The sequence below is a fragment of the Myodes glareolus genome, chromosome 12 (genome assembly GCF_982192425.1).
Source record: "Myodes glareolus chromosome 12, mMyoGla1.1, whole genome shotgun sequence".
NCBI lineage: Eukaryota > Metazoa > Chordata > Mammalia > Rodentia > Cricetidae > Myodes > Myodes glareolus.
This window is the reverse complement of record NC_142037.1, coordinates 15531686-15603242: the sequence shown is the minus strand read 5'-3', so window position 1 is coordinate 15603242 and position 71557 is coordinate 15531686. Positions and strand designations below refer to the sequence as shown.

The 71557-nt window shown below is 42.2% G+C and overlaps 3 protein-coding genes and 2 pseudogenes across 4 annotated transcripts; all 5 read left to right on the top strand.

The window, feature by feature from the left end:
* The window catches only part of LOC125402939 (granzyme B-like), a 3091-nt pseudogene extending 849 nt beyond the window's left edge, over nt 1-2242 (top strand).
* A 12606-nt stretch (nt 2243-14848) lies between these two features.
* LOC148120149 (granzyme C-like) lies at nt 14849-16235 on the top strand. Its single transcript, XM_087895867.1, has 3 exons — nt 14849-14943; nt 15401-15491; nt 16077-16235. The coding sequence occupies exons 1-3, from the start codon at nt 14849-14851 to the stop codon at nt 16233-16235; spliced, it is 345 nt and encodes a 114-aa protein (XP_087751993.1).
* An 8048-nt stretch (nt 16236-24283) lies between these two features.
* Nucleotides 24284-27891, top strand: LOC148120148 (granzyme-like protein 1; annotated as a pseudogene).
* A 14803-nt stretch (nt 27892-42694) lies between these two features.
* On the top strand, nt 42695-46543 carry LOC148120147 (granzyme C-like). The gene is made up of 5 exons (XM_087912015.1): nt 42695-42795; nt 43852-44002; nt 44457-44592; nt 44751-45011; nt 46287-46543. Exons 1-5 carry the CDS (start codon nt 42741-42743, stop codon nt 46428-46430), a joined length of 747 nt encoding a protein of 248 aa, XP_087768141.1. The 5' UTR covers nt 42695-42740; the 3' UTR covers nt 46431-46543.
* Nucleotides 46544-53425: 6882 nt separating this feature from the next.
* On the top strand, nt 53426-56495 carry LOC148120146 (granzyme G-like). Of its 2 annotated transcripts, XM_087912014.1 has the most exons (6): nt 53426-53584; nt 54645-54795; nt 55247-55382; nt 55587-55652; nt 55755-55847; nt 56236-56495. In XM_087912014.1, the coding sequence occupies exons 1-6, from the start codon at nt 53530-53532 to the stop codon at nt 56377-56379; spliced, it is 645 nt and encodes a 214-aa protein (XP_087768140.1). In that variant the 5' UTR covers nt 53426-53529; the 3' UTR covers nt 56380-56495. The 2 variants fall into 2 exon arrangements, with proteins under 2 accessions (XP_087768140.1, XP_087768139.1); XM_087912013.1 differs by having other exon boundaries at nt 55587-55847.
* The last annotated feature ends 15062 nt before the right edge of the window (nt 56496-71557 follow it).

Here is a 71557-nt window from a genome sequence, read left to right as displayed (position 1 = left end):
AAGACAAAGGCAATTCACCCAGGACCCCTCAGTGTAGCCTCATGAATGTAGAGCTTGTCCCTCCATGCATTTGTAAAGCAGGGCCTGGAGGACAAGTGCTACCCACCCCTTTTCAGAACAGGGTCCTGACCTTAGGATTCTGCAAAGATTATTCTATGTGTAAAGAATTCAGTCTACAACAGTCTTGGGGAGCTGCAGATCCTATCTCCTTCACCCTCCTGACCCTATCTGCTGCTCTCAGACACCCCATATTCTGCCTTTTCTTTCAGAGGAGATCATCGGGGGCCATGAGGCCAAGCGCCACTCCCATCCCTACATGGCATTTATTGAATTTCTGGATGTTAATGTGATGAAGAGACGCTGTGGAGGCTTCCTGGTGAAATCCAATTTCGTGCTGACAGCTGCTCACTGCAGGGGAAGGTGAGGAGGAACAACTGGCCCAAGCTTTCTGAGACCCCAAGAGGAGTTTCCATCCTCTACTTGTGGCTGCTTCTGTGAGAGAGCACTGGAGGGCAGGGCTGTGACAATGGAAGTCTGTCATCAGGGCAACTTTGAGGTCAAAGGGTGAGAGTCCAGAGGCAGCAGCACAGTTGAGTTGAAAGCAACTACACTGGTCAGACTACAGCAGTGGCTGTGGTTGAAAGTGCACATTAAGAGTCAATGCAAACTTTGGAAAACTGTGAAGAAGCAAAAGGAAGTTTTCAGGAGTCTAGTGCCCTTGAGAAGACAAAACAGTAGTTCACACCCTTAGGCTTTTCTGTTGCCTCAAGTCCCCTCAGCTAGAGCCCCTCCCTGCTCACCCAGCCTCTTACAACTCCTGGACTGTGTCCTCTCTCACCCCTCTCACTCCACATCTCCCATCTGCACTCTGCTCTCTGCACAGCTTAATGAACATCACTCTAGGAGCCCACATCATCAGCTTCCAGGAGAAGAGCCAGCAGATCATCCCGGTGGCAAAAGCCATCCCACACCCAGGCTTTAATAATGAAACCATCACAAATACATCATGCTCTTAAAGGTGAGAAGAGCCCATATCCTGCTCCAGGGATTGCTCCTCCTGCTCTCACCACGCTCCTTTCTTCTCTTCCATCCTGGTGTCTCAGTCCAGTCATCAATGAGCTGCACTCTTTCTTCTTCCCCACAGCTGGAGAGGAAGGCAAAGAGTACTAAAGCTGTGAGGCCCCTCAGCCTGCCAAGGCGTAAGGTCCGTGTGAAGCCAGGGCATGTCTGCTCAGTGGCAGGTTGGGGAAAGATGGCCCCACATGGTAAATTATCAAATGTACTACAAGAAGTAGAGCTAACAGTCCAGAAGGACCAGGAGTGTGAATCCCGCTTTCAAGGCTATTACAACAAAACCATTGAGATCTGTGTGGGGGACCCAAAGATCACGCGTGCTTCCTTTAAGGTAAGTTGAATTGTTCTTTTCTCTGGGATCCATGGGAGGGAAAAAGGAATTTGGGACCTAGAGACCAAGCAACAGGAACTCCTTTGCCCTCTGACTGTGATCTTTCTCCCTGGAAACAGAAGGAACCAGTAACTAACTAGGGTCTCAGAGCTGACAAGGAGCCTTGGTGAAGACAGGTGGTTTAAAGGAGGATTTGCAGAGCCCTCCTGTCACCCAGGTCCAGGCTTTAGTAAGCTATGTTCCCTGTGTGTGTTGTCATCACAAGCAGGGGTCTCCTCAGAGCACGCACCCACTTTGTCAATGGTCTGCTCCTCCATGCTCACAGAGGCTCAACTACCTGTCCACAATTCTAAAGAACAGCTTGGAGCTGAGGGTCCCACATACCTTCATAGAAAATGGATCATAGACTTGAAGAAAGGGTAGAGGGATGTGAAATACTAACCCTGTCCATAATAAAAGTGGGAAGTCTAGGGGCCCCAGGCAAGCTCTTTGATCTCTCACACAGAGCACACAGGTTATGTTTTACAGTGGGAGGTTGGGCTATTGCAAAATCAGCTTAGTCCCCTCTGACTCCTCTCTATTCACAGGGGGATTCCGGAGGGCCTCTGCTGTGTAAAAGGGCAGCTGTAGGTATCGTCTCCTATGGGTATAAAAATGGTTTATCTCCAAGAGTCTTCACCAAAGTGTCAATTTCCTACCCTGGATAAAGAAAATGATGAAACGCAGCTAACTACAGAGCAAACCAGGCCTCTCCCTGACTCACCATCTTCCCTACATCTGAGTCAAGAACTGTTCCAGGACAGAAGCGAGCATCTCAATAAAGTCTCTTTGCAGAATCAGAAGCCTGGTTTCATATCACAGGGACCAACTCTGTGCTAGGCAGGCCAATGGCACACTTCTGCTTTCTGCTCATTCCACAACCATGTGCACACCTTGCCCAAAGTTCAGGTGAGGCCATTGACCAGCTCCTTTTTACTTGTCGCTCTGTGCAGTGCCTGCCCTTCCGACAGGCCCAAAGCTGAGCTTGGATAGCTCTTGTCTTGGGGCTCAGGGTGAACTTTTTTCCTCCTCTGTGTCATATGAAATAAAAGAGAGGGGAAATACCATTGTTTCTGGAGACGGGGGAGACAGAGCTGAGGCCAGTGTAGATGGACCTTCCTGGGCAGAGTATTATTGTCCCACAGCTTCACCATTAAGGTGATAGCAATTTCAGTATCCCCACTTTCTCATGTATCCTCCTCTGAAACAGGCCCAAGTTCCTCAAGCCTCTAAGCTCCACCCCCTTCTCTTTTATGCCTGCTCTGATGAGACTATCAACTTCTATGTTTAGTAGTTCATGCTAAACTTTCATGTCCCTACCTCTTATCCCCCTACCTAGGACACCCAAATCCACATGTGGTTCCTTTCATTAGGGCCTCAGACTAGATGTGACAGCCTATATCATGACCTGGCAGGGATGGGGCTCACAAATATCCAGGCTAGAAGTGTCATCACAGAGGTTCTATGGAGACCAGGGTTCTCAGTGTATGTTCCCAAACCCTACACCCCACCTCCCCCATGCTCAGATCTAGGGAAGCTCTTCCCAATCACTTCATATCCACTGCTCCAACTTAGCATCCATAGCAGCAGGGTCTCTCAGCAGCAGCATCTCCTCTGAGCTTGTTCATCTCAATCATTGCTGGCTTCTAGGCTATGGTGCCCTGCTTGTCATTTGGTCACTGTCAGTCTTTGACATCCCCAAGGCAAAAGAACTAAATTCTCTACTTTTCCATCAGCCAACACTGAAGTGTACAAGGTTTGCAAATGGCCTTAAGCAATTAGCGTCTATGGGAAACTATTCAGAAAATTAGTATTTCTCCCCAGGAGTTGGCACTAGGTAGAGAATAACACAAGTAAGATGGCCTTGTTGCGTTTATTTTATAGGTAACAGGATACAGAGTCCTTATGTAGGCTTAAATCCTAAGAACTGCACATTCAGATACAGAATTAAATGTGAGTAGGAGGCTAGGAAATAAAGAAAAATGAAAACATACGGTGTGGAGAAAAACCTGTGATATTTCAACATTCGTGGTTACTGCAGTATCCATAATTCCTAAGACTACCTGGGACTCTCATTTATAGGAAGTTCTAGGAATGAGACTGTTGATGAATGTGTGTTTTTTTTGTCATATAAAAGTTTTCCTACATTGGACTCACATTGCTAAACAAAAAATCCAAGCTGCCAGGTACAATTTTTCATGCCTTAATCAAGCACGTGAGAGGCAGAGGCAGGCAGATCTATGACTCCAAGGCCAGACAAGGCTGTAGAGAGAGACTCTCAAAATAAACTAATAAAACTTATTAAATTAACTTAAATAAACACAAAACTCCAAGCAGCCTTGGCTCAGGGTTCTGTCCTGTCAGACGCTTAACAGATAGTATGACTGGTAGCCACAGCTTAATGGCTCCCTATCCCAAATAGATAGAGCGTCACATTCTCCTGGGAGATAGAGTAAAATCTTGCTCTGAATCAGGCAGCTTTCAAAGACAAAGTTTTATATAGGAAGAGATGTAGGTGGCACACAGTTTCTGATTGGGAACTGGAAAGCAAACCCTGCCCTGGAGACAGACTAAGGACCCAGCTCCTTTAGAGACAACAAAAACAAAGAAGAGTGCAGAATCAAAGAAACGTGTGTTTGAAAGCATATGGTCATATATGTATTCAGTTTAGAAGTCATATTTATTTGAAGAGATGGGTTTTAGGCTTCAAATAACTCTGAAAACCATTATTGTGTATCCATTAGAGAGGGGATATAACAATTCCCTAAATAGGTAGTAACTGACCTGACAAACAGTATGAACCATGTTGGGGTGAGGCTGAACTTAGCCTGGGATTCCCTGAAGAACTGACCTCAATATCATCTAATCTCCAGTCATTAACTTGGTGGCATCCCACAAACAGATGAGCCCATGCTCTGACTCCCCATGGAGAGAAACTTTGGGCCCCTCACACAGATGCATGGTGAAGGAGTTCAAAGCCCCCTTGCTTTACTCCCTTGAGCACATATTGGAGTAGATTCAGAGGCAGTAAATGCCTTAAACACAGACTGCTTCAGATTTCTCTGCTCTATGGAAGTAGCTCTCAGCCCTGACCGTTGGTATAGAGCTCCCTCTGCTCCCCTAACATGTGTACTGATGTTCTGCACCTGGGAGAGGTAATGCTTCAACTCCCCAAGACCCAAGTTCTCTGCTCCTCCAGGCCATTGCAATTCAGCAAGCCAGATAGAAAACTGTAAGACATCCTTGAAGGACACAAAGCAGACACAAGAACACAGGTCTTCTGGTTCGTGCTGGGAAATGATGTGGGATTCCTGTCTATATGATGTGGTTACCATTAATGAATAAAGAAAACTGGCTTGGCCTGATAGGGTAGAACAGAGCTAGACAGGGAAAACTAAACTGAATGCTGGGAGGAAGAAGACAGAGTCAGGGAGAAGCCATGGAGCCCCCTCTCCCTCCCTCGCTGGAGACAAATGAGGGAAGGAAGTTTATCTGGTAAGCCACTACCATGTGGCTATGCACAGATTAATGCATATGGGTTAAATTAATAGGTAAGTACAAGCCAAAAAGAAGCTAGAGCTAATGGGCCAAGTAGTGATATAATTTATACAGTTTCCATGTGATTATTTTGGTTCCATGTAGCTGGAAAAATAAGTGGTCCCTCTTGCCCCAGGGGAATACTTGCTGGTATACCTTTGTTGTCCTGTCAGACATCAGACATCTTCCAGCACCATTTTCTGTGGATTTAGAGAATATAGAGTTTCTGTTCTGTATTTGTGACCCATGCCACCTTCTGTGATGTTTTTAAGTGAGGATGACCCTAGGCTCATGTATTTGACCACCTGGCTCTGAGTTTATGATGTTATTTGGGGATGTTAGGAAATATGGCATTTGTGGAGCAAGTCCATTGCTGGGGCAGGCTTTGACTCACACCATTACCAATTCTCTCTTTCTCTCTCTCTCTCTCTCTCTCTCTCTCTCTCTCTCTCTCTCTCCCTCTCCCTCTCTCTGCTACACTTTTCTGTGTGTGTTTTTGTGTGTGTGTATAACTTAGTGTATCACTTTTCAATATGAAGTTTGTAGATGACAACACGTCCAGTTCTGTATAAAATGAATGTATGTGTGCTCTTGCTATTGTTAACCATGCCTGACTTCAGCGTGATGCTGCCAGTGTTTTATGTTCTAACTGTAGACAGTCAAACTGGCACTATCATACCTTCATATATTCCTGGTGACTTATTCAATGAAACATAGAGCTTATCCATGATATTTTAATCTACATTACAAATAATGGGTGTTTAATGGTATGTATAAAACAAGCAAGCATTCTTTTTTGATCATTAAGACACACACACCTCAGCCTTGCCTCACACTCCACCACCAGCCACCATTCTTACACCAGCTGTCACTTTCAGCTGCATCTGCAGTTGAGACGTGGAGATATTCAAGCCTTGCTTTCTATTTTCTTTTCAATATTCATGATAAAAACATAGTTCCTTATTTATTATTATTTTTATTTTCAGCATAACTTCTATACCATGATAGAATATAATACTCCCCCAAAAGAGTGAGTTAAAAGATGAAAGACACTTATTTTTTGTCAGGCAAATACAAGACTCTGTTCAACCTTAGGGGATTTGCAAGTGTTCACAAAGGTGATAACAGAAAAGGCACTATATGCAAACCGTGCTACTTAACACAGCAACTGTCAAGGATGGTGAGTCAAGGACAAAGCAGTGGAACTGAGAAGAATGTCTTCTCAATAACAAAAGCACTTATGTTTCAATCCAGGGTGCTGATGGTGTGGCTCAGTGGTTAAGAACACTAGCTGAACAAGAAGGAGAATCTGAATTCAGATTCCAGAACCCACATAAAAGTTGGTGAGTAGGGCTGATGGGCCTGTATCCTCAGTGCGGAGACAGGAAGACTGCAGATGCTTGCTGCTACCAGCCTCAACAAAACAGTCTGTTCAGGTTCAGGGAGGGACCCCATGTCAAAGCAGTGAGACAGAAAACAGTAGAGGACCCTGACATCTTCCTCTGCTCTTATACAGGCACAGGGACACATACACTGACATACATGTTTAAACACAAGCACCACAGATTTAAAAAGATAGTCACATCTGTTCTAGTTATGTTCTGTTTCTGTGATAAAAACACTGTCCCAAAGTGCTTGGCCAGGAAAGGGTTGATTTGGCTTGCATGTCCCACCTGCACTCCATCACTGATGGAAGTCAGGGCAGGTAGGAGCTCAAGCAGGAAGCAGAGACAGGAACCTCGGAGGAAGGCTGCCTGCTGGAGTGCTTCCAGGCTCATGTTCATCTGCTTTCTTAACCAACCCAGGACCTCCTGCCCATGAATAGCCCTACCCAGAGTGGGTTGTCCCAGCTCCATCCATTAGCAACCAAGAAAGTACCCCCTCAAACACGCCCATAGTCTATCTAATGGACACAATCTTGAACTGGGGGCTTCTCTTCCCAGGTGTTTCTAGTTTGTGTCGAGTTGACAAATAGTACCCAGCACAGTCAGTTAGCTCAGCTCTGTGGTAAACAGCTAGACATGTGGTTATGTGGTTAAATTTAAAAGAACAAAACAAAACCAACCCTGATGACCATTTGTCTACAGTGAGTCCACTAAGAAGTGTACAAATAGCGTCTCAGATCTGACAGACTCTAAGGAGTAAGGAATATTTATTACTATACTCATTTGGTCTAACCAGATTATAACCAAGTGAATTTAGGAAATTGAAAAAAATTATCCAAAGAAATTTGAAGTACAGAATCACTCATTTTAAATCTCATTCTTTAGAGATTGATGGCAGTGCTGATGCTAAATAAAACCCAACCTGCCATTTTGATTACCATTAGTGATGATGGAACCAACATCACTGAAGAAATGGCATGTTTATTGTCATTGTAAAATGCTATGTAAATATATTCTAATGGGCATGTGGAAATTATAGAAGTGTTTTTCTTTATTATTATTATTTATTTTTTCCATTCAAAAATTTACACTTCCTCCCTTCCTTCTATTCTCCTCCCTCTCCCCCACTCAGCCTCCTCCATTCCCTCCCTCTTTAAGAGGGAACCCTGCCCTCTGGGAAGTCCAAGCCCCCTCATCCAGGCCAAGGAAGCTTTGCATTCAAATAGACTAGGGTCCCAAAAAGGCAGTACATGCAGTAGAAACAAGTCCCAGTGCTTTTATCAATGGCTTCTCAATCAGCCCCCCCATTTCAGCTACATTCAGAGAGTCCGATTTGATCGCATGCTCATTCAGACCCGGTCTAGCTGGATTTGGTGAGCTCCCATTAGAACAGGCATACTGTCTCAATGGGTGGACCAACCCCTCACGGTCCAGACTTCCTTGCTCATCTTCTCCCTCCTTCTGCTCTTCAACTGGACCTTGGCGGACCTTGCTCTGATGAGGGACTTTGTTTCTATCTCCATCCGTCGCTGGACAAAGACTCTATGGTGATATTTCAAAATAATCATGAATGTGATAGTGGGGAAAGGCCAGTTTAGGCAACCCTCTACTCAGCTGCCCAAGGACCTAGCTGGGGACATCCCCGTGGACACCTGGGATCCCCTCTAGAGCCAAGTCTCTTGCCTACCCTAAAATGGCTCCCTTAAAGTAGATATCTTCTTCCCTGCTCCTATCTATACCTGCCCTTCCTCCATCTCTACCCTCCCACTCCCCCAAGCACTCTCCACTGTTTTTCTTTTCAGTTCTCTCTCCCCCTCTCCCTTCCCTCATCCCCACCCCTCCCCCTATGCTCCCAACTTTTGTCCGGAAATCTTGTTTGCTTCCAATTTCCAAGAGGATCTATATATGTTTTTCGTTGGGTTCACCTTGTTATTTGGCTTCTCTAGGCTTAATGTCCTTTGTTTATGGCTAGAGTCCACTAATGAGTGAATACATACCATATTCATCTTTTTGGGTCTGGGTTATCTCACTCAGGATAGTGTTTTCTATTTCCATCCATTTGCATGCAAAATTCAAAATGTCATTATTTTTTACCTCTGAGTAGTACTCTAATGTGTATATATTCCACACTTTCTTTATTCATTCTTCCACTGAGGGGCATCTAGGTTGTTTCCAGGTTGTGGTTATTACAAATAATGTTGCTATGAACATAGTTGAACAAATGCTTTGGTAGTATGATAGGGCATCTCTTGGGTATATTCCCAAGAGTGGTATTGCTGGATCCTGAGGTAGATTGATTCCCAATTTCCTGAGAAACTGCCACACTGATTTCCAAAGTGGCTGCACAAGTTTGCATTCCCACCAGCAATGAATGAGTGTTTCCGTTGCTCCACATCCTCTCCAGCATAGGTTATCATTGGTGTTTTTGATTTTAGCTATTCTGACAGGTATAAGATGGTATCTCAAAGTTGTTTTGATTTGCATTTCCCTGATTGCTAAGGAAGTTGAACTTGACCTTAAGTGTCTTTTGGCCATTCGAGATTCATCTGCTGAGATTCTCTTTTCAGTTCAGTACCCCATTTTTTAATTGGGCTAATTAGAATTTTCATGTCCAGTTTCTTGTGTTCTTTACATATTTTGGAGATCAGACCTTTGTCTGATGTGATGTTGGTGAAGATCTTCTCCCATTCAGTAGGATGCCTTTTTGTCTTAATGACAGTGTCCTTTGCTTTACAGAAGCTTCTCAGTTTCAGGTGGTCCCATTTATTCACTGTTGCTCTTGTTGTCTGTGCTACTGGGGTTATATGTAGAAAGTGGTCTCCTGTGCTCAAGTGTTGCAGTCTACTTCCCACTTTCTCTTCTATCAGGTTCAGTGTGGCCAGATTTATATTGAGGTCTTTAATCCATTTGGATTTGAGTTTTGTGCATGGTGATAGATATGGATATATTTTCATTCTTCTACAGGTTGACATCCAGTTATGCCAGCACCATTTGTTGAAGATGCTTTCTTTCTTTCTTTCTTTCTTTCTTTCTTTCTTTCTTTCTTTCTTTCTTTCTTTCTTCCATTGTATACTTTTAGCTCCCTTGTCAAAATTCAGGTGTTCATAGGTTTGTGAGTTAATATCCAGGTCTTTGATTCGATTCCATTGGTCAACGTTTCTGATTTTAACTAGTACAGCTGGTACTGATGCCCAGAGATGGTAGTTCAAAGAGACAGACCCAACCCGGCAGTGGTGGAGAAAGCCTTTAATCCCAGTGCTTTCAAGCAGAAGCAGCTGGATGTCTGAGATCAAGCATAGCATGGTCTACAGAGCAAATTCCATAACTGCCATGGCTACACAGACAAACCCTGTCTCAAAAATAAATGAATGAATGAACAAATAAATATAAAATAAAAATGTAAATCAAAATAAAAATAGAGGAACATGTAAAATTTAGAGAAGACAGTGAAATTACTATACCACCTCATGTATAGTGAGGAGCTGAGGGCAGGCCTGCTTTTTGTCCCACCCTGCTCCCGCACGGCTAGCTTAGCCCGGAAATAACAACACACAAATTGTATTCATTTAAACACTGCCTGGCTCATTATCTTTAGAGAGTTAGTTACTGGCTAACTCTCACATCTTGATTAACCCATTTCTAATAATCTGTGTAGCACCACGAGGTGGTGGCTTACCCGGAAAGATTCAGAATGTCTGACCTGGTGGCTGGTTCCATGGCGTCTGCCTCATTGCTCTCTTCCCAGCATTCTGTTCTGTTTACTCCGCCTATCTAATTTTCTGTCCTATCAGAGGGCCAAGGCAGTCTCTTTATTAACCAATGAAAATAACACATAACAGAAGGTCCATCTACATCACTCATGCTTAATATGTGTCTTTGAGAGGACACCAAGAAAAGTTAGGAGTGGAGAAGAATGTCTCAGTGGGAATAGTGGGGTATGAGAGAGGATGATCATCTTGGGCTAAAATGCCCAAAATACATTGAGTACATATATGATATTGTTAAAGAAGAAAAAGCAAGCTCTAAAAGGACATTTAATGCAAAATCATTAAAAAATTGGGTGACTTTATATAGATTATCGTCAGTATTGAATTTCATAAGGGACAAGGGATTAAATCATTTCCAGTGCTAGGAATTCCTGAAATGTGTTCATGCTAACCATGGTGAAATCATTTACATTTCAGAGGTAAGATGGCCAAGCTAAGGACATTACCAAAACATTGTCAAGTTATGTTCGGTGTTGTAAACAATATTTATGCCAGAACTTGGGAATGAAAACCTAATCACAGATTGACCTTTTAGTGGATTTGACTGCTCTTTTCATCTTTAATGGGAAAAACAAACCTTAAACACTTTGGTTCACACTGTAAGTGCTACAGGTATAGATGGAACTATTGTAAGTTCAACTTAACTCCAATAACTGCATGCATTTCAACCTAGCTCAATATGTTTGTGTGAAAAGTGACATAGCCTTGCTATTATATTTGACAGAGAATTTGAAAACAGATATGAAGATTTCCAGAAATAATGTCACTATTTTGGTATAATCACAAGTCCATTTTTCATTAGCATATATGTTTTCTGCCACTGTTATCTGCTGATTTTCAATTGGAAATGCTAGAATTGCAATCCTTCATTCAACCTAAAAATATTCTGATTACGTTCGTTCTCGACATTTATGGGCCTTTCATAGGACCTTCTCAGAGATGAGACCTCACCCTTCACAGTCACACTGGATTCATGCCATCAGCTTTTCATAGCACCTACACTTGTGAGTCACAGGTCTCAGGGACTGAGCATGCAGACCTGGGGAGATGGTTCAGACATCTTAATGGTAGAGACTGCTCTTGCAGAGGCCTTAAGTTCAGTTCTGAGCACCATGTTGAATGTCTCATAACACTTGTAACCTCAGTTCCTCTGGCCTCCAGGGGCATGTGTACTCACATGCACATGGACAAACACAGACACATACATAACCATAATCAAAAGTTAAAAATCCTTCATATAATTATCCTTTATATGTGACAAAGAGACTACACCTGTAAAATCTCAGCAATATGATGTTCAAATAAGACCTGAACAATGACAACACCAGTTGAACTTCCAAAGTGGTTGAGGAAAAAGCAAGGGACCCATTCCAAAATAAAGAGCAACAGGCAATTATAAAGTACAGACAGAGGGAGAAATAATCTTCCCCAAAGATGAGCCCCCCTATTGGTTATCCAATCCCAAGTGGTCAGACCTAAAAGAAATATGAATTCAGACAATAATAAACTGACTCTTTAAGCTGGATTTATATTTTCATCACTGTGTATGTTGAGAGAAAGAAAGAGAGAGAATTGTTATTAAAGAATAAGAGGCTTTGAATCTGAAGGCCATGGAGAAACCTGGAAGGAGTTAGAGGGATAATGGCTAATGCTATGGTTACATTTTAATTTTTCTATTAGTTCAAAGTGTTAAGCACACTAACAGTAAAATCAGAACCAAAATATCTCACCCCATCTCAGAAATTCACTTAGATCAGAGCTACATCTGTCAAGTCAGTTGTGTCCAACAAGTCCATTTGTTCCTCAAAAGCTATGTCCAATAACTTACACTGTTTTTGTTTGTTTGTTCTTTCTTTTATTCTTTTTTTTTCTTTTCTGCAACAGTGCTTCTCTGTGTATACTTTGCTGCCCTGAAACTCACTCTGCCGACCAGGCTGGTCTTTATCTCACTGAGCTATGTCTACATCTACCCCCTGAGTGCTGGGATACAAGGGGTGTGCCACCACTCTCCTTACTTTTAGGATGATAGCACACTAAAACAAATCCTATTACTTAGATATGTTCAATAACTTTTTAAGACATCACTAAATTGAAGCCCGATCCGTGCTTTAAAAAGATTACGTCTAAATTGGCAGCATATCATTAACATCTTTATATTCCGTAAAGATTTTGTTGCCTACCTGTGTGTGCAGATAATGTATCGTTTATATATGGTTCCTTTTCAGGGAGGAATTATCAATTTTTATTATAGCTTGTATTGTAATGTGTATCCCAAAACAGTTATCCCTTACTGTGGCACAGAAATGATAAAAGTTCCAACCCATGTACCAGATGATTAATTTAGATCTAATTAATATCCAAACTGCAGTTAACAACGAGGACAAGAACGCATCTATGGACATCAAGTATGAGGGGAGGAAATTCAAAAATCTCTTAAAATCATAAAGCTGTGTTGGTAAAGCAGGACTGCTCATGTGTGACACCAGAGCTTATGGAGTTTTATCCTAGAGAGACTATGAGAGCACTTCTCCGGACTTCTACACTAAGGTCTCCTACTTTCCACCGTGGATAAAAAGAAGCATGAAGCCCATCAAACAAGTGGTAAAATCAGCTCTACCTGACTAGCTTGCCTGGACATAGACAAGATCCACATGGAGTGGGGATCATAATCAATTCATCTCCATAGTGAGTAGAACTGAGGTTTTTTATTGTTTGATCCACTTTCTTGAGCACCTAGATTGTCCAGGTAGCTGTCTCCTGTCAGTCCTGGGCTTTGCTTCCTTCCTTTTTCTTCTTTTCTCCTCCACCTAATGAAACTTCAGGGCAGATAATTCCTACGTGTGTATCACCCATGCAGGGCGAGGATCACAAAGTGGCTAGTTTGTTTTCAGTTTTGACATGGGATGTCACTATATAGCTCAGACTGGCAAGGTATTTGTTCTGTAGTCCAGCCTGACCTTAAACTCACTGAGATCTACCTGCCTCTGCTTCCCCAGGGCTGGGATTAAAGATTTGTGTCATGACATCCAACCATACACATATTTTACTACCCAGAAGTCCAAGATCAGCTTCCTTACAACACAAGCAGGAGTCTACAGCACCACTGAGATGTCCTACACTCAGTCATTTCTTTTCACCCTTAGCCCTCCAGAAATGAAACTGTCCGGGACTAGGAAATCCCTAATTTCTCTAGGCTACCTTCATCAAGTCTCCAGCATTTTCCAGGTAATCTAAGAAGGCATTGCGCTGAATGGAAATTGTACTCTGGAAATTTAGAAGGCCTTGGGATTCATTTTCCTGTTTCCGGGAACTCTTCCCCCCCCCTTCTAGCAGGGCAAGGTACATGCGCCACATGAACTGTGTACAGTCTAGAAGGTTGAGACATCCCTCTGATGGCCCCTGACACACCTAGATCACATTCCCTGCCCAACGCAGAGCTCAGTCAACTCCTGTACCCCTTGCTGACTTTCCATCTGACTCCCTCTATTTTCCAGTAGTTCTGTTCCAGCCCCACTTCCCCAATCCTGATTTAAGCCAGGCTTTCACTCATCTACCTACAAGTTCCAAACTTGCAGTCTCCTTTACTTCTTAGTCCAGCTGGACTTGGGCTGCCAGTCACCTGATGCTCATCCCTCCCAACTAGACCAGTCTGACTGAGCCGTGTTCCAATCCAAGTCTTCTATGGAGAGGCTCTACAATGACCTCCCAGTACTCAATAACCCTGGCTCAGCTTGGAAACTCTGCTTTCCTCTGCTGGCCACATGGGGTCAGCAGTTTTTGAACCAGAGGGATCCAAGGGAAACTAGGTTAGAAGAATGTTTCTTCATTTTCAACCAATTTTTGGAGATCCCTGGTTTTCAATCAGGTACACAGTAGATTCTTATTTCACCTTCTTCTCTCATTTGAATAGATAGGTCAATGTGGCAAAAATGCATCTATATTTGGATTCACAAAAATGTAATACTTTAAAAATTATTAAATTCTATATATTCTAATAGTTCCACATGCATGATCTTCTTTGGTTCTGGAAAGCAGTGTGTGGAAGGGGGAGAAAAGTCAGAAACCCTAAGAGGCTGTAGGTTTCAATGTACCTCATTAGAGCCCTAAGCTGTTGAGGTGGACAGGAAAAAGGCAGGCAGAGTGGCTGTTCCTGTCTTTGGCAGCACACAACTCCAATGGCCCCAGGGCCCTGAATCCCATGAGTTCTGAACTACTAGCCCTGCAGCTAACTAGAAGTCATCCATTCATGCAGCCAAAAGCATTTATTGAGAACCCACGATGTGTTGGGCACCAGAATAGGAGAGTTTTAAATGATCCACCTTATCGGGCATGGGGTTAAATTTGAAAACATGACACCAATCAAGACAACAGAGGGTCGGAGAGATGCAGTAAGAAAGAACAGACGAAGGCAATTCACCCAGGATTCCCTTAGTGTAGCCTCATGAATTTAGAGCTTGTCCCTCCATGCATTTGTAAAGCAGGGCCTGGAGGATGAGTGCTGGCCACCCCTTTTCAGAACAGGGTCCTGATGCATAGGATTCTGCAAAGATTATTCTTTGTGTAAGGAACTCAGTCTACAACATCTTGGGGAGCTGCAGATCCCATTACCTCACCCTCCTGACCTCATCTACTGCTCCCAGACACCCCATATTCTGCCTTTTCTTTCAGAGGAGATCACCAGGGGCCATGAGGTCAAGCCCCACTCCCACCCCTACATGGCATTTATTGCATCTCTTGGAAACAAAGGTTGCTGTGGAGGCTTCCTGGTAAAAGACAACTTCGTGCTGACAGCTGCTCACTGCAGGGGAAGGTGAGGAGAAGTAGCTGGTCCATGCTTTCTGAGACCCCCAACAGGAGGTTCCATCCTCTACTTGTGGCTGCTCCTCTGAGAGCTCTCTAGAGGGCAGGGCTGTGACAATGGAAGTCTGACTACAGGGAAACTTTGAGGTCAAAGGGTGAGAGGTCAGAGGCTGCAGCACAGTTGAGTTGAAAGCAACTACACTGGTCAGACTACAGCAGTGGCTGTGGTTGAAAGTACACATTCAGAGTCAATGTAAACTTTGGAATATTGCTTAGAATCAAAAGTGAGCCCTCAGGAGTCTAGTGTTCATGAGAAGACAAAGAGCAGTAGGTCACACCCTGAGACCCTTCAGTCTCTTCAAGTCTCCTCAGCTAGAGCTCCACGTTGCCCACCCAGCCTCTTACAGCTCCTGGACCGTGTCCCCTCTCAGCACACATCTCTCATCTCCACTCTGCTCTCTGCACAGCTCAATGAAAGTCACTCTAGGAGCCCACGACATCAAGATCAAAGAAGAGACCCAGCAGATCTTCCCTGTGACAAAATGTGCTTCCTTTAGGGTGAGTTGGATTGTCTTCCTCACTGGGATCTATGGGATGAGAAAAGTAATCTGGTAGCTAGAGACCAAGCATTAGGGACTCCTTTGCCCACTGTGATTTTTCTTTCTGGACACAGCAGTAACCAGTAACTAGTTCGAACCTCAGAGCTGACAAGGAACCACTGTGAAGGCAGCCGGTACAGCAGGATTTGCACAGTTCTCTTGACACCCGAAAGCTGAACTCCCTGTCTGTGTCATTACCACAAGCTGAGGTCTCCTCAGAGCAGGCACCCACTTTTGTCAATGACCTTGTTCTCCACGCTCACACGAGGCTCAACCACCTGTCCATAATTCTAAACAACAGTTTGGAGCTGAGGGTCCCACAAACCTTCATAGAGAGTGGATCAGACTTGGAGAGAGGACAGAGGCAGGGCTCAGGAGGGAGGAGAAGCAGTAAGTAACGCTGGCCACAATCAGAGTGGGAAGCCAGGATCCCCTGGCCTGCCCTCGGATCTCCCTCACACAGAGCACACCAGTTATGCTTCATGGCGGAATGGGGACTGTTGTGAAATCAGCATAGTCCCCTGTGGCCCCTCTCTATTTCCAGGGGGATGCTGGAGGGCCTCTCCTGCGTGAAAAAGCAGCTGCAGGCATCGTCTCCTTTGGACATATTCATAATTCAACTCTCAGAATCTTCACCAGAGTGTCACATTTCTTCTCCTGGATAAAGGAAGTGACATACACAGCTAACTGCAGAGCAAAGTAGGCCCCTCCCTGACTCACCATCTTCCTTACAGCTGAGTCCAGGATTGTCCTAGGACAGAGGCCAGAAACTCAATACGTTTCTCTTTGCAGAATCAGAAGCCTGGTTTCATACCACAGTGACCAACTCTGTGCTAGGCAGGCCAATGCCACACTTCTGCTCTCTGCTCCACTACAATAAAATACATACACCTTGCCCAAAGCTCAGACTAGGCCACTGTGCAGCTCCTTTTTTCTTTTTACATAGCTTTTGCTATGCAGTGCCTGCCCTTGTGACAGGCCTAAAGCCGAGCTCTGGTGTCTCTTGTCTTTGGGCTCAAGGGGAATCTCTTTCTTCTTCTGTTTCATACGAAAGAAAGGAGAGGGAAAGCACCATGGGTCCCGAAGATGGGGAGACAGAGCTGAGGTCTCTGTGGATGGACCTTCCTGCGCAGAGTATTGCTGTTCCACAGCATCACGATTAAGGTGACAACAATTTCAGTATCCCTTCTTTCTCATCTAGAACAGCTTCATTATCCTGCTCTGAAAACAAGGCCAAGTTCCTCCAGCCTCTTAGCCCCACCCCTTCTTTTTTATGCCTGCTCTGAGACTCTATCAACTTCTATGCTTTATACTCCATGCTAATCTTTTCATGTCTCTACCTCTTATTACCCTACCTAGGACACCCAAATCCACGTGTGGTTCTTTTCATTAGGGCCTCAGATCTGTGGTGTCAGCCTCAATCACAACCTGACAGGGAGGGGGTTGAAAAAGGTCCAGGGCAGAAGTGGCATGACAGAGGGTCCATGGAGGCCAGGTTTGTAAATGACTTTAGGCAGTTAGCGTCTACTGGGACATTTTTCAGAAAATTGGCATTTCCCCCACACCCGGGAGTGGGCAGTAGGTAGAGAACAACACAACTAAGATGGCCTTGCTGTATTATTTTAAAGGTAACAGATACAGAATCAGTATGAAGGTTTAAATCCTATGAGATGTGCATATTCAGAAGTATAATTCAGAAATAGAAAAAAATAATTCAGTAGCAGAATTAAATGTGAATCAAGAGGTTGTGAAATAAAGAAAAATGAAAAAAATGTGTGGCGAAGTACCTGTGATATTTTGACATTCTTGGTTACTGCTGCATCCATAGTTCCTAAGGCTCACTGGGCTTCTCATTGTTAGGAAGTTCTTGAGATGAGATTCAGGAAGTAGCCTGAATGTGTGGCTTCTTGTTAAATTAAAGTCTTTCTTTGTTGGTCTAACATTATTAAGAAAAAAAATTCAAGTTGCCAGGCACAGTTGCTGATGCCTTAATCTAGTCCTTGGGAGGCAGAGGCAGGCAGATCTCAGAGAACAAGCCCAGTCACAGTTACAGACAGAGATGTTGTATCAAAACAAGCAAATAAAAAATTTAAATTAACTTAAACATAAAACTCCAAGCAGCTTTGGCTCAGGGTCCTGTCCTGTCTGACACTTAACAGACAGCATGGCTGGTAGATACTGCCTAATGGCTCCCTGTCCCAAACAGACAAAGTATCACATTTTTCTGGGAGATGAAGTAAAATCTCCCTCTGGTTCAGGCAAGCTTCAAATATATACTTTTATATAGGAAGAGATAGAGGTGGTACACAGTTTCTGATCAAGAACTGGAAAACAAGCCCTGATCTGGGACAGACTAAGGACCCAGCTCCTTTAGAGACAACAAATACAAAGAAGATTGCAGAATCAAGGAAAATGTGTGCTAAATATCATACAGTCACGAATGTATTCAGTTCAGATGTCATATTTACTTTGAGGAGATGGTTCTATATCTTTGAAAACCGTTATTGTATATCCATTAGAGAGGCGATACAATAATTCCCTACAATAGGTAGTAACTGACCTGACAAACAGTATGAACCATGCTGCGGTTAGACTGAACTTAGCCTGGGATTCCCTGAAGAACGGACCCCAATGTCATCTAATCTCCAGTCAGTAACTTGGTGGCATCCCACAAACAGATGTGCCAATGCTCTGACTCCCCCTGTAGAGAAACTCTGGGCCCTTCCCACAGCTGCATGATGAAGGTGTTCAAAGCTACCTGCATTGCTCCCTTGAGCACATACTGGAGTAGATTCAGAGGTAGTAAATTCCTTAAATACAGACTGTTTCAGATTCCTCTGCTCTATGGGAAGTATCTCCCAGCCCTGACCATTTGCATAGAGCTCCCTCTGCTCCCCTAACATCTGTCCTGATTGTTCTGTACCTGGGAGAAGAAGTGCTGCTACTTCCCAAAATGCAACTTCTCTGCTCCTCCAGGCCATTGCAAATCAGCAAGCCAGAGGGGAAATTGTAAGACACCCCTGAAGGACACAGAGCAGACACAAGAACACAAGGTCTTCTGGTTCATTCTGGGGAATACATACTGGAGGAATACATACCTCCATTGTCCTATTAAATGTCATAAATCTTTCATCCCAATTTTCTGTGGACTTAGAGAATATAGAGTTTCTGTTCCGTATCTGTGTCCCATGCCACCTTCTGTGGTGGTTTTTAGTGACGACATCCTCCCTAGGTTCGTGTATTTGAGAACCTGGGTCCTTGTTGATGATGCTGTTTTTGGATGTTATGAGATGTGACTTTGGTGGAGCAAGTCCATTGCTGGGGCGGTTGACTTACACCATTACCAGTTCTCTCTCCTTCTCTCTGCCATGCCTTCCTCTGTGTGTGTGTGTGTGTGTGTGTGTGTGTGTGTGTGTGTGTGTGACTATAATGTATGACTCTTGATCATAAAGTTTGTAGATGACAACATGTTCCAGTGCTGTGCAAAATGGATATATGTGTGCTCTTGTTATTATGAAACATGCCTGTCTTCAGTGTGATGCTGCCAGTGTTTTATGTCCAACTGCAGATAGTTCAACAGGACCCTACATACTTTCATGTATGACTTTAATAAATGAAACATAGAGCACACTATGATGGTTTAATCTACATTACAGACAATGGGTATGTAATGGAATTTAGAAAAGATGCAAGCATTTTTTTTGATCAGTGAGAACACACACACATCTCAGCTTTGCCTCCACACCACCACCCAGTCACCATTCTAATACTCAGCTGTCAATTCTTGCTGCATCCGCAGCTAATCCTCTAAGTACTCAAGCCTTCTTTTCTATTTTATTTTCAATTTTCAAAATAAAAATAAGTATAGTTCCATATTTATTATTATTTTTAATTGCAGCATGGCTTCTATACTATGATAGAATTTAATACAATCCCAAAAAGGGAGAAGATTGCTCAACGGAAAGGGGGCAGACAGCAACTTTTTTGTCAGGTAAATACAAGGCTTTTGGGAACTTATGAGAGTTCACAAAAGTGGTAACAGAAAAGGCATTATATGAAAACAATGCTACCAAATCAGCAGCTGTCAAGGATGGTGACACAAGGACAAACACTGGAACTGAAAAGGACGTCTTCTTAATAACAAAAGCACTTATATTTCTATTTAGGCTGATAAGGATGTGGCTCAATGGGTAAGAGCACTCACTGAACAGGAAGGATAATCAGAGTTCAGATCCCAGCACTCACATAACACATGCTGAGTGGGGCTGATGGGCCTGCGTCATCAGTGCAGACACAGAAAGCCTGCTGATGCTGGCTGCTACCAGCCTCAACAAAACAGTCTGTTCAGGTTCAGGGAGGGACCCTGTCTCAAAGGAGTGAGACACAAAACAATAGAGGATCCTGACATCTCCCTCTGCAGTTATACTGGCACAGGGACACATACACTGACATACATGTGTACACATAAGCACCACATATTTAAAAAGATAGTTACACTTGTTCTAGTTACACTCTGTTACTGTCCCAAAGAAAGCACTTGGCCAGGAAAGGGTTGATTTGGCTCACATGTCCCATGTGCACTCCATCACTGATGGAAGTCAGGGCAAGCAGGAGTTCAAGCAGGAGCAGAGGCAGGAACCTCGGAGGAAGGCTGCCTGCTGGAGTGCTTCCAGGCTCATGTTTATCTGCTTTCTTATCCAACCCAGGACCTTCTGCCCATGAATAGCCCTACCCATAGTGGGATAGGCCCAACTTCATCCATTAGCAACCAAGAAAGTACCCCTACAAACATGCCCATAGTCTATCTAATGGACACAATCTTGAACTGGGGGCTTCTCTTCCCAGGTGTTTCTAGTTTGTATTGAGTTGACAAACAGTAACCAGCACAGTCAGTTAGCTCAGCTCTGCGGTAAACAGCTAGACATGTGGTTATGTGGTTATATTGAAAAGAACAATACAAAATAAACTCTGAAAACTATTTTTAATAGTGAGTCTATAAGCAATGTAAAATAAAATTTCATATTTGGTATGTTATATGGAGTGAGGAATATTTATTACTGAACTCATTCTGTTTCATCCAGATTATTCCCAAGTGAATTGAAGAAACTCAAAAAAAAAAAAAAAATCTATCCAGCGAAGTTTGAAGACCAGAACCACTAATTCTAAATCCTACTCTTTGAGGATTGGTGGTCGTGCTGACGCTAAATAGAGCCCAGTCTACTATGTTGATTACAGGTAGTGATGCTGGAGGTAACTTGACTGAAGAAATGGCTTCTTTAGTGCCATTGAGACACTAGATAAGGATATTTGTATGGGGGTAGTGGAAGAATATATGGATGTGGTGTCTTTTGTCCATAATCAACCTTACTAGTACAACTTCTGCTGATGCCCAGAGATGGGAGGTCACATACACAGACCCAGCCTGGCCGTGGTGGAGAAAGCCTTTAATCCAGCGCTGGGGAGATTACAGTACAACTACTACACTAAAAGCATGTTTATTGGTGTGTCCTTGCAGAGGTCATCAAGAAAATTTATGCACAGAGAAAAAGGCCTCACTGGGAATGATGGAGTTTGAGAGGAAACAACTATGGTCAAAAATGACCAAAATACATTGAATCCATTTATGAAGTCAAAGAAAAAAATAAGTACTAAAAAATTTAATGCAAAATGATTTAAAATGGTAACATCATAAGGAGCAAGGAATTAAATCATCTCAAATGACAGAAATTCCCAAGAAGTGTTTATGCTAGCTATAGTGAAACTTACATTTCAGAAGTAAAATGGTCATGCTGTGTACATTATCAAAATATTGTCAAGGTACATCTAGTGTTGTAAACAATATTTATGCCAGAACGTCAGAATGAAAACATAATCACAGATTGACCTTTTAGTGGATTTGACTGTTCATTGCATCATTAACGGGTAAACCAACCTGTCAATACCATGCTTCACACCATAAGTGCTTCAGGTGAAGATGGAATTATGGTAAGCACAAATTAAGGCATATATTAGCATTTCAATGCAGCTGAACATGGTTCTGTAAACAGTGACATATCCTTGCTACCATATTTGACAGAGAATCTGAAAATAGATATCAAGATTTCCAGAAATAATGTCACTTTTTTGGTATAATCACAAGTTCGTTTTTTGTCAGTGTACATGTTATCTGCCACTGTTACCTGCTGATTGTCAATTGGAAATGCCTAGAACTGCAATTCTTCATTCAACCTAAGAATATTTTTGAACATGTCCCTTCTCGACACTTATGGGCCTCTTACAGGACCTTCTCTACATTCATGGACCTCTTACAGGACCTTCTCTACATTCATGGGCTTCTTACAGGACCTTCTCAGATGAGAGCTCACCCTTCACAGTCACACTGGATTCACACCATCAGCTTTTCATAGCACCTACACTTGTGAGCAACAGGTCTCAGTAACTGAGCATGCAGGCCTGGAGAGATGGCCCCGATGTCTTAATGGTAGGGACTGCTCTTGCTGAGGACCCAAGTTCAGTTCTGAACACCCATGTTGAATGTCTCATAACACTTGTAACCTCAGCTCCTCCAGCCTCCAAGGGCGTGTGTACTCACATGCACATGCCCCAACACAAACACAGACACATACACACAATCAATAGTTAAATCCTTGATGCAATTATCCTTTAGATATGACAAAGAAACTATACCTGTGAAATCTCAACAATACGATTGCTCAAACAAGATTTGAACAATGACAACACCAACTGAGCTTCTAAAGTGTTTGGAGAAAAATATCAAGGTTTCCATTGCAAGATGAAGAGCAACAGGCAATTATAAAGTGCTGAGAGGAGAAATAGTCTTCCTCAAAGGTGAGCCCCCTAATGGTTATCCAATTCCAGTGGTCAGACCTAAAAAGAAATATGTGCTCCAGCAATAATAAACCAACTCTATCAGCTGGATTAGTATTTTTATCTCCTTGTATGTTTAGAGAAAGAGAGAGAATGCTCACTAAAGATTAAGAGGCCTTGAATCTGAAGGGGATGAAGCAACCTGGGAGGATTTAGAGGGATAATAGCTGATGATATGATTATATTTCAATTTTTCTATTAATTCCAAGTGTTAACCACACTAACAGTAAAATTAGAGTCTACATATCTCACCCCATCTCAGGGGTTCACTGAGATTGGAGCTATGTCTATCAAACTAGTTGTGTCCAACAAGTCCAATTGTTTTTCAAAAGCTGTGTCCCATAGCTTACAAAGGTCGTGTTGTCCTCATTCACTGTTTTAGTTTGTTTGGTCTTTCCTTTGTTCTTTTTTTCTTTTTCGGAGACTGGGTTTCTCTGTGTAGCCTTGTGTGTCCTGGAACTCACTCTGTAGACCAGGCTGGCCTTGAACTCACAGAGATATGTCTACCTTTGCCTGTCGAATGCTGGGATTAAAAGGGCAGTGCCACCACTGTTCTCCTTACTTTTAGGATGAAAGAATGCTAAAATATATCCTGCTATTTAATTGTGTTCAATTTCTTTATTAGATATTACCACATTGGTGCCTGCTCCATAGTTTTGAGATTCCCTCCAGATGGGTACCATACAATTAAGATTATTATATTCTGTAAGCATTTTGTTGCATACTTGTATGTGCAAATATTGTGTCATTTAGATATGGTTCCTTTTCAGGAAGTAAATATCTATTTTCAATAGAGCTTATATAGTAATGTGCAACCCAAAGCCATTATTCCTTCACTGTGGTCCAGAAATGCCAAAAGGTTACAGCATATGGTCTGGATGAGTAATTTAGATCCGATTAATAATATTAGGACAGAAGTTCAGAACTGAGATAAGAAAGCCTCTATGGATAAAAATATGAAAGAAAAAATTCAAAAATATTTGAAAAACATAAATCCGTGGGGGTTAGCAGAATCTGACTGCTCTGTGATTATCTGGATATGTGTGATTACACACACACACACACACACACACACACACACACACACCTGTTGTCAGAGCAAGGCCAGCCTGCGTCACCTCCTACAGTTGATCTCACACAGCTCTAACCGTTTTGTGTTTTAAGCTCAGATCCTCAGCTCATTCTAGTCTATATGAACCTTTTCAAGGGCTGGATCCCTAACTGTTTCACTTCCAGATTCAGTCCACTAAATAAACACTCAAGATTTTACCAAGGTCCTCATTTATCTACATAAAATCCCAGGAAATTTTGTAGAAAGTGCCACTGCAGTCCTCAGCAGGAAAGTCAAGGCCAAACTTATCTTACTAACCTTTAAATTCAATCCCTGCTTAGGGATAGATGCCAATACATAGTAAACAGGTAACTGATACATGTTGCTGTGATTCGTTATTATACTTAATTATGTATGTAAGACATGTTCATTGGCCACAGGGAAACATTGAAATATCTCTTTGACATCCTAGCAGTTTAGGAGAGACAAACTGAGTTAAGATTAATTCATCAGACTATTTCGACTGCTGGTACCATAGTGTGACCAGAAGTCTGAGAGATCAATGAGATGACGTACTGAAAACTTCACTAAATAGTGTACAGCTTTGTCTATGTATTTGTAGTGCTCTAACTGTTTCAGGGTTAACTGGTTGTCTGTATTATTTAAAATGGAAAGAAAGAAAGAAACCAAAGAAACCAAAAGAGATCTTACAGGATGCAAAAGGATATAAGAAGTAAGAAAGTACATTCTTGGGTTCAATGTAAACACTGGACTTCCTGGGTTCTCAGGGCCTCTCAACCACAGTTTCCACACCGTCTGCTCTCTTGGTCTTTATCCCAGCTTAGCTCGTGTCAATGCGGTGATACTGACACTTTTACCCAAACCAGAAAATGTCCTTAAGTACTGTAGCCAATCAGAGCAGAGGTGCACAGGTTTAAAAGGCCTGTAAGGTCACTGAGCGCTCACCTCCTTCATCCTTCAAGGGCTGTGTCCACTCTGCCCTCCTCCACCTGAGAGCCTTCCTGGGAAGATGGCAGCAGTCCTGATTCTCCTGACCTTTCTTCTGCCTCTTGGATCTGGTGCAGGTGAGTGAACACCCCGGTTGTAGAGGTGCCATCCCATAATACCTCTGTGGAGTTTCTGCCCACTTCTAGTCAAGAACCTCCTGCACTCAACCAGCAGCTTTCTAAACCTAAGGTCACATTCCATACTCAGACCTGGCTAGATTCTCAACTAGGTCTGGAGAAGTGTCTTAGAAGACATGGTGGGCACTAGTGTAACACCCGAATCTGCTGTTACCTTCTCGGTACGGGTCGAGCGTACCTTATGCGAGTTTGGGCAAAGGCCTGGAGATTGAACAAAGACACAAAAGACCAGGGTCATTCGACAAGAGATCACCGAATGCCACTTTATTCAGCTTAATGCAAAGCTAATATACCCTGGCCCCAGTAAAGGAATTCCCTCCCAGCCAGAGGGGAAACTGGCGCCATAGGGGAACTGGCGCTGTATGGGACCTAGAGCTGTAGGGACTCCTTCCCGGGCAGGGGGTTGGGGGCAGAGAGCAGCGACAGGAAATTATCATACCAAAGATGAGCAATGCCCTACAGCTAAATCACCAGGCTATGGCAGAGAGAACACAGGGACAGCAGGAGGCTTTAGCTGGCAGACCAAACTGTCCTTGAGACACACCCCAGGGAGTAAGGGGAGACGCACCCCAGGGAGTAAGGGGAGACCAGGCCCTACAACTAGCTTCTCCCTGCTCTTTTTGTCACCTGGAGAGTGGATCATCCTTAAAAGGAGAAGTGGCAGAGAATGCAATAATACTAAAAAGTACATTAACCACCTGAACCCAGACCCAGGGCAGCTTGGTAAGGCCACCAACTCAAGAATATTTAGTAACCTTCACGCTTAGGCTGCTGAAGAAAGAGACCCAGGGTGACAAGTTGCCAGCATTGCACCCTCCACTACTTTTGCAGTCTGGTGTTGGTTGGCTTCTCCACTTCTTTGTGGTTATCATCTATTCCCATTTTTGCCAGAACACCCTTCTAATGTCTCCCAGGTACTCCATCCCATGAGTTCTGAACCAGTATTTATAAAGGTAAGTAGTAGCCACTCATCAATGCAGCTAATCATTCACTGAAAATACAAGATATGGTGGGCATCAGAATAAGAGAATTTTAGAAAACCCTCCTCCATAGCTCTTGGGGGTAAACAGTAAGAAAATTATAACAAGGAATATATTAGAGTTGGGGAGACTCAGTAGCAAAGAAAGGCTGAAGGGAAGCCACCCAGTATCTGCGTGGTTACTGGCATCATGAAGATAGAGCTTTTGTCCCTCCGTGTATTTGTAAAGTAGGGACTGGAGGGCAAGTGCTACCCACCTCTCCTCAGAACAGGGCACTAAGGCTAAAGATTCAGCAAATATTGTTCAATGTGCAAAGGATTCTGTCTTAAACAGTTTGAGGAACTGCAGATCTCACCCCCTTACCCCTCAAACGTCTTCCCTCCTCATCTCATCTGCTGCTCCCAGACACTCCATAAAGCCTTTTCTTTCAGAGGAGATCATCGGGGGCCATGAGGTCAAGCCCCACTCCCACCCCTACATGGCATTTATTGCATCCGTCCACGATGATGAGAACAGGAGTCGCTGTGGAGGCTTCTTGGTAAAAGACAACTTCGTGCTGACAGCTGCTCACTGCAGGGGAAGGTGAGGAGAAGGAGCTGGCCCATGCTTTCTGGTGCCCAACAGGAGTTTCCGTCCTATACTTGTGGCTGCTCCTGTGAGAGCTCACTAGAGGGCAGGGCTGTGACAATGGAAGTCTGTCATCAGGGCATCAGGGTGAGAGTCCAGAGGCAGCAGCACAGTTGAGTTGAAAGCAACTACACTGGTCAGACTACAGCAGTGGCTGTGGTTGAAAGTGCACATTAAGAATCAATGCAAACTTTGGAAAATTGTGGAGAAGCAAAAGGAAGTCTTCAGGAGTCTAGTGCCCTTGAGAAGACAAAGCTGTAGGTCACCCCTTAGGCTTTTCTGTCGCCTCAGCCCCTCAGCTAGAGATCCTCCCTGCTCACCCAGCCTCTTACAACTCCTGGACTGTGTCCTCTCTCACCCCTCTCACTCCACATCTCCCATCTGCACTCTGCTCTCTGCACAGCTTAATGAACATCACTCTAGGAGCCCACATCATCAGCTTCCAGGAGAAGAGCCAGCAGATCATCCCTGTGGCAAAAGCCATTCACAACCCAGACTTTAATAACGAAACCATCACAAATGACATCATGCTCTTAAAGGTGAGAAGATCCCATATCCTGCTCCAGGGATTTCTCCTCCTGCTCTCACCATGCTCCTTTCTTCTCTTCCATCCTGGTGTCTCAGCCCAGCCATCATTGAGCCACACTCTTCCTTCTTCCCCACAGCTGGAGAGGAAGGCCCTAAGGTCTAAAGCTGTGAGGCCACTCAGCCTGCCCTGTTCTGAGATCCGTGTGAACGCAGGGGATGTGTGCTCTCTGGCAGGTTGGGGAAAGATGGCCCCAAATGGTAAATTCCCAATTGGATTACAAGAAGTAGAGCTAACAGTACAGAAGGACCAGGAGTGTGAGTCCCACTTTCCACCTTGTTACAAGAAAGCCACTGGGATCTGGGGGGGGGGGGACCCAAAGATCAAGTGTGCTTCCTTTAAGGTAAGTTGGATTGTCCTTCTCTCTGGGATGCATGGGAGCAGAAAAGGAATTTGAGACCTAGAGACCAAGCATCAGGGACTCCTTTGCCCTCTGGCTGTGATCTTTCTCCCTGGAAACAGCAGGAACCAATAACTAACTAGAGCCTCAGAGCTGACAAGGAGCCTTGGTGAAGAGAGTTGGCATAAAACAGGATTTGCAGAGCTCTCCTGTCACCCAGTCCCAAGCTTTAGAAAGCTGTGCTCGCTGTTTGTGTTGTTACCACAAGCAGGGGTCTCCTCAGAGCACGCACCCACTTTGTCAATGGTCTGATCCCCCATGCTCACATGAGGCTCAACCACCTTTCCACAATTCTAAACAACAGCTGAGGGCCCCACACACCTTCATAGAAAATGGATCATAGACTTGAAGAAAGAGTAGAGTCTGGGCTCAGGAGGTAGGTGAAGCAGTAACCCTGTCCAAAATTAGAATGGAAAGCCCAGGGACACAAGTAAGCCCCACGATCTCCTACATACAAATCACACAAGTCATGCTTTATGGTGGGAGGATGGGCTAGTGTGAAGTCAGCTTAGTCCCCTGTGCCCCTCTCTATTCACAGGGAGATTCCTGAGGGCCTCTCCTGCCTAACAAAACGGTTGCAGGCATCATCTCCTATGGGTTTAAAAATGATTCAGCCCTGAGAGTCTTCACCAGAGTGTCAAGTTTCCTATCCTGGATAGAGGAAACAGTGAAATACAATTAACTACAGAGAAAACAAGGCCCCTCTCTGACTCGCCATCTTCCCTACAACCGAGTCCAGGATTGTTCTAGGACAGAAGCCAGCCTCTCAATAAAGGTCTCTTTGCAGAATCAGAAGACTGGTTTCATATCACAGGGACCAACTCTGTGCTAGGCAGGCCAATGGCACACTTCTATTTACTGCTCATTCCTCAACCATGTGCACACCTTGCCCAAAACTCAGGCAAAGCCATTGACCAGCTCCTTTTAACTTGTCCCTCTGTACAGTGCCTGACCTTATGACTGGTCCAAAGCTGAGCTTGGGTTTCTCTTGTCTTGGGGCCCAGGGTGAACTTTTCTCCTCCTCTGCGTCATATGGAAGAAAGGAGAGGGAAAGCACCATTGGTCCTGGAGATATGAAGACAGAGCTAAGGCCAGTGTAGATGGAGCTTCCTGTGCAGAGTATTGTTTTCCCACAGCTTCAACATTAAGGTGACAACAATTTCAGTATCCTCTCTTTCTCATGTAGAACAAGTTTCACTATCCTCTGCTAGAAACAGGGCCAAGTTCCTCCAGCCTCTTAGCTACACCCCCTTCTCTTTTTTGCCTGCTCTGATGAGTCTATCAACTTCTATGCTTAGTAGTCCATGCTAATCTTTACATGTCCCTACTTCTTATCCCCCTACCTAGGACACCCAAAATCCACATGTGGTTCCTTTCATTAGGACCTCAGACCGGTGGTGCCAGCCTAAATCATGAACTGGCAGGGAGGGGGTCTCAATATCCAGGCCAGAAGTGTCATCATAGAGGTTCTATGGAGACCAGAGCTTTGAGTGTGTGTCCCCAAACCCTGCACCCCACCTCCCCCATGCTCAGATCTAGGGAAGCTCTTCCGAGTCACTTCATATCCACTGTACCAACCTCACCATGTGCTCAGCATCCATAGCAGCAAGGTCACTCAGCATGAGCTCCTCTGAGCTTGTTAGTCTCAATCATTTCTGGCTTCTAGGCTATGGTGTCCTGCTGGTCATTTGGTTGATGTCAGTCTTTGACATCCCCAAGACAAAAGAACAAAAAGTCTTTACTTTTCTATCAGTCAACACTAAAGTGTATGAGGTTTGCAAATGACTTTAGGAAATTAGCTTCCTGGGAAACTATTGAGAAAATTAGTATTTCTCCCCAGGAGTTGGCAGTAGGTAGAGAATAACACAAGTAAGATGGCCTTGTTGCATTTATTTTATAGGTAACAGTTAGAGTCCTTATGTAGATTTAAATCCTAAGAGATGCACATGTTCAGAAACATAATTCAGATACAGAATTAAATGTGAGTTAGGATGCTAGGAAACAAAGAAAAATAAAAAAAATATGGTGCAGAGAAAAACCTGTGATATTTCAACATTAGTGGTTACTGCAGTATTCATAATTCCTAAGACTACGTGGGATTCTCATTTATAGGAAGTTCTGGGAATGAGACTGTAGAAGAATGTGTGTCGTTTTTTTTGTCATATAAAAGTTTCCCTACATTGGACTCATATTGCAAAAAAAAAAAAATCCAAGCTGCCAGGTGTAATTTTTCGTGTTTTAATCAAGCACTTGGGAGGCAGATGCAGGCAGATCTTTGACTCCAAAGCCAGACAAGGCTCTCAAACAAACAAGCAAGACATCCTTAGATTAACTTAAATAAACATTAAACTCCAAGCAGCCTTGGCTCATGGTCCTGTCCTGTCAGACGCTTAACAGATAGCATGACTGGTAGCTACAGCTTAATGGTTCCCTGTCCCAAATAGACAGAGCGTCACATTCTCCTGGGAGATGAAGTAAAATCTTGCTCTGGATCAGGTAACTTTCAAAGACAAGGTTTTATATAGGAAGGGATGTAGGTGGCACACAGTTTCTGATAGAGAACTGGAAAGTAAACCCTGCTCTGGAAACATACTAAGGACCCATCTCTTTTAGAGACAACGAACACAAAGAAGAATGCAGACTCAAAGAAAAACATATGTTTTAAAACATATGGTTACATATGTATTCAGCTTAGATGTCATATTTAGTTTTAGAAGATCATTTTATATCTTAAAATAACTTTTTGAAACCATTGTTGTGTATCCATTAGAGAGGGGATAAAACAATTCCCTACAATAGGTAGTAACTGACCTGACAAACAGTATGGAACCATGTTGAACTTAGCCTGGGATTCCCTGAAGAACTGACCTCAATGTCATCTAATCTCCAGTCAGTAACTTGGTGGCATCCCACAAACAGATGAGCCCATGCTCTGACTCCTCATGGAGAGAAACTCCTGGGCTCCTCCCACAGCTGCATGGTGAAGGTGTTCAAAGCCCCCTTGCTTTACTCCCTTGAGCACATATTGGAATAGATTCAGAGGCAGTAAATGACTTAAATACAGACAGCTTCAGATTCCTCTGTTTTGTGGAAATATCTCTCAGCCCTGACCGTTTATATAGAGCTCACTCTGCTCCCCTAACATCTGTAGTGATGTTCCGCACCTGGGAGAGGCAATGCTTCAAGTCTCCAAGATCCAAGTTCTCTTGCAATTCAGCAACCAAGTTCTCTTGCAATTCAGCAAGTCAGAGTAAAAACTGTAAGACACCCCTGAAGGACACAAAGCAGACAAAAGAACACAAGGTCTTCGGGTTCGTGCTGGGAAATGATGTGGGATTCCTATCTGCATTAATGAATAAAGAAAACTGTCTTGACCTGATAGGATAGAACAGAGCTAGGTGGGAAAAAACTAAACTGAATGCTGGGAGGAAGAAGGTAGAGTCAGGGAGAAGCCATGTAGCTCCCCTCATCCTCCCTACCCTGCTAGAGACAGACAAGGGATGGAATTTTACCTTGTAAGCCACTGCCATGTGCCTATTCACAGTTTAATGGATATGGGTTAAATTAATATGTAAGAGTTAGCCAATAGGAAGCTTGAGTTAATGGGCCAAGTAATAATTTAATTAATACACTTTCTGTGTGATTATTTCAGTTCAGGGTAGCCAGGAAAACAAGTGCCCCTCTTGCCACAGGGGAATACATGCTGCTATACCTTTATTGTCCTATCCAATGTCATATATCTTCCAGCACCATTTTCTGTGAATTTAGAGAATATAGAGTTTCCGTTTTGCATTTTTGTTCCATACCACCTTTCTGTGGTGTTTTTTAGTGAGGATGTATTTAGTGAGGATGATCCTAGGCTCATGTATTTGAGTACCTGGTTCTGAGTTAATGATGCTGTTTGGGGATGTTAGGAAAAATAGCCTTGGTGGAACAAATCCATTGCTGGGGCAGTCTTTGACTCACACCACTACCAATTCTCTCTCTCTCTCTCTCTCTCTCTCTCTCTCTCTCTCTCTCTCTCTCTCTTTCCCCGCTACACTTTGTGTGTGTGTGTGTGTGTGTGTGTGTCTGTGCAACTATAGTGTATGACATTGAGTATGAAGTTTATAGATGACAACACGTCCAGTTCTGTATAAGATGAATGTATGTGTGCTCTTGCTATTGTTAACCATGCCTGGCTTCAGTGTGATGCTGCCAGTGTTTTATGTTCTAACTGCAGACAGTCAAACTGGCGCCATCATACTTTCATATATTCCTGGTGACTTATTCAATGAAACATAGAGCTTATCCATGAAATTTTAATCTATATTACAGAGAGTGGGTGTTTAATGGCATTTGGAAAGCATGTAAGCATTCTTTTCTGATCATTAAGACACACACACCTCAGCCTTGCCTCACACTCCACCACCCAGTCACCATTCTTACACTAGCTGTCACTTTCGGCTGCATCCACAGCTGTGATGTGGATATACTCAAGCCTTGATTTCCATTTTCTTTTTTTTGTTTTTGTTTTTTTTTCAATTTCAACATCTTTTATTTTCTCTACACTTTAAAAAGAACATGCCATAAAGAGAAGATAGTTAATACTTTCTTAGCTAGCTCTTTTTAAAATTTATTTAAAGTTTTTTTCTAAATTCCTACCTGCTTCCCTCCTCCTACTCTCCTCCCTCTCCCTCCACAGACCCTCTTACCCCACCCCCTCCAATCCTAAGAGAGGGTCATGCACCCTGCCCTGTGTAAAGCCCCAGACCTTCCCTACTACATCTAGGTTGATCAAGGTTTACATCCATAGGGAATAGGATCCTAAGAAGCCAGTACATGCAGTAGCGACAAATTCGAGTGTCACTATCAGTGGCCCCACAGTCTGCCCCAACCATAAACCCTCTTCAAAGGGGCTTAGTTGTTCCCATCTCGTTTACTCCCAGTCCAGTTGGAGTTGGTGATCTACTATTAGCTCAAGTAAACTGTCTCAGTGGATGAACCCCTCATGGTCTTGACTTCCTTGCTCATACTCTCACTCCTTCCACTCTTGGCAACTGGATCTTGGGAGCTCAGTTCAGTGCTCCAACGTGGGTCATTGTCTCCCCATCTGTTGTTGGATGAGGTTCTATGGTGATATTTAAGATAATCATCAGTCTGACTCCAGGGTAGTCTATTTTCTTTTCAATATTCATAATAAAAATATAGTTCCTTATCTATTATTATTTTTAATGGCAGCATGATTTCTATACCATGATAGAATATAATACAACTCAAAAAAGAGAGATGATTCCTTAGTTAAAGGATGGCAGACACTTATTTTTTGTCAGGTAAATACAAGGCTCTGTTCAACCTTTGGGGATTTGTGAGTGTTCACAAAGGTGATAACAGAAAAAGGCACTACATGAAAATCATGCTACCTAAGAGCAACTGTCAAGGATGGTGACTCAAGGACAAAGCAGTGGAACTGAGAAGGACGTCTTCTCAATAACAAAAGCACTTATGTTTCAATCCAGGGTGCTGAGGGTGTGGCTCAGTGGGTAAGAGCACTAGCTGAACAAGCAGGAGAATCTGAGTTCAGATCCCAGCACCCACATAACAGATGCTGAGTGGGGCCGATGCACCGCTGTGTCCGCTGTGATTCCGCTGTTTGCTGGTACCATCCTCTACCAAACAGTGTGCTCCAGGTTCAGGGAGAGACCCCCATCTCAAAGGTGTGAGATGGAAAACAGTAGAGGACCCTGACATCTTCCTCTGCTCTAATGCTGACAAGGGGGACACATACACTGACGTACATGGGTACACACAAGCAACATACATTTAAAAATTTATTCATTCCTGTTCAAGTTACGTTCCGTTACTGTGATAAAACATTGTACCAACGTGCTTGGCCAGGAAAGGGTTGATTTGGCTCACATGTCCCACGTGCACTCCATCACTGATGGAAGTTAGGCCAGGCAGGAGCTCAAGCAGGAGCAGAGGCAGGAACCTCGGAGGAAGGCTGCCTGCTGGAGTGCTTCAGGCTCATGTTCATCTGCCTTCTTATCCAACCAGGACCTCCTGCCCATGAACAGCACTACCCAGAGTGGGATAGGCCCAACTTCATCCATTAGCAAACAAGAAACTACAAACATGCCCATAGTCAATCTAATGGACACAATCCTCAATTGAGGGCTCTTCTTCCCAGGTGTTTCTAGTTTGTGTCGAGTTGACAGAAAGTACCTAGCACAGTCAGTTAGCTCAGCTCTGTGGTAAACAGCTAGACATGTGGTTCTGTGGTTGTATTTAAAAGAACAAAACCAAACCAACCCTGACGACCATTTTTCAACAGCGAGTCCACTAAGAGGTGTACACACAGTGTCTCAGATCTGACAGGCTCTAAGGAGTGAGAAATATTTATTACTAAACTCATTTGGTCTCACCAGATTATAACCAAGTGAATTTAGGAAATTGAAAAAAAATTATCCAAAGAAATTTGAAGTACAGAATCACTCATTTTAAATCTCCTTTTTTAGGGATTGATGGCAGTGCTGATGCTAAATAAAACCCAACCTGCCATTTTGATTATAGGTAGTGATGATGAAGCCAATGTCACTGAAGAAATGACATGTTTATTGCCATTGAAAAATGCTAAATAAATATATTTTAATGGGCATGTGGAAATTATCGAAGTGTTTTTCTTCATCGATGATCAACCTAACTAGTACATTTGCTGCTGATGCCCAGAGATGGTAGTTCAAAGACACTGACCCAGCCTGGCAGTGGTGTAGAAAGCCTTTAATCTCAGTGCTGGGGAGCAGAGGCAGCTGGATGTCTGAGATCAAGCGCAGCCTGGTCTACAGAGCAAGTTCCATATCAGCCATGGCTACACAGAGAAATCCTATCTCAAAAATAAATGAATGAATGAACAAATAAAAATAAAATAAACATATAAATCAAAATAAAAATAGAGTAACTTGTAAAATTAAGAGAAGACAGTGCAATTACTACACTAGTCCCGTGTTGAATATGTGTCCCTGAGAGGTCATCAAAAAAAGTTAGACACAGAAAAGAAGGTCTCAGTGGAAATAGTGGGGTATGAGAGAGGACAATCTTCTTTGGCAAAAATGCCCCAAATACATTGAATATATATATATATATATATATATATATATATATATATATATATATGAAATTGTCAAACAAGAAAAAGCAAGCTCTAAAAGGACATTTAAAGCAAAATCATTAAAAAAATGGGTGACATTATATAGGTCATCATCAGTATTGAATTTCTTAAGGGACAAGGGTTTAAATCATCTCCAGTGCTAGGAATTCCTGAAAAGTGTTCATGCTAACTATGGTGAAATCATTTACATTTCAGAGGTAAGATGGCCAAGCTAAGGACATTACCAAAACATTGTCAAGTTATGTTCAGTGTTTTAAACAATATTTATGCCAGAACTTTGGAATGAAACTCAATTAAAGATTGACCTTTTAGTGGATTTGATGGTTCCTTTCATCTTTAATGGTAAAAACAAATCTTAAACACCATGTTTCATACTGTAAGTGCTCCAGGTGAAGGTGAAACTGTTGTAAACTCAAATTAAGGCCAATACTTGCATGCATTTCAAACCAGCTAAATATGGTTGTGTGAAAAGTGACATAGCCTTGCTATTATATTTGACAGAGAATTTGAAAACAGATATCAAGAGTTCTAGAAATAATTTCACTATTTTGGTATAATCACAAGTCCATTTTTTTATCATCATATATGTTTTCTGCCACTATTATCTGCTGATTTTCAATTGAAAATGCCTAGAACTGCAATTTTTCATTCAACCTGACAATCTTTTTGATTATATCCTTTTTCATCATTTATGGGCCTTTCATAGGACACTAGTTTCTACATCACTCCTAAATTCCAGTCATCTCTCCCAGTCTCCTCTCCCCCACCTGATTGATTTCTTCCATTTCCATCCTCACTCAAATCTATCCACCATTAAAATATAGTCTATCTTGTAACAGGCTTTTTCTTTTGGTTCACCCACCAGCTCTCAATTGGGACATGAAGATTTATTAATTATGAATGCTTAGCCAAGCTTAGGCTTGTTTCTGAATAGCTCTTTTCACTTAAATTAACCTGTTTTTCTTTAACTTTTTACCTTTTCTTTCTGTATGACCCACTTTTTCTCTTGTCTCTATATCTGTCTGGCAGTTGCTTGGCATCTAGCGCCAGACATATCCCTTTCTTTCTCCTCCTTCTCTTCTCTTCTCTTCTCTTCTCTTCTCTTCTCTTCTCTTCTCTTCTCTTCTCTTCTCCTCTCCTCTCCTCTCCTCTCCTCCCCTCTCCTCTCCCCTTCTCTTCTCCTCTTCTGTTCCTTCCTCTTGAGATTTCTCTCTTATTTATTCTCTCTGCCTGCCAAGCCTGCCTTTCCTTTTCTAGCCTAGCTACTGGCCATTTAGCTTTATTAGATGAATTAGGAGCCTTAGGCAGGGAAGGTGCCACAGCAACACATCTTTTCATTATTAAAAATGCAGCATAAACACATGTAACAATCCTTACATTGTTAAACAAATGCAGCCATAAGTGTAATACACATTTACACAGTTAAAGTAATATTCCATAGCATAAACAAATGCAACATGGTTTTACACAGTTACATAGTCACAGCATTAACTTCTCTTCCCAGGGAGATTTAAGTGGCCTCTGGAGCCCCCACTGTTACTTTTCTTCTCTATTTTAGCATGATTATCTTTTAGTTGGCAGCTAATATCCAGTTATAAATGAGTACATACAATATTTGTCTTTCTGGTTGTGAGTTACCTCACTCAGGATTTGTTTTTAGCTTCATCCATTGTCCTACCTATTTAATAATGATATGTTTTTTATTTATTTTTATTTAGCTCTACAATTTTCTCTGTTCCCCTCCCTGCCTATTCCCTACTACCTTCAAACCTCTCCCAAGGTCACCTGCTCCCAATTTTCTCATGAGATCTTGTATTTTTCTACTTCCCATGTAGATTAGATCTATGTAAGTCTCTCTTAGGGTAATTCTCTGTAGTTGGAGGATGCTTGTTTGCTTTCTAGCCACCAATACCTGAAATAATTACACAGAAACATTATTATTTAAAATACTGCTTGGTCAATAGCTTAGCCTTCTCATTAACTAAATTTTACATCTTAAATTACCAATTCCTATTATTTTATATTTTATCACAAGGCTGATTGTTTACCAGTAAGTTTCAGGGTTCTGTCTCCTTTGGCAGCTACACGGTGTCTCTCTGACTCTGCATCTTTTTTCCTCTATCTCTGCTTGGAATTCTCACCTTGCTCTATTCTGCCCTGTCATAGGTCCAAACAGCTTTATTATTCATTAACCAATAGTCATAAAATGTATTCATAGCTTCCAGCGGATAATTCCATATCACCTCCCCTTTCTATCTAAATGAAAAGGAAGGATTTAACTTTAACATAGTAAAATTATTTATAGCAAAATAGGTATCAAGCAAGAATTACAGTTACAATGTTTGTATCTAATTTATCTTTTATAATAACTAAGTAAATCTATAATTATAACTACCTATTCTTCAACTCTATCAAAGACACCAGAAGGATATAATATTACCTAAGTTAACAGGAAGTAAATTGTAATCAACTTCCAAAATTCTAGAAATGACAGAGACATCTCACTGCCTGGACAGTCACCTAACATTCTTCTGTAACATTGGGGCATCCATTTTCAGACTACAGATCCATAGTATCTGGCAGACTTTTCCATGAAGCAGGAAATTTAATAGAATGTTTTCCCTCTATTGGCAGCTTGTCAGTCACTTCCTTCTATATCCTGCAGAATGTCTGGTAGACTCTTTCATGAAGCAGGAACCCTGAAGGATTGTCTCACCTTTAGGCTAGTTCAGCAGCCATGTTTCTGCACGTGCTGCATGTCCAGTTCATACACACTGCCATCAAGCAATCCAGGCAAGAGCAGTTTATGCCCAGATGACTAACAAACTTGATAAGGAGTCTCTTTGATGTCCATTATTCTCTTAAAGTAGATTGGTGCTGCCAGGAAGAGAAGTGTCTTATTGTCATGAAAAGTCCTAAATTCTTAAAACATTTTAATGCCATAATCTGTTAGTTTTTGAAAGGTTTGAAGAATACCCATCCATCTGAAATATATCTGGTACATTTAGAAAACCTAACATGACTACAAGGCTGCTGAATATTATAAATGACTATCCATTAACCTGTATTTCTTAATTATACATTACATTTTTTTAAATGAGCTGCACAAACACTATACCTTAATCAAGAGCAAAAATAAACATATAACATAATTGACCTTAAATTTATATCAATAAACCAAAATCCATACCAATGCAAAATATTCATTTCTATAGATAACCCCCTTTAAATATAAACAAACATTTGTAAACAGTCATTTAGGGAATTTGGGTGTTATTCTCTAGAATAATTCCTGCTGGCTGGGGACAATGTTAATCAGGTCTTTCATTAAGTATCCAGTGTGGTAGTTCCTTCTCAGGAAGCAGTCCTGAAACTGTCATGTATGTTGAGCCATGTAAGTCATTGCTTCTGGGGGTCTTGTTTAATCAAACCATATTAGCCAGTAAGGAATTCATAACATTATATCCTCCATGGAAACAAAAGCAGAATCTCTTCTAAAGCAACATATACTTAGACTGAAAATTTTAAGTCAAGATACCTTTAATATATATGCATATATATATTATATATTTTAATCTGTTCAAATACAGAAGAATTCCAAGGGCTAGTTGATTCTTCAATATGGTGAGCATCTAGCTGCTCCTATACCAGCTGTTCTAAAGTCTGCAGTTTGTCTTCTGTTAATGGCCATTGTTTAACTCATATTGGTTTCTCAGTTAACCATTTTAAAGGTAGGGCTGTTGGTACCTCTAAAGGTTTACTAGTTGTTTTGTGTTCTTGTACAGCCTAAATGCCTGATGATCTTTGTGTATAGTACCTTATAATATCCTTCCCAGAATTAAGAGTTTATGGGACTGCAGGAATGTTAATTTGGGTAAACACTGAAGCAGGTCACAACCACATAAATCACTGAAATATTAGCCACATATGGCCTCAGCAAGGTCTCAACAATGTCTGAAAAATGGATGTGTCCTAGAAGACATGGTGGGCATTAGCTTCTCCCTGTTCATCACCCAGAGAGAGGATCATCCCACAAGAGAGAAGTAGCAGAGAATGCAATAATACTAAAAATCTGTCATCAACTGTACTTGAGCCCAGACCAAGGGCAGCTTTAATGACCACTCTGTGATGGAGTATGCTACCAACTCAAGAATATTAGCAACGTATGGTAACCTCCACCCTCAGGTTGCTGAAGAAAGAGGCCCAGGGTGACAAGATGCCAGCCCTGCACACTCCACTAGATTTTCAGTCTCCTTTTGATTGGCTTCTCCACTTCTTTCTTCAGGTCAAAAGCTATTCTCATTATGCCAGGACACTCCTACAATGTCCCAGGCTCTGAATTCCATGTGATACGAACCAGTAGCCGTGAAGTTGGGTTATAGCCATTCATTCACACAGGTAAATCATTTACTGAGAATACAAGATATGGTGGGCATCACAATAAGAGAATTTTAGAAAACCCCCTCCATAGGACTTCGGGGTAACTGGTAAGAAAATAACAAAAACCAATATATCAGGGATTGAGGAGACTCACTAACAAAGAAGAGCTCAAGGCAAGCCAAGAAGTATTGGCTTGATCACTAACATCATGAAGATAGAGCCTTTGTCTCTTCATGTATTTGTAAAGCAGGGGCTGGAAGAAAAGTGCCATCTACTCCTTTTTCAGAAATGGCTAGCAGCAAGGGTGAGGGGTTCAGAGAGCCAGCGGGGAGTGTTCCTGCCACTATTTCTACCATCTCACCCTGCCCCAAGTCCTTGGAATCCTGCAAGAGACCCTGTTCCTGTGCTGAGGGCAACTGGAGAGGTGAGTAAGTACCCACACAGGTGATCAGCCTGAAGTGCCACTCTCTGGGACAGTCCCGAGGGACTAAATCCAGGCCTCCTCCAATTCCCTAAGCTTTTCTGGACATCCAGTGGTGTGTGTTCCCTGCTGCTGGCTTTCTTTATCCTATTCCACCCTGTCCCCAAGCCTGCCTTTTCATCTGCATGGTTCTTGGTTCCCCCAACACAGCCTGCTTCAGGGCAGAGGGGATCTGAGAACCTGCTCCAGTGCTGAGGGGACCTAAGAGAGGGCAGACCAAGAAAAACTTCCAAGTACACAGTCAGCTCACAACATCAAGATCCAAGAAGAGACCCAGCAGAACATCCCAGTGGAAAAAGCCATCCCACATCCAGCCTACAATCTTAAGGATGGCTCCAGTGACATCATGCTCTTTAAGGTGAGAACTGCCCCCACAACTGCCTGTGCTTTGTTTGTTGCAGGGATTGCCCCTCCCCTCCTGATCTCATTCTGTTTCTTCCCTCCCTGCCATCCTTTCAAAGTGTCCCAGGTCAGCAAGCTCCTGGATGAGCTGCTCTCTCCTGCTTCTTCCCCCACATTGGAGAGGAAGGCCAAAAGGACTAAAGCTGTGAGGCCCCTCCCCCTGCCCAGGTGTAATGTCCATGTGAAACCAGGGAATGTGTGCTCTGTGGCAGGTTGGAAAAAGATAGTCCCGGAGGGTGTATTTCCAAATACACTACAAGAAGTGGAGCTAACAGAACAGAAGGGTTAGGAGTGTGAGTCCACTATCCAGATTGCTACAACAAAGCCAGTGAGATATGTGTTGGGGACCCAAATATTAAGCATGCTTTCTTTAGGGTAAGTTCAATTTTCATCCTCTTTGGACTCTATGGGAGGGGGAAAGTAATCTGGGACCTAGAGAGCAAGCTTCAAGGGACTTTTTGATCTTTCTCCCTGGGAATGGCAGTACCCAGTAACTAACTAGGACCTCAGAGCTGACAAGGAGCCTCGGTGAAGGCAGCTGTTGATGGCAGGATTTGCACAGTCCTCCTGACACCTAGGACCAGGCTCTAGAAAGCTGTTCTCCCTGTGTGTGTATGTGTGTGTGTGTGTCCCCGTCATTACCACAAGCCAATGTCTCCCCAGAGGAGGTACCTTCTTTTGTCAATGGTCTGGTCCTCCATGCTCACATCAGGCTCACTCACCCGTCCCCATGTTCTTAACAATTGCCTGGAGCTGAGGGTCCCACACTCCTTCATAGATAGTGGATCACAGACTGCAGAAAGGGCAGAGGCTCAGGAGGGAGGTGAAGCAGTAACCCTGTCCACAATCAGAGTGGGAAGCTCAGGGGCCACTGGCCTGCCCTCCGTTCTCCCACAAATGAGTGCACAAGTCATACTCATCGGAGAGGGAGGTAGGAAGAGGGAGAGGGTAATTTCAGCTTAGTCCCCTGTGGTCCCTCTTTATTCACAGGGGGATTCTGAAAGGCCTCTCCTGAGTAACAAAGTCCTTGCAGGCTTCGTCTCCTATGGGAATAAAGATGGTTCTGCACCAGGAGTCTTCACCAGCATGAAAACTAGTTGGAGAATCCTGGGAGGATTAGAGGGATAATGCTAGGTGGCATGATTATATAAAATTTTTTCTATTAATTCAAAGTGCTAAGTATAAAAACAGTAAAATTAAAACTGAATTATCTCACTCCATCTTAGATATTCACTGAGACCACAGCTCTGTCCATCAAGCCAGTTGTGTCCAACAAGTTCATTTGTTTCTCAAAAACTATGTCCATCCCACAAAGGTCGTGTTGTCCTCATTCACTGTTTTTGCTTGCTTTTTCTTTTTCTCTTTCTATTTTTCTGAGACAGGGTTTCTCTGTGTAGCTTTAAGTGTCCTGGAACTCTATAGACTGGGCTGGCCTTGAACTCACAGAGATATGTCTGCCTCCAGAGTGCAGGGATTAAAGTGGTGTACCTCAACTGTTCCCTTACTTTTAGGATGAAAGCACACTAAAAAAATCCTACTATTTAGAGATGTTCAATTTCTTTATTAGATATCACTAAATTGGAGCTTGATTCATGGCTTTTAAAGATTCCCTCCAAACAGGTACCATGTAATTAAGATCATTTTATTCTAAGGATTTTGTTGCTTAACTGTATGTATAGATATTATATCATTTATATATGGTTCCTTTTCAGAGAGGAATTGTCAGTCTTCATTATGGCTTATATAGTAATGTGCAGCCCCAAACAGTTATCCCTTCACTGTGGCCCAGAAATGTCAAATGGTTACAATCTATACACTGGATAGATTAATTTTTATGCAACTAATATCAGGACTACAATTCACAGCAATGATATGAAAGCTTCTATGCATACAAAATATGAAAGGAGAAAATTTAAAAATATACGAAAAACCTTAAGCTGTGGGTGTTCAGCAGGACCTTGTTGCTCTGTGGTTATCTACATGTACATGCTTACACACACACACACACACACACACACACACACACAGACAGACAGACAGACACACACACACACACACACACACGCACACACACAACTTTGTTCTCAAGCCAAGCCCATCCTGTCTCACCTCCCAGAGTTGGTCTCATACAGGTCTAATAGCATTGGGCTCTAAACTCAGATCCTCAGCTCACTCCTGTCAATATCAGCCTTTTAAAGGCTGGAACCCTGTCTGTCCTACTTCTTAATCTAGTCCACTAAATAAACATTCAGGATCTTAACATGGTCCTTGTTTATCTACAGTAATTCTAGGTAATGTTGTAGACAGTACCACAACAGTACCCCCTCATCAGGAAAGCCAGTTATGACCTTAGGATATTAAACTTTAAATTCAATCCTGAATCTCTGGTTTAGAGATAAATGTCAATACATAATAAACAAGTAACCGATACACGTCATATGTGATTCGTTATTGTGCTTAAGCATATATGACGGTAAGACATGATCGTTGCCTTAGGGAAAACATTGAATTTTCCATGTGACACCGTAGCAGTTTAAGAAACTCAGAGTGAGTTAAGACTAAATCATCAAACGATTCCAACAGATGGTTCCACAGTATGATCAGAAGTCAGAGAGGTTAATGAGAACATATACTGAAACTCCACCCAGCCAAATATGGCTCTTCCTAACTCTCACTAAATACTGTATAACTTTGTCTGTGTATTTGTAGTGCTATAACTGTTGAGTAGCAAATTGGTGGTCTGTATTATTTAAATGGAATATTTATTTTAATGGAAAGAAAAAACCAAAAAAGAACTTACCAGAATACAAAAGATGTAAGAGGTAAAAAGGACACGCTTTTGCTCAGTGCACTCACCTCAGACTTCCTGGGGTCAAAGGGCCCCTCAACCACAGTCTCCACACCATCTGCTCTCTTGGTCTTTATTCCAGTTTAGCTCATGTCAATGTGGTGACAGTGACATTTTTACCCAAAACAGAAAATGTCCTTAAGTACTGTAGCCAATCAGAGCAGAGGTACACAGGTTTAAAAGACCTGTGAGGTCACTGAGCGCTCACCTCTTTCATCCTTCAAGGGCTGTGTCCACTCTGCCCTCCTCCAACTCGAGAGCCTTCCTGGGAAGATGGCAGCAGTCCTGATTCTCCTGACTTTTCTTCTGCCTCTTGGATCTGGTGCAGGTGAGTGGACACCCCTGTTCCAGAGGTGCCATCCCATAATACCCCTGTGGAGTCTCTGCCCAGATCGAGTCAGGAACTTCCCGCACTGAACCAGGAGCTTTCTGAACCTCAGGTCCCAGACCAACCCAGACCTGTTAGCCTGTCACTGGCTAGATCCTCAGCAAGGTCTGAAGAAGGGCGGTGTCCTCAGAGGACGTGGTGGGCACTAGCTTCTCCCTGCTCTTCATGTCACCTGGGGACTGGATCATCCCTAAAAGGATAAGAAGCAGAGAACGGAATAAAACTAAAAGGTAAATCATTAAACTTACCTGAGCCCCAACCAAGGACAGCTTTAATGACCACCCTGCCATGGAGCATGCCACCAGCTCAAGAATATTAGCATTATTTAGTAACCTCTACCCTCAGGTTGTTGAAGAAAGAGGCCCAGGGTGACAAGTTGCCCGCATTTCATACTCCACTAGCTTTGAAGTCCAGTTTTGGTTGGCTTCTCCACTTCTTTCTTCAGGTCATCAGATATTCCCTTTATGCCAGCACGCTCTCCCAATGTCCCATAAGCCCCGAATTCCATGAGCTCTGAACCACCAGTCCTCTAGCAAAGTAGAAGTCATTCTTCCATGCAGCCGAAGCTTTTATGGAGAACCTAGGATATTATGGGCACCAGAATAGAAGAACTTTAGAAAATCCCTCCCTAAAGAGCTTAGGGTAAGAGATGACGAACTGGCAGAAATCAAGACATGAGAGGTGTCCAGAGACTCACTAACAGAGAAAGACTAACATTGAACCTCCCAGTATCCCCTTGGTCTCTAGCATCATGAAGAAAGAAGTTTGTCCTTCCATGTATTTGTAAAGCATGGGCTGGAGGACAAGTCCTACCCACCTCTTCTCAGAACAGGGCACTGAGGCTTCAGACTCAGCAAAGATCAATCTATGTGCAAGGAATTCTGTCCACAACAATCTTGGGGAACTGTAGATCTCACCCCATCACCCCTCCCTAGATCTTCCCTCCTATCTCATCTGCTGTTCCAAGACACCTCATATTCTAGCCTTTTCTTTCAGAGGAGATCATAGGGGGCCATGAGGTCAAGCCCCACTACCGCCCCTACATGGCATTTATTACATTTGTGAAAGATGGTGGCAGAAGTGGTGGCTGCGGAGGCTTCCTGGTGCGAGACAATTTCGTGCTGACAGCTGCTCACTGCAGGGGAAGGTGAGGAGAAGCAGCTGGCCCATGTTTTCTGAGACCCCAACAAAAGTTTTCATCCTCTACTTGTGGCTGCTCCTGTAAGAGCTCACTAGAGGGCAGGACTGTGACACTGGAAGGATGACAACAGGGAAACTTTGAGGTCAAAGGGTGAGAGGTCTAGAAGCATACTTGGGTTGAAAGCAACTACACTGGTCAGACCAAAGCAGTAGCTGAGGATGAAAGTGTACATTCAGAGTCAATGCAAACTTTGCGTATTGCCTAGAAGCAAAAGTGAACCCTCAGAAGTCTAGTGTTCTTGTGAAGCAAAGAACAGCAGGTCACACCCTGGCCTTCACACTTCTGTCTCTTCAAGTCCCCTCAGCTAGAGCCCCACCCTGCCCACCAAGCCTCTAATAGCTCCCTGGACTGTGTCCTCTCTCACTCCACATCTCCCATCTGCACTCTGCTCTCTGCGCAGCTCAATGAAAGTCACTCTAGGAGCCCACAACATAACGTTCATAGAGAAGACCCAGCAGATCATTCCTGTGGCAGTACCCATCCCACATCCAGACTTCAATCGTAAGGATCGCTCCAATGACATCATGCTGTTAAAGGTGGGAACTGCCCCCACAGCTCTCTGAGCTCTGCTTGCTTCAGGGATTGCCCCTCCCCTCCTGCTCTCATTCTGTTCCTTCCCTCCCTGCCATTGGGATTCTCAAAGGGTCCCAGGCCAGCAGGCTCCTGTCTGAGCTGCTCTCTCTTCCTCTCACAGCTGGAGAGGAAGACCAAGAGGACTAATGCTGTGAGACCCCTCAACCTGCCCAGGCGCAAGGTCCTTGTGAAGCCAGGGGACATGTGCTATGTGGCTGGTTGGGGACAGTTGGCTCCGAAGGGTGAACTCCCAGATACATTGCAAGAGGTAGAGCTGACTGTCCAGAAGGACCAGGAGTGTGAGTCCCGCTTCCCACGTCGTTACAACAAAACCATTCAGATCTGTGTGGGGGACCCAAAGATCAATCGTACTGCTTCGGCTGTAAGTTGGATTGTCCTCCTCTCTGGGTTGCATGTGAGGGGAAAAGCAATCTGGGACCAATAGACTAAGCATCAATATACTCCTTTGCCCACTGGTTATGATCCTACTCCCTGGGAACAGCAGTCACAGTAACTAGCTCGGGTCTCAGAGCTGACAAGGAGGAGCCTTAGTGAAGGCAGACGGTACAAAGCAGAAACTGCACAGCCCTACTGACTCCCAGGCCCAGGCTTTAGAAAACTTTGCTCTGCCTGTGTTATTACCTCAAGCAGGGGTCTCCTCAGAGCAGGCACCCACATTTATCAATGGTCTGGTCCTCCATGCTTATATCAGGCTCACTCACCTGTCCCGATGTCTCTTAAACAATGGCCTTGAACTGAGGATCCCACACATCTCCATAGCGAGTGGATCACAGTGGAGAAAGGGCAGAGGCAGGGCTCGGGAGGGAGATTAAGCAGTAACCCTGTCCATAATCAGAGTGAGAAACCCAGGAATACCAGGCCTGTCCTCCGATCTCCCACAAGCAGAGCACACAATTTGTGCACTTTGAAGAGAAGCCTTGACGTGAGAGGGAGGCTGGTACTAGGGTGAACTGCTGAGTCCCCTCTTGTAGTGCCATTTTAATTTTATTTTAATAAATAAAGATTGCCTGAAGATATGACTGTGAAACATTTCCACTGGTCAGCCTTACAGACAGAGTAACACACACCTTTAATCCCAGTAGCCACAAGAACATGCACCTTTAATCCCAGTGTTGAACGCCTTTAATCCCAGTCCTAGAGAGGAATATAAAACGGGAGGAGACAACTCTCAGATGCAGTCTCCTTCTGAGATTCCAGGAGGTAGGATCTCCATTTCAGACAAAGGTTGAGGTAAGAGCCTGTGGCTGGCTGCTTTCCTTTTTGGATCTTAAGGTTGAACCCAAATTTCTGAGTCTGTGTTTTTAATAATCATGCATCAAAAGCAGTTTTGACTCTTGGCTTAGTAGAGTAAAGCCAAATCTGAGCAGAGATATAGAGAGAAAGTAGGCAGAGTCAGGGAGATACCATGTAGCTGCCACAGGAGAAAGATGGCAGCCACCAGTAGACCACAACCTCATGGTCATACAAACATCAATAGAAATGGGTTATTTTAAGATATAAGTGTAGCTAGAAATATGCCTAAGCTATTGGCAAAGAGTATTGTAATTAATATAGTTTCTGTGTTAATCATGTGGGTCTGGGCGGCCAGGAAATGAATGGTCTCCACTTACACCCTGTGACCCTTCTCCTTTCACAGGGGGATTCTGGAAGGCCTCTCGTGTGTAAAAAAGCAGCTGCAGGCATTGTGTCCTTTGGGTCTAAAAATGGTTCAGCTCCATGTGTCTTCACCAGAGTGTCAAGTTTCCTATCCTGGATAAAGAAAATGATGAAACGCAGCTAACTACAGAGCAAACCAGATCCCTTTCTGACTCACCATCTTCCTTATGGCAGAGTCCAGGATTGTCCTAGGACAGAAGCCAGCATTTCAATAAAGGTCTCTTTGCAGAATCAAAAGACTGGTTTCATTACACAAGGATCATCTCTGTGCCTAGCCAGCCTATATCACACTTTAGCTCTTTGCTCACCCTAACTCCAGACACACACCTTGGCCAAAGCTCAGGCAAGGCCACTGAGCAGCTCCTTTTTACTTGTCCCTGTGTGCAATGCCTGCCCTTCTGACTGGTTCAAAGCTGAGCTTGTGTATCTCTTGTCTTGGGTCTCAGGGCAAACTCTTTTCCTCCTCTGTGTCATATGGAAGAAAGGAGAGGGAAAGCACCTTGGGCACTGAAGAAGAGAGCCTGATCTGAGCCTAGGATTCCTTGAGCAAGTGACCTCAATGACATCTAATATCCAACCAGTAACATGGTGGCTTCTTGTACAAAAGATGAGCCCACGCTCAGACTCCCCCTGGAGAGAAACCCCTGGGCTCCTCCCACAGCTTTATGGTAAAGGTGTTCAAAGCCCCCTTGCTTTGCAACCTTGAGCACATATTGGAGTAGAATCAGAGGCAGTATATGTCTTAAACACAGACTGCTTGAGATTCTTCTAATCCATGGAAGTATCTCTCAGCCCTCACTGTTTGCATAGAGCTTACTAGGCTCCCCTAACATCTGCACTGATGTTCTGTATCTGGGGAAGGAAGTAATTCAATTCAACAAGACAGAACTTCTCTGCTTCCCCAGACCATTACTGTACACCAAGCCCTGAGGGTCACAGACCAGACACAAGAACACAAGATCTTCTGGTTCGTGCTGGGGAACCCCACTGGTATTCCTTCATTATTCTGTACTATGTCAGACATCTGCCAGCACCATTCTCTGTGGACTTAGGGAATATAGAGTTTCTATTCTGTATTTGTGTCCCATGCCACCTTTCTGTGGTGGTTTTTAGTGACTATGTCCCCTCTAGGCTCATGTATTTGATCACCTTGTTCCTGATTGATGATGTTGTTTGGGGATGTTAGGAAATATGGCCTTGATGGAGCAAGTCCATTGCTGGGGCAGGAACTGACTCACACCATTACCAATCTTTTCTCTCACTGTTATTATTCCGTGTGTGTGTGTGTGTGTGTGTGTAACTATATTTTATAGCTCTTGAGCATGAAGTTTGTTGATGACAACATGTTCCAATGCTGTGCAATATGGATATACGTGTGCTCTTGGAAGTGTGAAACATGCCTGACTTCAGTGTGATGCTGTCCGTGTTTTCTCTTCCAAGTGAAGACAGTCAAACTGGCACCACCCAATTCTCATGTGCTCCTGGTGACTTAGCAAACTAAACAGACGTTATCAATGAAATTTTAATCTCCATAGCACAATGGGATTTTAATGGTATTTGGAAAACAAGTAAGCATTCCTTTTTGTTCATTAAGAGACACACACCACAATCTTGCCTCACACACCACGACCCAGCCACCGTTTTACAATCAGCTCTCACTCCATGCTCCATATGCAGCTGAGATGTAGAAATACTCAAATCTTGCTATTTTCTTTTCAATTTTCATAATAAAAATAAATATAGTTCCTTATCTATTATTATTTTTAATTGCAGCATGGCTTCAATACCATAATAGAAAATAATACAACTCAAAAAAGAGAGAAGATCACTCAACTGAAAGGTGGCAGACAGCTACTTTTTATTGTCAGATAAATACAAGGTTCTATTCAACATTTGAGAATTTTTGAGTGCTCACAAAGGTGGAAACAGAAAAGGCATTACATGCAAACCATGCGACCTAACATAGCAGCTGTCAAGGATGGTGACACAAGGACAGAGCAGTGGAACTGAGAAGGACGTCTTCTCAATAACAACAAACACGTAAAGTTTCAATTTAGGATGGTGAGGATATGGCTCAGTGGGTAAGAGCACTAGCTGAACAAGCAGGAGAATTTGAGTTCAGATCCCAGCACCCACATAAAAGATGTTGAGTGTAGCTGATGTGCCTGCATCCTCAGTGCAGAGACAGGAAGACTGCTGATGCTTGCTGCTAGCAGCCTCAACAGAACAGTCTGTTCAGGTTCAGGGAGAGACCCCATCTCAAAGACTAAGACAGAAAACAGTAGAGGACCTTGACATCTTCCTCTGCTCTCATACAGGCATGGGACACATACACTGACATACATGTTTACACACATGCACCACACAGTAAAAAGATAGTCACACCTGTTCTAGTTATGTTCTGTTACTGTGATAAAACACTTTCCCAAAGTGTTTGGCCAGGAAAGGGTTGATTTTTCTCACATGTCCCACCTGTACTCCATCACTGATGGACGTCAGGGCAGGCAGGAGTTCAAGCAGGAGCAGAGGTAGGAACCTCGGAGGAAGGCTGCCTGCTGGAATGCTTCCAGGCTCATGTTCATCTGCTTTCTTATCCAACCCAGGACCTCCTGCCCATGAGCAGCACTACTCAGAGTAGGATAGGCCCAATTTCATCCATTAGCAAACAAGAAACTACAAACATGCCCATAGTAAATCTAATGGACACAATCCTCAATTGAGGACTCTTCTTCCCAGGTGTTTCTAGTTTATGTCGATTTGACAGAAAGTACCCAGCACAGCTGGTTAGATAGGCTCTGTGGTAAGAAGCTAGACAAGTGGTTATGTGGTTATATTTAAAATAATAAAACAAAACAAACCCGGAAAAGCATTTCTTGATAGTGAGTCCACTGAGAGGTGTACAAATAGTGTTCCAATTATGATATACCCTAAGGAATGAGGAATATTTATTAATAAACTCATTGGTTTTAAAACCAAGAGAACAGAAGAAATTGAGAGAAATAATCTATTCAAAGAACTTTGGAGAGCAGAAGCACTCATGTTAAATCTTATTCTTTGGGGATGGATGGCAGTACTGATGCTAAGAACAGCACAACCTGATATTTGGTTCCAGGTAGTGATGATGGAGCTAACGTCATTGAAGAGATAACACCATTGAAAGACACTAAATAACTTTTTTCTTTGGTATGGGGCAGTGGAAAATATATCAAAGTGGTTTTCTTTGTCCATAATCAGCCTAACTAGTACAGCTGCTGCTGATGCCCAGCGATGGTAGTTTAAATAGAGACCCAGCCTGGCAGTGGTGGAGAAAGCCTTTAATCCCAGTACTAGGGAGCAGAGGCAGCTTGGTCTCTGAGGTAAAGCACAGCCTGGTCTACAGAGGAAGTTCCATAAGAGCCAGGGATACACAGAGAAACCCTGTCTCGAAACTAAGTAAAGGAATGAACAAATCAAATGAATAAAAATGTAAATCAAAAGAAAATAAGAGGAACTTGTAAAATCAAGAGAAGACAGTGTAATTATCACACGATACTCATGATTAGTGACATGTCCTAGAAGAAGTCATCAAGAAAATTTATGAAAAAAGAAGATTGTCTCATTGGGAATTGTGAGGGATGAGAGGGGATGAATTTGAGCAAAAATGACAAAAAAAACATTGGATACATATATAATATTGTCAAAGAAGACAAGCTAAGATCTAATTTAATGCAAAATCATTAAAAATGGGTAATCTCCCCAGTACTGAGTCTCATAAGGGAAAAAGGATTAAATCATATGTAATGCCAGAAAGGCCTGAAAAGTGTTCATGGTAACTATGATGAAATCATTTACATTTTAGAAGTAAGATGGCCATTCTCTGGACATTACCAAAACTTATTAGGTTACTTACAATGTTTTAAATAGTATTTATGCCAGAATTTAGAAATGAAAACTCAATTACAAATTGACCTTTACAAATTACAGATTTGACAGTTTATTTCATCTTTAACGGAAAACCAACCTCTCAATACCACGTTTTATACCTAAGTGCTCCAGGATAAGGTGGAATTACGGTAAGCTCAATTTAAGGCAAATAATTGCATTTCAATGCAGCTCAATACCGGTTTGTAAACAGTGACATAACCTTGCTATTACATTTGAAAGAAAATATGAAAGGAGATATCAAGATTTCCAGAAATAATATCACTATTTGGTATAATTACAAGGTCATTTTCATCAGCATATATATTATCTGCCAAAGTTCCCTGCTGAGATTCAGTTGGAAATGCCTAGATCTGCATTCCTCCCTTCAACCTAAAAATATTTTCAATCATGTTCATTCTCGACATTTATGGGCCTTTTATAGAACCTTCTCTACATACATGGGATATACATACTTATAGGACCTTCTCTGAAACAAGAGCTCACCCTTCACAGTCACACTGGATTCACACCATCAGGTTTTCATAGCACTCACACTTGTGAGGCACAGGTCTCAGGAACTGAGCATGCAGGTCTGGAGAGATGGCTCTGACGTCTTAATGGTAGAGACTGCTCTTGCAGAGGCCCCAAGTTCAGTTCTGAGCACCCATGTTGAATGTCTCATAACACTTGTAACCTCAGTTCCTCTGGTCTACAAAGGCGTTTGTACTCACATGCACATGCCCCAACCGGAACACAGACACAAACATATAATCCATAGTTAAAATCCTTGATGTAGATATACTCTAGACATGATGAGGTAACTACACCTGTGAAATTCAGCAATATGACTGCTTAAATAAGGTCTGAACAATGACAACACCAGTAGACCTTCCAAAGTGGTTGGGGAAATAGCAGGGGCCATCCCAAGATGAAGAGCAACAAACTATAAAGTGCTGAGAGAGGAAGAAATAGTCTTCCGCAAAGATGAGACCCCCAATGGTTATCCAATCCTAAGTGGTCAGACCTAAAAGAAATACGAATTCAAGCAAAAATAAACTGACTTTGTAAGCTGGATTTATATTTTCATCACTGTGAATGTTGAGAGAGAGAAAGAGAGAGAGAGAATGGTAATTAAAGAATAAGAGGCCTTGAGTCTGAAGGGGATGGAGCAACCTGAAAGGAGTTAGAGAGATAATGGCTGATAGCACGCTTATATTTTAATTTTTCAACAATCTGAATGGTAACAGTAAAATTAGAACCAAAATATCTCACCCCATCTCAGGAATTCACTGAGATTGGAGCTATGTCCATCAAGACAGTTGTGTTTAACAAGTCCATTTGTTTTTCCAAAACAATGTCAAAGGGGCCACAGAGTTTGTGTTGTCCTCATTCACTATTTTGGTTTGTTTGCTCTTTATTTGTTATTTTTATCTATCCTGAAAAAGCGTTTCTATGTCTGGCCCTGTGCATCCTGGAACTCACTATGTGGACCAGGTTGCCCTGACTCACAGAGATATGTCTGCCTCTGCCTCCTGAGTGCTGGCATTAAAGGGTTTGCCAACACTGTTCTCCTAATTTTTAGGATGAAATCACACTAAATTAAATAATACTACTTAGCTGTGTTCACTTAATTATTAGATATCACTAAATTGGAGTCCGTTTCATTCGTTTAAAAGATTCCCTCATCATGGGTACCATATAATTAAGATTATTATATTTTGTAAGGATTTGATTGCATACCTGTATGTGCAGACAATGTATCGTTTATACATGGTTTATTCTCAGGGAGAAATTACCAATTTTTGTTATAGCATATACATATATAAATATGTATATATGTATACATACATATATATATCATATGTATATATGTATACATATAAATATGTATATATCTATACATACATAGATACATCATATATATCTATAATATAGTATAGTATTGTATATCTCAAAACAGTTGTCCCTTCATTTTGGCACAAAATTAACACAGAGTTTCAAGCCACGGACTGCATGATTAATTAAGATCAATTAATATCTGGACTGTAGTCAACTGCTGGGACAAGTAAGCCTCTATAGATACCAAGTATGAAAAAAAGTAAGTTCAAAAATCTCAGGAAAACATAAAGTTGTAGAGATAACAGGACACAGGGGTGCTCTGGTGTTGTTCTAGATGTGCATGCTTAAACACACACACACACACACACACACACACACACACACACACAAGCAGGCATGCATGCACATGTATGCATGCTTGAGCACAGCACACAAACACACCTCTGTTCTTAGGGCAAGGCCAGCCTGTCTTAATCCCAGAGCTGATCTCACACGGCTGTGTTCATCACCTACCCTAAGCTCAGATCCCCAGCTAACTCCAGTCGTTATCAGCCTCTTCGAGAGCTGGATCCCTGTCTGTCTCACTCCTGGATCAGGTCCACTCAACAACCACTCAAGACTAATCAAGGGTCTTGTTTATCTATTAAAGATCCAAACAACACTGTAGGAAATCTGCTGAAGTCCTCAGCAGGGAAGTCTGTGCTGATCTAGTCTTACCGACCTCTTGAGAGATGAATGCCAATACAAAGTAAACAGGTAACCAATACATGCTTTTGTGATTTGTTAGTATACTTAATTAAACAAGACATTAAACATGATCATTGGTCACTATGTTTCACTTGCTTTAGAGATTTCTCTGTGACATCCTAGCAGTTTAGGAGAGTCAGAGTGCGTGAAGATTAATTCATCAGACTATTCCAACAGGTGGTTCCTCAGTATGATCAGAACTCCCAGAGGTTAATGAGAAGATGTACTGAAACTCTGCCTCGCCAAATATGGTGCGGTATCAGCTTTCAATAAGTACTGTATAACTTTGTCTGTGTATATGTAGTGCTATAGCAGTTTTGTGGTAAATTGTGTGTAACCAACATGTTTTTTTAAAAAAAAAGAAAAGGAAGAAAGAAAAAACCAAAGAAACTAAAAAAAGATCTTACCAGAATGGAAAAAAATGTAAAAGATAAGAAAAGCTACACTTTTATCTCAGTCCAGGCACAGTGGATTTCCTGGGGTCTCAGACCCTCCTCAACCACAACCTTAACACCTTCTTTTCTTGGTCTTTATCCAGGATTAGCTCAGAGGATGTCAATGTGGTGACAGTGTCATTTTTACCCCAATCAGGAAACTGCCTGAGCTACTAAAGCCAATCAGAGCAGAGGTGCCCAGGTTTTAAAGGCCTGTGAGGTCACTGAGCGCTCACCTCCTTCATCCTTCAAGGGCTGTGTCCACTCTGCCCTCCTCCACCTGAGAGCCTTCCTGGGAAGATGGCAGCAGTCCTGATTCTCCTGACCTTTCTTCTGCTGCTTGGAGCTGGTGCAGGTGAGTGAACACCCCTGTTCCGGAGGTGCCATCCCATAATACCTCTGTGGAGTTTCGGATCAGCTCTAGTCTGGAACTTCCTGCACTGAACCAGGAACTTTCTGAACCTTAGGTCCCAGAGTAACCCAGACCTGGAATCCTGTCACTGGCTAGATCCTCAACAAGGTCTGAAGAAGAGCGGTGCCCTCAGAGGTTATGGAGAGCACTAACTTCTCCCTGCTCTGTCCCCTAGAGAGTGGAACATCCCAAAAAAGAGGTGTAGCAGAGAATGCAAAGTTACTAAATGTATGCAATTAACTCTAACAGAGCTCAGACCCAGGACAGCTTCTATAACCAGTCAACAACGATGTAAGGAATCTGTTGAAGAAGAATAATGAATAATCAGCATTATTTATTAATCTCCACCCTCAGGCTACTAAGTCTAGAGGCATAGAGTGACAAGATGCCTGTTCTGTACACTCCATTTTCTTTGCCATCTAGTTTTGCTTGGCCCTCTACTTCTTTCTGCAGGTCCCCAGCTACTGCCATTATACCATCTGAATTCTACAGTATCCCATAGGCTCTGATTCCCTTGAGCTCTGAGCCATCAGTCCTTCAGCTAAGTAAAAATCATTCTTCCATGCAGCTAACCCATTTACTGAGAACCTAGGATATGATGGACACCAGAACAGGAGAATTTTAGAAAATCCCTCTCTAAAGACCATGGGGTAAAAGGTGACAAAATTAGCCGAAATCAAGACAGCAGATGCGTCTGGAGACCCATTACCCGAGAAAGATTAACATGAGCCACCCAGCATCCCCTTGGCCTCTAGCTTCATGAAGATAGAAGTTTGTCCCTCCATGTATTTGTAAAGCATGGGGTGGATGACAAGTCTTACCCACCCCTTCTCAGAACAGGGCACTGACGCTTCAGACTCAGCAAAGATCAATCTACGTGCAAAGAATTCTGTTCACAACAGTCTTGGGGAACTGTAGATCTCACCCCATCATCCCACCCTAAATCTTCCCTCCTAGCTCATCTGTTGCTCCCAGACACCTCATATTCTTGCCTTTCTTTCAGAAGAGATCATCGGGGGCCATGAGGTCAAGCCCCACTCCCGCCCCTACATGGCATTTATTGCATTTGTGGATGTTGATGGCAGAAGTCATAGATGCGGAGGCTTCCTGGTAAAAGACAACTTCGTGCTGACAGCTGCTCACTGCAGGGGAAGGTGAGGAGAAGGAGCTAGGCCATGTTTTCTGAGACACCAAGACAAGTTTCTCCTTTCTGCTTGTAGCTGCTCCTTTTAGAACTCACTAGAGGACAGGGCTGTGACAATGGAAGTCTGTCATTAGGGAAACTTTGAGGTCAAAGGGTGAGAGTCCAAAGGCAGCAGCACAGTTGAGTTGAAAGCAGCTACACTGGTCAGACTACAGCAGTGACCAAGGTTGAAAGTACACCTTAAGAGTCAATGTCAAATGTATAATGTTTTCTAGAAACCAGAGGAAGCCTTCTGGAACCACTATCCTCTCAAAACAAAGAGCAGTAGTTCACACCCTGAGGCCCTTCTGTCTCCTCAGTCCCCTCAGCTAGAGCCCCACCCTGCCCACCCAGCCTCTTACAGCTCCTGGACTGTGTCCTCTCTCACTCCACATCTCCCATCTGCACTCTGCTCTCTACAGGTCAATGAAAGTCACTCTAGGAGCCCACGATATCAGTATCCAGGAGGAGACCCAGCAGATCATCCCTGTTGCAGAAGCCTTCCCACATCCAGCCTATAATCCTCAGGATAGCTCCAGTGACATCATGCTCTTAAAGGTTAGACTTGCCACCCCACCCACACACCTCTACCCATACCCTACTCAACCACCACTCCTGGTGCCTGTGTTCTGCTTGCTGCAGGGCTTGCCCCTTCCATTTTGCTCTCATCTTGTTCCCTCCCTCCCTGCTATCTTTTCTTTCAAAATGTCCCAGGCCAGCAGGTTCCTGGCTGAGCTGCTCTCTCCTGCTTCTTTCCCGCAGCTGGAAAGGAAGGCCAAGAGGACTAACGCCGTGAGGCCTCTCAGGCTGCCCAGGGCCAACACCCAGGTGAAGGTTGGGAATGTGTGCTACCTGACTGGCTGGGGGAAAAAGTCTCTTCAGGACACTAAAAGAAATACCCTCCTACAAGAGGCTGTATTGATCATCCAGGATGACCAGAAATGCAAACAACTCTTCTGCCGCTATTCCAAAACCATGCAGATTTGTGCTGGAGACCCGAAAAAAGTACAGGCTCCTTTCAAGGTTTGTTCAAGCATCTGACAGACAAAATGTAGGGAGAGAGGAACCTGGGAGAGGGCTATTTATGATAATGGCCAAACCCTCAAGCATCAGCTCATAGAAGGGACATCCCAAAAGCAGGTTTGAGTCCCTCTGTGGGTTAGCAAGAGAGAAAGATGGGGAAACATCCGCCATCCCAAAGCAGCACACATTGTTCCTGAGTGTCCCTGAGGACTTTGGAGGAAACCTTGGATTGAACTAGAAGGAAAAGTGGGGCCACCCTGGAGCTGTGGTACAGAGGGAGTTTAAAAACCTGTCCTGGCCCTGACCTAACTGCTAGCCTTCCCAGGAGGAGGTCGGGAGAGCAGAGTCAGGGGAACGATGCTCAGTTCTTCCTTTGCCTGTCTAACAGGGCGACTCTGGGGGACCCCTCATATGCAACAACAGAGCTTATGGAGTTTTATCCTATGGAAAGAACCAGACCATCTCTTCAGGAATCTTCACTAAGGTTGTATCCTTCCTGCCATGGATCAAAAGAAGCATGAAGCCCCTCTAACAGGCGGTTGAAACCTGCTGTGTCTGACTAGCTTGTCCGGACACAGGCGAGACCCACATGGAGTTGGTAGCAAAGGCTGAAAACTCATAATAAATTGATCTGCACAGTGAATACAACTGAAGTCCTGTACTATTTGAACTACTCGTGTGCACTTCAATGGTCCAGGTAGCAGTCTAATGTCAGTTCTGGGCTTTTCTTCCTCCTTCTTCCCCAGCCCCTCCCCTAACTGGAACTTCAGGCTAGATAATTCCCACATATTTATCACTCAGGCATACATGGTGGTGGTTAGGGGGTTGTTTTTAATTTTTGGCATAGGAACTCCAGGCTGGCCTGGAGTTTGTTTTGTAGACAAGCCTGACCTTAACTCACCGAGGTCTACCTGCCTCTGCTTCCCCAGGGCTGGGATTAAAGATTTGTGCCATGACATCCAACCATACACCTATTTTACTACCCAGCTGTCCAAGACTGACTTTCTTACAATACAAACAAGAGTCTACAGCACCACTTAGGTGTCGTACACTCAGTCCTTTCTTTTCACCCTTATCTCTCCAGAAATGAATCTCCAGAGGCCCAGAAAATCCTTAACATCTCTTGGTCACCTTCATTAAACCCCAACATTTGCTAGTGAATCGACAAAGCAATAGGATGAAGGGAGATTTGACTCTGGGAATTCTGAAGGTCAGGGGTCATGCTACTGGATAAATTTCCTGTTCCAAGACCTCCCACCTCTGGGGCACCTCGATTCTGTGGTTTTTTTCCTTTGAATTTGTTTGCTGAGAGAGAGAGAGAGAGAGAGAGAGAGAGAGAGAGAGAGAGAGAGAAGTTCCTGTTCCAAGACCTCCCACCTCTGGGGGACCTCGATTCTGTGTTTTCTTTTCCTTTGGATTTGTTTGCTGAGAGAGAAAGAGAGAAAGAGAGAGAGAGAGAGAGAGAGAGAGAGAGAGAGAGAGAGAGAGAGAGAGAAGTTTAGTGGGTAGGGAGATGGGGAAGACCTAGGAAGAGTTGAGAGAGGGGAAAGAATATGAAACTATGAAAAAAGGGAAAAATATGGTAGGAAAAATTAAAGGAATTAGCAATGATACAATAAACTTTTATAATTAAAATATAAATGTATTTATTATTAAGAATAATAACAGGAAGCATATGAAAACTGCTCTTTCTCCTTTCTTCCACTAAGCCCTGGAAATGAAATTTCGACCCTTGAGATGTGGACAATGGTAAAAGGGTATTGTGAGGAAACTGCTGGGAGCGTCTTTCTCCTGTGTGGAGATGAACTAGTTTCCAGCCTAGTCTAGTCTCTGTCTAGAAACTTATGGAACAAAGAAACACAAACATGGTGTCTATGAAAGAAGCTGCTGCTGTTGTTACTCCTCCTCCTCTTCCTTCTTGTCCTCCTCCTCGTCCCCCTCCTCCTCCTTCTCCTCCTCCTCCTTCTTTTTCTTCTTCATACAGCAGTTATCCTATGATTAATAGTGAAGACAGCACACTATTCTAAGGTTTAAGGCCAGTTACTGCACTATTTGCAAACTGTATGCATGTGTTTGACATTGTCACACTTTTCTTCTGCAAATATTGACTTCTGATTCTTGTCTTCAGTCCAAATTAATATTTAAATCTTATTTCTCATTATAACATAAATAAATGTATTTTTGGAAGTTTTCTAATGACTTTTGGAACTTTCCTGCTATATTAGCTTAGTGTGTTAGCTTACACAGGAGATGAACTTTAGCTTTTCTCTCTCCCTCCCTCCCTCTCTCTCTTTTTCTCTGTGTTTCTCTTTCTCTCTTCCTTCTATTGATAATAGATTTTTTCCTTCCCATAATATAACTTGATTATAGTTTCACTTCTTTCTACTCCTTCTCCCCCTTTCACTCCTATATAGATCCATTCCCTTTCTATCTCTTGTTATAACATAAACAGACATTTAAGGGATTATAATATAAGATAAATAAAAACTAATGCATCAGAATTGAACAATACAAATGGAAAGTAAAGAGTCCAAGGAAAGGTACAAAAATCAGGGACCCACTCATTGGAACACTCAGGAATCTGCTGCAGGAGGACATGACGATGATTGAGCAAGGCATTGATTTGTGAGCACAACAGAATGTCATTAGGAGTCATTTTATTGCTACATTTTACTTTTGTGTTTTTTGTTTGTTTAGATCAGTAGTATTTGGTTTTACCCTAGGTCCCTGAGCTATCTATTCTCAGGTTCTAGGCCATCCAAGTAGTGTCAGGTGTGGTTCCCAACTCGGGGAGTGGGCCTTAAGTCAAATCAGATTATTTGTTGGTTATTCCAACAAGCTTTGTGCCACCATAGAGACAGGACAAAGAGCATTGTAGATAAAGGGTTTGTGGTTGGGTTGGTGTTTATGTTTGGTAGAATGCAGAGTACCTTACTGTACTAAAGATTCTAGAATTTAGGGGTGAAGGCTCTATGTCTACACCAGCTTGCCTTCTTCATATTCAGTGAGTTGAGTAGGGACCTTGCTGTCAGCTTGTGGTGAGCAATCTATAGTCTGGGCAACAGCCTGGGTTGCTTGGGGGTTCCCATGGGACTCTTTAGCCAGCAACTCAGTAAGATACAACCCAGCCCTGGTACTGGAAGCTTCACTTTATGACAAGAGATGTCAAGTTAGGGATCTGTTTCCCCATTTGAGGAACCTGCCTGACTCCATTTTGAAGGCAGGAGCCATTATGCTGTATTGTTTAAAATGTTTCCATTTACTGTAAGAGCTGAGTTACTGTTTTTAAGGCTGTTTCCTGGGGCCTGACCTGTCCCAATCTATAACTTTGACTTGTTTTTGAGAACACCCTAACCCTCCCTGATCTTCCATAATCAAAAGGTGACCACATTGTGTCTTTTGATTTTTTTGAGAATTTTGAGAGTTTTTTGTACTTCTTAATTGCTCTTTTGTATCTCTTCTGGAATCCTTCTTTGCAACTACTCGTGATTTTACTTCTTAAAAAGGTCCCAAGAAAAGGACTGTTCTCTTTAACCTGATTTAGGAGACACTTACTAGCCAGTTTTTGGGTACACCCCAATAAAAATCAAGTTTGCTTCAAATTTAACTCAAAATTATGGTAGTGGACTTATTCTTGCATGGTAGAATTAACACTACTTGGTGATTTCATTTAGATCAATTTCATATATGTATATATTTTAGGAATCTTCTATTGTATTAGGTTTCCACACTAAATGTGGACCCTGAAATGGTCCTTAATTTTAACTGTCACTCCCCATATTTACTCCCTGGTCCTACTCTCTCTCCCCACTTGATACTATTTTTCCAGCCCCCTCATTCATTCATAACTAACTATTCTATTTCCTCTTTCTAACAATATCTATCTGTGTCCCATCCCGTCCCTTACTCTATACCTAACCTCTGTGTTTCTGTAATCGTAACTTGGCTATCATTGACATAAGAGCTAATATACACATGTAAGTTAACACATACCATGTGTATCTTTCTGTGTCTAGGTTACCTCACTCAGGATGATTTTTTTTCTAGTTCCACCTATTTACCTGAGAATTTCATTTTTTAACATCTCAATAATACTTCCTTATGAAAATGTACCAATTTTCTTTATTCTTTCTTCTGTTGAAGGATATCAAGGCTCTTTCCAGTTTCTGGACACCATGAATAAAGTAGCAAAAAACATGGCCGAGTCAGTATCACTGTGGTAGGGTGGATCATTCTTTGAGTATATGCTCAAGAATGATACAGCTGGATCTTGATGGTAGATCAATTCCCACCTTCCTGAGGAACCACCACACTGATGTCCATAGTGACTGTAAAAGTTTGCACTCCCACAAGCAATGGACAAGTGTTCCCCTAAATCCACATCCTTGATAACATGAGGGGTTATAAGCCTGCTTAAACTGATTGTCTGATCTTGATTTAGCTTTAGTAAGTGATATGTACCTAGAAAAATTTTCATTTCTTTAAATTTCCAATGTTGTGGAGTACAGGTTTGTGAAGTATGACCTAATGATTGTCTGCATTTCCTCAGTGTTGTTGTGTTTCCTTTTCATTTTTAATTTTATTAATTTAGATATTCTTTCTCTACATTTTAATTCAGTTGGATAAGGGTTTGTTGATCTTATTTATTTTCTTAACAAACCAAACTTTTTTTCATTGATTTTTTTGTTGTTGTTGTTTCTGTTCTATTAATTTTAGTCTTCAGTTTGGTTATTTCTTGTCATTTACTCCTTTGGGTATGATTTCTTCTTTTTGTTCTAGAGATTTCAGGCACACTATAAAGTTATTAAAATCTCTCCACTTATTATATCTCTCCATTTTCTTTTAAATGAAGGTATTTAGTGCTATGAATTTGTCTCTTACAACTGCCATCATTGTGTCCCATAAGTTTGGTTATGCTGTGTATTCATTGTCACTCAATTCTATGAAGTCTGAGTCTCTTTACTTCTGTCTTGACCTATTTTTCATTCAGTAGTGAGGCTTACAGTTTGCATGAGTTTTTAAGCCTTCTGTTGGTGTTGATATCCAGCTTTCGTCCATGGTGACTGGGTATGATGCAGGGTGCTATTTCAGTTTTCTTATAGCCATTGAGACTTACATTGTATACAAGTATGTAGTCAATTTCGGAGAAAGTTGCATGAGGTGCAGAAAAAAAAGATACATTCGTTTGTGTTTGAATGAAATGTTCTGTAGATGTCTGTTAGGTTCCTTTGGTTTATAACTTCTGTTTGCTCCAGCATTTCTCTGTTTAGTTTTTGTCTGAGTGACCCGACTACTGGTGAGAGTGGGATATTGAGGTCTCCCACCATCAGTGTGTGAGTGTTGATATGTGGTTTAAGCTGTAGCAGTGTTTCTTTTACAAACTTGGGTACCATTGTGCTTGACACATAAATATTAAGATTCGCAACGTTCTCTTTGTGAATTTTTACTTTGGTGAGTATGTAGTATACTTCCCTATCTCTTCTGATTAGTTTTGGATTGAAGTCTATTTTGTCAGATATTAAAATGTCTACACCAGCTTGCTTCTTAGGCCCATTTGTTTGGAATTTTTATTTATCCTTTTGCCCTGAGGTAATGTCTCTTATTGGTGTTAAAGTGTGTTTCTTAGAAGCTGTAGAAGAATGGATCCTGTTTTCACATCCATTTTGTTAGTCTGTATCTTTTAATTGAGGAATTGAGACCATTGATATTAAGAGATATCAATGAGCAGTGTTTGTTTATTACTATTATTTTGTTGTTGTGGTGGTGGTGGTATTTTATGTGTATGTTTCTCCTCTTTTGATCCCCTATCTGAGATTACTTATTTCCTGTGTTTTCTTGTATGTAATTAACCTCTTTATATTGGAATTGTCCTTCTAGTGCTTTCTGTAGGGCCAGGTTTGTATAAATAGATATTGCCTTACTTGACTTTAACATGGAATATTTTCTTTTCTCCATTTATTGTGTTTTAACGTTTTACTGGTTATAGTTGCCAGGGCTGGCATCTATGGTCTGTTAGAGTCTGTAGAACAGACCCATCTGTAGCCAGGTCCATCTGGCTTCTCGAGTCTCCATTGAGAAGTCAGGTGTAAATCTAATAGGTCTGCTTTTATATGTTAGTTGGTGTTTTTCCCTTGCAGCTTTTCTTTCTTTTTTTTTATTTATTAAAAATTTCCACCTCGTCCCTGCCTCCCTTTTCCCTCCCCCTTCCCACCCCCCCTCCCTCTCTAGTCTTAAGTGTAGTCAGGGTTTCCTGCCCCGTGGGAAGTCCAAGGTCCTCCTCCCTTCATCCAGGTCTATAAAGGTAAGCGTCCAAACAAACCAGGCTCCCACAAAGTCAGTCCATGCAGTAGAGTCAAAACCCAGTGCAGCTTTTAGTATTCTTTCTTGTCCCGTACAGTTAATATTTTGATTATTATGTTCCAAGGGGATCTTTTCTTTTCTGGTCCAGTGCTCTGTATGCTTCTTGTGCTTTGGTAGGCATCTCCTTCTTTAGTTAGGGACATTTTCTTTTATGATTTTGTGGAAAACATTTCTATGCCTTTGACCTGGGTATCTTCTCTTTCCTTTATTTCTATTATTCTTAGATTTGGTCTTTTCATGGTGTTGCAGATTTTCTGCATGTTTTGGTCCAGGAGTTTTTTAGGTTTAGAATTTTCTTTGACTAGTGTGTCCATTCTTCTATCATGTCTTCAATGCCTGAGGTTCTCTCTTCCATCTCTTATATTCTACAGGTGAGGTTTATCTCCAAGGTTTCTGTTCGAGTTTCTAAATTTTTCATTTCCAGATTCTACTACTTGAACTGTTTTATTCATTTCCTCTTCATGTTTGATTTTTTCAAAGATTTCTTTAATGGATTTGTTCACTTCCTTTATCAGGACCTCTATCGTATTTATAAAGGCTATTTTAAGGTCCTTCAATTGTGCGTTAGCCACGTTGCAGTACTCAGAGTCTGCCATGGTAGGGTCGTTGGGCTCTAGCAGAGATGTGCTGTCCTAGCCGTTATTGCTCACAATTTTATGGTGGCATTTAGGCATCTGGGTTTAGGAAGATTAAAATCTTAGGTGATGTTGGATTTTGTCTGTTTTGGGTGAGTGTCTTGTTCCTTGATTTCTGTTGCCCTCTGTGCTTGTTAGGAGGCTGTGATGACCGTGTGTTTCCTGTTAAAATCCTGATATAAGTGGGCACTGGGTTTCCAGGCCAAATGCGTTTCTAGGGTTGGGAGCTAACTTGTAGGAGTGGGAATAGCCTAGGAGGAGGGTGCTGAGGTCCACATAGAGGTAGAAAGCAGGGTGTTCCACCAGGATCTGCTTAGTCCCCTGGGAACTGGGGCAGAGATTGAGAAGAGGCCACAGCAGATCTGCTACAGAGCTGCAGTTGAGCCTTGGAGGAGTGGAAGGAGAGGGAAAGGAAGATCCGCAGTTAACCTTCCAGCTGGCTGGAGCGACCTGCAGCTTCCCAGGGTGTGCCTACTGCGGTAGGGGCTGGGATAAAGCAATGGGTGGAGGGAGGAGAAGTTAGAAGAGGAAGATCTGTGTGGTGATGGGTACAGAGGGGGAAGGGAGGCACCAGGATGTGGTCTGCACCGGAAATGAGCCTGGGAGGTTGGTTTTGGAGGAACTGATGGAGAGTTGAAGAGCTGCCGTTCCCTACCTGCGTCCCCTGCTGAAGTGGCTTCCGATTGATAAACTTTTTACAAAGAGAAAATTAGTAACAAACCGAGAACATGGCTACGAACAAACAAAATGCAATACATCGATTGATAGGGGAAAACAGGCAGAGTTATGCTTCACAGTAAACTGTCCCAAAAGTTCACGTGCCAACCAACCCGGTACACAGCCCCTGCAGCAGCAGGACACTGAGGAGTCAGATGTATTATAGAGATAAGCAGGTGGGCAGCAGTGGGAGCCGCGCCAGGGTCACTCAGCAGAATCACGGAGAGAGTCCCAGATGTAAGCCAGAGACCATGGCATAGTGAACGAGGGTTCTGCCACCAAAGGTAAGAGGGCAACTTGTAGGACAGCGTTGGACAGGTCAGTCCTACTCCTTATATCTGATAGCACAGACAGAGCAACTCTTGATGAGGCTGGTTTCTTACAACAGTTTCTAAGTAAACTGATACTCTCTCTCTCTCTCTCTATCCCTCTCCTCCCCAGCTGCACCCAGCCCCTCTCACTCCCCCCGGAGCTTTCTTGCTCCCCCCATAGTGATTGTGCATGTTATGTTTTAAATATGAAATAACCTTCCAAAAGTCTCCTTTTGAAGGTTTGGCCCCCAACTGGTGGTTCTTGGGAACTACAAGAGTGCTAACTTAATGGGTTGACTGTGGATGAGTTCTTACTGAATGGGCCATTAGGAAATGAGGCCTGATGGAAAGGAGGAAGTCAGTGGATTGTGACTCGAAGGGTAGGTCCACCTTGTTGTTAATCCTTTCCTATCTGGCCCCTGCTTCCTATCGTTCCATGTGCAGCTCTGTCCCATGTTGCCCACCCAGTATGAGCTCATCAATGGATCAACCCATTTGATAAAGTTAGGGCTCTCATGGTTTATTACAGTAATTAAAAACTAATGTATCACATGTGATGAAGTGGGGTGTGTGTGAGCAGATATCTGGGAGAGCATTGATCTTCATCTTAGCATTATCTAATTCCAAATTAGGATATGTATTAATGTTCTAATGGAGAAATAGGCACATTCATCTTAGGCATTGTGTAGCCTTTGCACATCTTTATTACCTTCCACTACAGAGAACTAGGGTTAATAATATTAACAGGCAAGTTATTTTTAAAGTACTAGAAAATATTTAGAAAATATTAAAGGTTCACTAGTCCATTCCAGTATTTGGGAGGTGAAAGGAAGAGGGCTGTGAAGTTCAAGGTTGTCCTCAGCTACATACAAAGTTCAAGGCCAGCCTGGGCAACATGACATCTGAAAGAATACTTAAAAAATTTTAAATTATATTTTCTAAAATAAAAAAATCAGCTCATTAACTCATTCGTTAATCAAATCTTTGATTAGCAGGAATATAACTATCATACTTAGGAAGCCATAGCAGTTGTATCTTCCTGAACAAGAAGACTTGAATGTGATTAAACCAGTCAACATGGCAGCATGGACTAGAGAAGAACTGATGAGCCCCCACCACTAGCTAAAAAGCTATTAGTGGTTGAAAGCATTTAGGGGTAAGAGTCAGTTTTCCTCAGTGGTATGCTATCTAGTAGCTGATGATGCTTTTGTGGGTGCCCCATGCCTAATTTTAGTGGGCAATGCCAATTGAACTTCTTGAGTAATTAAAAAAAAAAAGCATACATGAAGTTGAGAGGAGATGTGAAGGGAGGACCCAGAAAGAGCTTTTTGGTTTTGTTTGTTTGTTGGGTGGGTTGGTAGGTTGGTTTATGGTTTGACAAGACAAGGTTTCTCTGTATAACTCTAGCTGTTTTGGAACTCGCTTTGTAGAGCAAAGTACCCTGGAACTCAGAGATATCTACCTGATTCTGCCTTCTGAATATTGGGATTAAAGGCACGTGTCACCAACATCTGGTTCTAGATGAATATTTTTAAAGAGACCATAAAATTTAAAAAGTTTGAGTTCAAAAGACTGTGGAAATTTTAAAGTTTTACTGTTCTTTATATTCTTGATAAGTATGGGATCTTGGGGAAAATAAAAAAGTATACAGTTTAATATTGATGCAGGTGTATGTCAAATTGAAAATGAGTGTACATTATTAGTTGGTTTTGATCAACTTGACCATAAGATAGTATCATCTGGGAAGAGGGAACCTCAACTGAGGATTTGCCTCCATCATAAGGATTATGGGTGTGAACATGGGACATTTTTTTAAATTAATAATTGGTGAGGAAGGGCCCAAGGAATTGTGAGTGATGCCATTCATGGACAGGTGGTTCTGAGTTGTATATAAAATCATATTGAGCAATCCATGAAAAGTAAGCCAACATGGAAGCAATACTACCAAAACAACAATTTTGTCCTCTCTTCATACTGTCTTTTAGATTATGGTTTGACACATAATAGGCACAAATAGCTGCACTGGACAAATGTGTTTAACCTAAAATTGACAATTTTGTGGTAGCAATGTTTGGTTTTACTATGTGTTTGCTAGTTTAACATATGATTTGTAACAAAAATAAATGGCAAATTTTCATTGTTTTGCACATTATATACCATGATATAAACTTTTCTCATTCAGTATATTTGGTATTCTATATGTTTCTTGTAGCTTGATAGGCCTCTCCTTTGTAGATATGGGTAAATTTCTTCTATGATTCTATTGAAAATATATTCTGTGACTTTGACTTGGGTTTCTACTTCTTATATTCCTGTTGATCAAAGATTTGGTTTTTTAAAAGTTTTCAAACTCCTTCATTGTTTGTGCCTGGATAATTTTAGATTAACATTTTCTTTGTCCATGGTAACCATTTTTTTCTCTCAGGTCTTCAGTGGCTGAAATTCTTCCCTCCTTCTCTTAGATGGTAGAGGAAGGCTACCTCTGAACTTTCTCTTTGAATTACAGCTTTGCTTTCCAATTTTCCCTCAGTTTTTGCTTTCATTTTTGATTCTCTTTCCATGTGTAATTCTTGAGCTGTTTTCTTCATTTAATTCTATTGTTTGTTTGTGTTTTCACAGATTTTCTTTAGAGATTTAATCATTTCCACTTTCAAGACCTAACATTGTCATGAAGTCCATTCTGAAGTAGTTGTTTTATGCTTCAGCTACATTGCATGTTTCAGGGTATTCTATAATGTGGTTTCTGGGAGACATTTATTCTGGCTGTTATTGATTGTTTTATGGTGGAATCTAAGCATTTGGAAACGCTGTAATCCTGATATATGGCCTTGTCCTTGTTGGATATTTGTTGTGTTTCTTGGTTTCTGCTGCTATGTCTTGTCATTAGGAGAATGCAGAGGCTTGGATTTGCCTGGTAAGTAACGCTTCTGAGATCCTGCCCAGTGTGACAACAACTGTTCCAGATATAATGTGTGTCTTGCTGTTGTAAGCTGTAAATTGGACATAGAGATGGGCTAGAAGATGGGTGGGGTAAGAACATCAACAATAGGTAGGAAATCAGGGTGTGTCATCAGGATCTTCTGAGTGCTCTGTGAATGGGGGAAAATGAGAGGAAAGGCCACAGCAGGCTATCTGCTACAGAGCTGGGGTGAGACTGGGGTTGCATTTATAGAGGGGCACATTGAAACTCTGAAGGTAACCTACTTCCTCTGGCCTCCCTTCTCATTTCTTTTCTAGGTATATCTCTTTATTAGAAACCCTGAAGTATGGAAAGGCTGTAGCCCTCTGGTAAACTGTAATTTCATAGTATTAGGTAGACATGATTGAGATGCCACATTTTCTGGCATATTTAGCCCTATGTGAATACCTTGCATCAAAGGTGACATGCAACAATATAAAAAAAATAAAGTAAGAAGATCAAGACAATGGATCTCTTCATTATTTCTCTGGTTATCATATAAAATCAGTGTGACCCTTCATGAGGATCCACTGATGTCCTAGGGCTACAGTTTCTCCAATGAAATCCAGCAGTGGGAACGCCTACTTTTGTTTTTGCTTTGACCATTTGTATAATTTTCATCATCCAGATAAATACTGGAGAATATAGCTCAGACTCTGAAAAATCGAGAGATTCAAGGCAAATGATCAGAAATTAGGCTTCCTTGGATTCTCTGAGTTTGTACTCAGCTCCTCCTGTGGTTTTTGTCATTGTGTCGCTCAGAGCACAGTAGTACACAGCTGAGTCTGACTCTTTGACAGAGGCTTTCTGTAAGTGGAAGGAAGTGGATCCTTCATCATATGTAGCTTCAAAACCTCTGATGTTTCCCTTGTTGTTGGTTGTTGTAACTTTCAAAAACAGCTCTGGATCTTCTCCAGGATATTGGACATACCAGAAAAGAGTCGGGTACCTTGTGGTTGAATAAGTGCAGCTTATAAATAGGAAGTCATCTTCTGAGGGAGTCACTTGACCTTCTTTCTGGGTCACTGAGACTCCATGGCTTTTTTCTGGAGGAAGAAGAGAGTATCTGTGTCACATTAAGGACAAAACTCTAACATGATTAAAAAATTTTTGACATTATACATTAAACAGTAGCATCACAGTTCCTAAAACTGGGAAAGTGTTCATCATAGTAGTAAATTTCGAGGATGAGAGACTTCTGGGGTGTAAGCAAGAGACAGACCTTAAGTTTAAATTCTGTCCACCAGGGGAGGAGTTTCCTAACACAAGATAACTCTCAGTGTACATCAGATTCATAGGTTCACTATTTCATCTTTTATTGATGAGAAGAGTTGAGAATATTACTTAGGTGACACTAAAGATGAACACTTCTTCAGCTCTAGGAACTATGATGCTACTGCTTATTCTTGGTTAGTAAAGTGACTTAAAATTTGTGCTCTTTCTTCCATGCTGTCAGAAAAACAATTAAAAAATAATGGCATTTTGAATTTTGCAAGCAAATGGATGGAGCTATAAAACATCGTTTTGAGTGAGGTAACTCAGACCCAGAAAGACAATTATCACATGTATTCACTCATAAATGGTTTTTAAACATAAAACAAAGGAAACCAGCTCACAAATCACAATTACAGAGAGCATAGACAACAATGAGGACCCTAAGAGAGATATACATAGATATAATGTACATGGGAAGTAGAAAAAGACAAGATCTCCTGAGTAAAGTAGGAGTATGGGGATCTTGAGGGAGGGCTGAAGTAAGGAGGGGAGAGGCAGGGAGAAGAACAGAGAAAAATGCAGAGCTCAGTAAAAATCAGTAAAAAAAAAAAAAGAAAGAAAAGTAGATGAACCATGTATATATGTACAATATACATGTATAACATCTACATAAACTTAGTTAAAAAAAGAAATCATTCATTAGGCACATGTCACACATCAAGCAGCCCTTACCAATGTAAAGAACACTAACGATGGCTATTAACATATTCAATGTTGTCATTCTTAGGATTCTGACATACAAGTGTTGTAGTGGAGTACCAGATGATTTTTATGTTTGTGTCTTTACAATATGACAAGCTGAATGGCAAGGAGTAGATTTCAAAAATTTGTTTTATCTGCTTATTTTCCCTGAATCAAATTTGTTCAAAGAAACTGTGTGGGTCTAGAGTGATGGCTCAGCACCTAAAGCACTCACACAGGACCCCTGGTTTGATTCTTAGAACACTCATAGTGGCTCACCACCATTGGTAACTCCGGGAGATCTGACTTTCTTGTTTGACCTCCCTAGCAGCAAGCACACACATAGTACCTAAACAGAAATGTGGACAAAACACTCATGCGTGTGCTTTTTAACCTTTAAGCCCACTTCCAGTGACAGACCTCCTCCCTCACTTTCTCCAACAAGCACAGACCTCTTAACGCGTCCCAAGCTGTGCATCAACTGGAGACAAAGCCTGTTAATATACGCACCAATTAGGAAATTTTCCTTCAAATCACAATAATTTAAAGGTAAACCAGAATTCTTAGCTATATATTTCATCACTGAATCTTCAGTTACGTGGGAAAGTAATTTGTCTGAACTCAAAGCAGTAGGAATAGTATGCAGAAGACATAAACCAGCTCAAGCTACACAAAATTCCAGCATAGAGCATAAACACAAAGTGCTTCCCTAACCAAGTAGGTATTGGCATCTGGTAGCTACTAGGTGAGCAGAAATCTGTTTTCTTTAAAACCTTAAAGGATCCAGTCGGTCAGTCACAGCTCAGGGATGGGCAAACATGCAAGAGTGATGGAAAACATAAACTGTGTATGCAGATTTTCTTTTGATATTACAAAAAATGATAGAGGGAAAAGGGGTGAGTAAGGAAAAGCGGATCTGCTAAGAATTGGTGGAGAGATGAATTCAAGCAAAGTGCATGTATGAAATCTCAAAAAATTAATAAGAGATCAAACATTATCTTTCTGTTCATAATTGACTCATTTGAAACTTCACATCTATTTCTGGGCCTGTAGACATTTGCACTGCGATGTGGCTTCAAGTTTACAAATTTCAGAATGAGAATTTCTAAACTGTGGAAGATTGTAACAACTGTCCCAGATGCTATACAGCAGCATACAGGCCCATATATAAGCTCTCATCTTGTATTAATTCTCTAACAAAATGGATAGACACTAATTCTGATGTTTGCAGAGCTCCCAGAAACTACATAGATGGACATTGCATGTAACAGGAAAGACCTCATTCCTTTTGAAAATCAGAAGATCTGCAGTTGATTGAACCATTGAGTCATCTCTTCTGTTCTCTGAACATCATGTCTCATTAAAGCCTGTATAGAATAATAATTTGAGAGCAGAGAACACTGTGCAAATATATCTAACTGACAGTCCTCTGAAACTTGTGATCTTTGTCAGTTATTCAAATAACTTTTTTTCTCCTAGCCTACATCTGTTTCTTTCTGCCACATATTGGCCGTAGAAGCACTCCCTACCATACCATCACAACAATACTTCGCTAAGATGCAGAGAGTTCATATCCAGGGAAGAAAACACTGACAGAACAAAGACAATACACACAGAAACACAGTTATCCTGACCAGAGACACCAGCACAAAAATATAATCATGAATAGCCAAGACAATATGTCTCCACCAGAACCCAGTAACCATGCTACAACAGATCCTGAAAATGCAATACAACCTAACCACAAGACAATAGTATCAGAAATATATAATATGAACTTGATGAAGGTTCCTAAAGAGGATATGAAAAAAACCCTTAATGAAGTATTTGAAAAGATAGCAAGCAGTGGAATAATATGAAGAAAAAGTTCAAGGCTTGCAAGTAGAAAGAGAATTATTAAGGAAAACACAACTGAAATAAAACTGGAAATGTATAACTTAGGAAGTCAAGTCAAAATCTCAAAGATAAGCTACACCAAGAAAGCACAAAACATAGCAGAGGGAATCTCAGGTGTTACATCAAAGTAAACGAAAAGGACACTTGTGGGGGGGGGAGGTGTCCTTTATGGCAGCATGAATAAATTATGGATCTGATTCCATCATAAAGTGTGCATCTATGAGCAAGCCATGCTATCCATATCCAGGACACCAATAACCTCTGTAGCTCTGACTGGCTGGGGACTCACTATGTAGCCCATGCTACTCACAGACAGAGTTGGATCTCTGCTAGTTCCAGACAGCATGGACAAAATCTAAACTGGGGAATGCTGGGGTTAAATAATGCCATAAATCACATGGAACTAGCAGATGTCTACAGATTATTTCATCCAAACACTAAAGAACATATCTTCTGCTCAGAATATCAAGGCACATTCTTCAAAACTGATAGCATACTAGGACATAGGAAAAGTCTCAACAAATATTAAAAAACTTAAACAAAATTCTGTATTATATTTGACCACCATGGCTTTAACTGGCTATCAATAACAGCATGAACTATACAAAGTCATGAAAACAGAAAAACTCAGTACAAAATGAAGAATGGGTCAAAACCAAAATCAACTTAACACTAAAATATTTTTTGAATTGAGTAAAAATGAAAACACATCCTATCCAAACCTATGGAACACAATGAAGCTTGAAGAGGCACGTTCACAGCACTGAGTACCTGTCTGAAAAAAAAATAGAGTTCTCATATTTGTAACTTAGCAGCACATCTGAACTCTCTAGAAAATGGTTAATTAATACTCCAAAAGAATAGATGGAAAGAAGT

Bases quoted from the DNA above. Each gene is read 5' to 3' on its own strand.
- LOC148120149 (XM_087895867.1), top strand. From the start codon at position 14,849: ATGGCATTTATTGCATCTCTTGGAAACAAAGGTTGCTGTGGAGGCTTC. The intron at 14,944-15,400 runs GTGAGGAGAAGT...CTCTCTGCACAG, and splicing joins GCTGCTCACTGCAGGGGAAG to CTCAATGAAAGTCACTCTAG. The intron at 15,492-16,076 runs GTGAGTTGGATT...CTCTATTTCCAG, and splicing joins CAAAATGTGCTTCCTTTAGG to GGGGATGCTGGAGGGCCTCT.
- LOC148120147 (XM_087912015.1), top strand. From the start codon at position 42,741: ATGGCAGCAGTCCTGATTCTCCTGACTTTTCTTCTGCCTCTTGGATCT. The intron at 44,003-44,456 runs GTGAGGAGAAGC...CTCTCTGCGCAG, and splicing joins GCTGCTCACTGCAGGGGAAG to CTCAATGAAAGTCACTCTAG. The intron at 44,593-44,750 runs GTGGGAACTGCC...TTCCTCTCACAG, and splicing joins ATGACATCATGCTGTTAAAG to CTGGAGAGGAAGACCAAGAG.
- LOC148120146 (XM_087912013.1), top strand. From the start codon at position 53,530: ATGGCAGCAGTCCTGATTCTCCTGACCTTTCTTCTGCTGCTTGGAGCT. The intron at 53,585-54,644 runs GTGAGTGAACAC...CCTTTCTTTCAG, and splicing joins GCTGCTTGGAGCTGGTGCAG to AAGAGATCATCGGGGGCCAT. The intron at 54,796-55,246 runs GTGAGGAGAAGG...TGCTCTCTACAG, and splicing joins GCTGCTCACTGCAGGGGAAG to GTCAATGAAAGTCACTCTAG.